The following is a 72,089-nucleotide window of genomic DNA, read 5'->3' on the forward strand; positions in this document are numbered from 1 at the left end:
ACTATAACCACTACAGCACGCTCTAGTGGCTACGGTGCCAGGAGTGACCTGGTGTCACCCTCCCTCACCCCCAATGTAAATAGTCAAATCATTTGCTTACCTAGGGTCAACCAGGATCTGATCACCTTCTTCATGAGAGCCACAAGCAAGATTTAAACCTAAGCCAAGGCTTTGTGTTAGGGTGATATAGCCATATATCTAAGCACCATCGATACTTTACATTATTGCATTTCCTGGATGCAGAAACTACCCTGCATTCACTTTTAGCTTTTAGAGTGGCTTTGGACTGCAACGACTTGTAATAATCACTGCACTAAATAGACAGCACCCCGGACATCTTAAAGCAGGAAACTGGTCTGTGTATAAATTGATAGCCAACACACTATGGCTGCAATCCGCTTTTAAAGGAGTCCAACTTATCCAATGTAATGAGAGGATCTGTGCCTATCTCATTAACCGCTACTGGACTGGTGTTTATGGAATAAGATCAATTTGCCTAGACCAGTGTTCAGCTTTTGTAATCCAGGCGTTGTCTACATTTACGCTGGGGTATTTCCTGGAACAGGCCATTATGGCTGATTTCACTGCAATGTCCCAGGTGACCGTGATGATGTCTCTGGATGCATCCGCTGGGGTGGTCGGTGCCTTCCTTATTCTGAAGGCTGCCACGAAGTGTGGTGACTCTCCTGCCCCTCTCACCTCCATTGCCCATGTAACCTTGCGGGCGAAGTCCAGTAGAGCCTCTGGGCCCACTGTTTCAGGCACTTCTCGGACCCTGAAATTTTTCTGGTGGTGTCTTGCTTCAAGCGATGCCACCATACGGGAGAGGGTTTGGACCTGTTTTGTGAGGGCGTCCACTTGGGAGTGGGTGTCTGTCAGACGCTGCTCGCGAGTTTCCTCTCTGGACTCCACTTCCCCAATCCTCTGCCGCAGCCCGCCAATTTCTGTCTGCACCCCCGCTAGGTCTGCCTTCCAAACTGCTCTCAGATCCTGGAGGAGTTTTTTGATGTCCCCCTTCGTAGCGAGAGAAGCGTCTGAGTCTGATTCTACCATTAGGTATACTCCACTGGTGGTTTGTAGCGATCTCTTGTCGTCCATGATATCGCTTGAGTCGCTTGAGCCATGTGGCCTCCCTGGTGCCATTTTGTTTCGGATCTGCGGTCGGTGGAAGGATAGTCGGATGGGCGAGCATTTTTCTATGTTTGCACCCCATTAAATTTTGGGGGGCATTAGGGAGTCTGTAGGTTCTCATTTGAGGTTCTGTTAGCGGATATAAGGCCTCTTTTTCAGTGTGTAGAGCCGGAGCACCACACATGCACGTCTGCTCTGTGTCTCAGCTAGCCACGCCCCCAGGCCAGTGTTAATTTTAGCAGCAAATTTAAATTTAGTTTCAATCATAGTCTTTTAACTAAAAAGCAATTTTTGTTTTGGTAGTATTTTAGTCATCTGAATTGCTTTAGTTTTAGTCTAGTTTTAGTCTACTAAATCTCAAAAAGGTGTTAGTCGACAAAATTAACACTGGCATAGACTAGAATCAGATGGTCCTGATCAGTGGTGAGGTAGGGATGTACCCAGTCCTAGACTGGCTATCAGGAAATGAGTGACTCAGCGATCTGTCTACAAGCCTGCTATCATTTACTGTGTGTCAAACCTTTAAATATACGTGCAACATTACCATTATTTGTGCAACTCTACAAAAATACAACCCAACATTCACTCATACACACCACTACTACCCTCATACACCCCTACATTCACACTCTGAAACATTACACCCCTTATGTACACTTACTGTCACACACATACCTCCCTTCATTCACATGTTGAAATGCTACAAATGTACCCCCACATTCACACACACTACGCTAAAAAAAATTAACATTTAAACACGAACACTGCAACGCTGCACAAACACCCATATGCACACAATACACCCCAATTTACACACTACAACGCTACACGGATATACATTCACACACAAACACTGCAACACTACCACAAATAAACATATTCACACACACACACACACACAATGCAACGCTACACTACACAAATACACACCAGCACCAGAGCCACACAAATTCACATGACATTCACATACAGATATATTAGACAGATACATCCTCACATGCACACAACTGCTTCAGTAAAAAAGTACAACCCAAAAGTTTTCACACGCTGCCTCGCTACACAAATACACCTCTACATTCAAAAACACTTCTATACTTTGCAACAAAAAACAAACAAACAACATAAAAAAAAACATTATAGTTACAAATACAACTATACTACAGAGGATGGGGAGAGGGTTTATCAGAGGGTAAGGGAGGATTTGGTGTGTCTATCTTGAAGTGGGAAACACTGGGAGGTAAATGCACTTAAGGTTATTCCCAATGCAAAACTGGTCCTGTCAAAATTTTCAGTAATTTACTGTTAGCTGCACAGTTTCTGGATCTTAGAAGGAAAGTTTTTTCATATAAATGTAAACCCTATTTTTGTCCCCCTTTTAGTAAATGGGACTTAGTGTTAAATAACTTTAAGTTTAAGGGGCTTAGGACTATAGAAGACTTGTGGACGGAAGAGGGTTATTATGGTTAACTGTAAGTTAGAGAAACCTGTAATGAAGATGTGTGGACTATAACTCCCATCATTCACAGCCTGTAAAACCACAGGAAGAACAGGGACTCTCCATTCCTGGTGAACGGACAGAGTCAGTACAGCAGGTGGCACCCTATGTCTGTTTCTGTCACAAGAGGACTCTATAGTAAATACAAAACACACTGTGCCAATACAGATTGAAATAGTTGTCAAAAAAACAGTTTTTATGTAAAAAAAATACATACAATCATACAGTTGAAGCAGCTCACGGGGTTAGAGGAAAGACTTGCCCTTTAGTGGTGGGACCTATATTTCCTTTAATATAAATATTACTTAGGGGATGGGGGGGGGGGACTCTCATTTAGCAGTGCCTCCCAGACAGTGTGAGGGGTTCCTGGTCACTAAATAAGGAGCTGGAACGTGGTGTTCAAGAGAAGTGACAGCATCACTCTGTCTATACAATGTATCTGTATCTCTGAGCTAGGGGCATATCACACAATAGAAGGGCTAGTTAGTCCACCGGGAGGACGTTCGCTGGCAGTGGGGGTGTCTCTTACAAGGTAGGAGGTTACTCTTTGGAAGTGGGGGGTGTCTCTCTGACAATGGGAGGACGTTCTCTGTCAATGTGGGTGTCTCTCAGGCAGTGTGGGTGTCTCTCTCAGGCAAAGGGAGGATTTTCTCTGGCAGTGGGGGTGTCTCTCATACAGTGGGGGTGTCTCTCAGGCAGTGGTGGTGTCTCTCTTAGGCGGTGGGGGGGGGGGGAGTGTCTCTCAGGCAGTGGGAGTATCTCTCTCACGTAGTGGGAGGACTTTGTCTGGCAGTGGGGGTGTCTTTCAGACAGTGGGGGTGTCTCTCTGGCAGTGGGAGGTGTCTCACAGTTGGTAGGGGTATCCTATTATCTGTCCCTTTATTCCCTCAGTGGAGCCGGTGCACTGAGACTGTGACCCCTGGATAGTATCAGCTGGGAAAAGAGGGGAACCAGAAATTGGAAAATTGGGGAAATTCCAAATAGATCTGGATGATAAAGTGACCATCCTGGCATCTAGGACACCTGCAGTGTGCTACTGAGACATCGCTGAGTGGGCACTTCTACCCGAGACACCCAGGAGGGCACACACCCATCCCAGCAGCAGTCTCTGCCCTTCTCCTTGGGACCCCAAGCTGCCAACATGGATCTGCTCCTACTGTTAGCTTTGCTGCCAGGTGAGTGCACACTCTGTCGTTAAGTTGTACTCTGCAGTCACTCATTATCTCCTTTTTTTGTATCACTCATTCTCTGCATTGTGTTGCTAAGGGGCACACACTACTGTCTGCCACACTGAGGACCACTCACACTGTCATGTAGTGACATACATTACTATCTATCTATCACATTGAGGACACTTGCTGATTGACACACTCAGTGCAACTGTGTATCATTCTGAATTAGGTTCACATTTACAGCAGTCCTCCATACACAGATAACACACAGCAGGGGGTTGCAGTCCCTTGGATAAAAAAAAAAAGCAAAAGGATAATTGTGTAGACACATACAGTAACAAAAATCTATTTGTACACCCCCACACATATCAATAAAGAAGCCAAAGGATGGGGATTTGGGTTTAGACTGGGTGGGGATCATGGTTTACATTTTTATCTAGGAGTGTCTTGGGGGATATAGATGTGTGGGATATTTGGGACACATTCCAGACAATTTTTTGGTACTCTTTGGCATATGATGAGAATGGTACTAATTATGTTTGGGTAAGCATGTGAACGAACAGATTGCTGGATTGTTGCAATGTTTGTAAAGATTCGAATATTTGGTTATTTACAGAGGGGTGGGGAATTGGCATGTACACAGATGTGCAGAATATGTGGCTGTGAAGAGGCAGTGTTGGCTTGTGTACAGAGGAGAAGGGCATGTGGCTTACAGTACAGTCCCCATTACAGCTATGAGCTCTAACAACCATTAGGATATCTATATGAGATGCTTCAGAGTGGGAAATTCTAAATCTTAATTTGAGATCATTTTGCACCTGTTATGATAATGAAATTGTGAAAATTGGTTGTGGTTCCATAGTACATAATGAAACATCAATAATTCAACAAAAAATAATCTCTAGGGTAATATGTGTCTAACACATGGTTGGTATGGCGATATGCTATCATTATAAGACATAAAATGTTGTTTACGCATTAAATAAGAAACTTGGATGTAATAAGTGAAAAGCACATTTTGAAAAATAGCTGAGTTGGATTTTTTTTTTCAATCTAGCTTTCAAAACATAAAATCTGCAATTTCTTTGCCACTTCACAATTCCTAGTTTACATAATTAAATTCAGCTAATTGGGCTGTAAAATGATAGTCTTTGGACTAGCATTAAATTGACTGCTTTTTGAATAGGGCATTACATTGATTTACATATCAAACAGGTCTAAGCTAATGCCTCCTTCTGGAAATTATTGGGCTACAGCTAGGACTGCATGCATTTAATTAGTCCTTTAAGTGATGGTATAGTTCCACTGTAAAAAGGGTACATCCCACTAATTATCAATAGCAGTTCGGTATAGAACTTCCAATGTAGGGTATATTGGACCAGATTGTGATGACAGAATGAAGTGTTATTGGTCCATAATTGGATAATTCAATAGAGAGTGTATTCTATAAATCAATGGCAGTCAACATATCACTGTCCAGTTTTTGTAGAATTAAAAGCCCATGACGCTTAACCATATGCAGACGCTATTCTTTTCCATAAAGACCATCATGATTCCCTTAATTTATTTGCACCGAAGATGACTGCACAAGATTCTGCTGGTTAGCCCATTCATCTAAATTTAAAAAGCAACGCATTATTACAAATGCTATCACTCTTAGCCAGCCTTTGAAAGGTGAATGGTGTCACCAGATGTAGGGCAACAATGCTATGGCAGCACATCTTGCATTGTATGAATATAATATTGTGTTGGGGTGACGGCTTTGGGTCATGGGAGTTGTCATCCAAATCATGTGGGAGTATGTCGAGTATGTTGCTGTTCGTTGATATTAAGGGTATACTATTTATGATGAATTTTGGGGTGTGTGAAGTACTCATCACATTTTCTTTCTACTGCAAATACAGGAGTAGCAAAAATTACAAACTTTTGTTATTACTTTGTCTATTTAACATGTACTTGCTATGGTACACAGAGGTAATGATTACACACGGCTAATTATGAAGTTAATTCTCGTAAGAATAATTCAGTCAGGAAACTAGGGCTGGGATTTAAATAGTAAGATAACCTGGGTTAGTCACTAAAATGGAAATTTGGAAGAACCGATTCAATAACTGCAAATTTTAGGCCAACATCGAGATGGAGAACCTAAAAAAAAAAAGGAAATTTAGTCTGGCGCTAGATTGAATGATGGTGTAGCTATATCACCAGTGAATTAATCATTAAAAACTCACAAAAATACAAATAATTACAAATATACATAAAAGTGAAAGCACACACAAAGTAGAAAGATAAATGATAAATATCACCATTTCTTGTAACGGGTAATGGGTACACTCGAATTACCCATAACAAGAAAACGTAATATTTATTATTTATCGTTCTACTTGGTGTGTGCTTTCACAAAATGGAGAAACTTTTAAACTCAATTATTTTTACAGGTCGACTACTTCGACTGAACTCCTGGGTTAGTGGATAACCCTAAATATTCGTACATATTAGGGTCTAATGGTGTGGAGATATTGTAATGGTTTCAGAGGCATAATGACTCTGTTCAATAATACATATGACATTTGCAATTCAGACTTATTTACTATCTCTAATTTCAAAATATTGCAACCTCAATTTTGTCATTCACAATTTAATTCAGTTTCATTTGTAAGTTTAGTAAAACACCCTGATTTAAGGAGGTTTTAAACAAAAAAAAACCATAATATTTTAGCTTATGAAAATATCTTTGCCTGTTTAGTCTACCCAATCTTTTTCAGTAATTTTGCATTTTATTTTGTTTGGGAGTCAACATTGAGGCTCCTTCCAAATAATGGATTACCACCTTTACCAGGAATCTCTCATCTCTTCTTTTCTAATTCAACTTTATCGTGACTGCTTGTTCTGACAATTCCCTCTCCTCATACCTGGGAATCATCTTAACTATTTGAAGCTTGCTATAATGACCCATCATTAGGTTCTCTGTAGTGGCATGTCAGTTGTGACAAATACATGGTTGTAATACTAGTTTTTGTGGGAATGGACTTGCCAAAATGTAAAGTGTTACTCCAACCCTTTTTAAATAAATGTCTTTTTAATCTAGAATGCCTTACTGGGCATTAGCAATTAGCACCACTTTGTAGAACTGTAAAATAAGGTTTAATCTGATCTGGAAGCCAGCACTGGGCGAAGCTCCCCGCGTCTCTGCGCTGGTTTCCACCCCTTGTTTGATGTCACTGCCTCCCTCGCAAGAAATGCTTTTGATTGGACTGTTGTCACCGGCTCTAGCCAGAAAGAGGAGTAAAAGATGATTATGCCTGTTGCCAGCAAGCAGTGCGCCCCGATGTATCCAGTATGGATAAAGTTCCAGTCTGCCTAAGTCATATGTGCCGGAGGTGCAACAAGTGTAGACACTAATAACCATTGTGTCTCATTGAATTTGTCCACTTGTTCAATGATAAACCATGTTTGAGCAGTTCCACACTAAATAAGGGTTCCTGGCCACCCAGAGCCCGCCTCCACTGGAAGTATGACTTTGGCAGATATTACACAAACTTCTAGCCATACCAATTCATACCAGAATTGTGGCACTGTCATAGGCTGAAAGCAGTCAGCTGACATGCTCAGCCAATCCATGCTCAGCCAATTCCTGGGTTATCCATTAACCCAGGAATACAGTCACCCATTCCTGCTCAGGCTAATGCATCTCAATAGCTCAATCAGCACAGAGGGGGTGGACTGCTGGGGACTCTTGTTTAGCATTAAAACATTAAAAATGTTTGAAAGCTGAATGGAAGGCCAGAGCCAGGGTACTCCATGCACTATAACCACAGATGAAGTTACAGTGCCTATAGTGTCCCTTTAATTCACTTGAATTTAAGAGCATCCCCTGTTGCATGTGTTCTATTCAAACAACACAATTTGGGAGGCTGGAAAGGAAAAACTTTGTGTTGCTCTGCCAGCTCTTTAAATAACAGTAGACAAAAGACTCACCGGTAGTCTAAAAGTAAACCTTTATTCAGCCTTCTTAAAATCAATGCATCAAGTAAATACTAACTATGCTAGCAGAGACAACTAATCTCACACATTTCACCAAATAGGCTTATTCAAAGAATGTATCATCAAACCAATGCAGAACATTACATCATCAATAGTAATTGATGTCCATTAATACTTAAAGGAACACTCTGGGGGGCTAACAAATCTGAAGTGCATTTGATAGTTTTTGGCCTCATATTCGTGCAGAGTTTTTCTGCACATTGAAAATTCTTTAGTTTTTCTAAAAAATAAATTAAAATAAATACTCTGTAGCATAACCCTGCCCCTTAGCCATGCCCCCATTTTCATAAAATGCATTTTCCTATTTTCACCTCAATTTTAGTGTATGTTTACAGAGCTCAGTATGTGAGCGACCAATGTGAGCTGGTCCGTTGACATGACTCCGCCCCACAGCCAATCACTGTCCTCTATCCTCTGCCACTTCGGCTTTGATTGCCAGCTTCCCGGTACTGAGAGGGTGATGGACAGATAAAAAGAATACATTGATTGGCTGTGAGGCAGAGTCTTGTCATCATCTCAGCTTACACTCATCTCTCATTCGTTGAACTGATTACATGTGCTGGACATGTTTTTAACCAGGAAGACATTTTGTGAAGAACGGGTGCTGGTCATCTCCTCTATTGGTATTTATATATATATATTTATTTATTTATTTTTTTTAGCAAAAATAGATTTGAAGTTGGAGAAAAGTACAGCATGAGTATGACGCTTAAACCTATTACATGTGCTTCAGTTGTGTTGGTGCCTAGAATATTCCTTTAAATTTTGACATATCAATAAGGAAAAAGCAAGGGGGCTGAGTCTCACTTTTTCTAGGCCTAGAATCCCTGTATCAGAAACCCACTTATTTGAGATTTAATGCTGCATACCTGCCAAGTGTATTTAGGAGGGACTGTCCCTATTTTGGGCACACATCCCTCGTCCCTCTTTTCTATCTATAATGTCCCTTTTTGTACATTAAAAATGTTGGGAGGTATGTGGTATGTTGCATGGACTGGTCAACCCCTGAGATTCTCTAAGTGTCTACCAAAGTCCTTGTCGTTATTGACACAATGGATGTGGTCTATTTTAGTAGTTTTTTATTGGCCATTTACAAAGTTCTTCTTAATGCATTTCTGGCCTTGTGAGATGTTGTTATTGACAATGCATCCCAAGACAATAAATTGGCTTATCTGCCCAAATCACCCTGCAGCCCATCTCTCTTATGTCTGAATGTGATTACTTTGATACATTTTATATTTTCCCCATGTTTCCTTTTTGTTGTTGACGTTAACGGAAATCTTTACAGCTATTTATAAATTAAATGGAAATATATAATCATCTGCAATACGTGAGGTGTAATCACTTTCACGTAATGAGTATTCTCTTCTTCAAAGTTCATTTATAAAAAAGCTAGGTATGATTTCATGGGGTAGTTCAGCGATCGTCGGCTTTGGCTTGACAGCTGCATTACCCATCACATTCAGCCAGCCTACATAAACATATTTACCCCAGAATCCTCCATATGTGTTAGAAAATTGCATCTGGTAGCAAGAGATAAATTAAAAAGGCAGTATCGTTGAATAAGGCGAATAAGTATCTCCTTATTCAACTCTATATTTATTGGTATTATGTTAGGGTTTGACGGCTTCTTTTAATTTTTGGTTTAAATCTCTTACATTGGACTGAACAATTATGATACCAGATGCATTCCTTACTGGATTTGCCTTCATTACTTCTTCTGGAAGGCTGTTGCATATGGCCACCATCTTCTATGTTATTTAGATCCTAACTACAAGGCATAATTTGATCATTCATTAGATCATTAATTTGTTCATTTGTATTTTATCAACATATACCCTTTAAATGGGCACAAAATATGATGTATTTATGCACTACTCTAGTACAATATCTTTGCAAGCGTTAGGATTTTTGAAGGCAAGCAACTACATGCAAGTTTAACAGAACATTTATTAAATAATAAAAATATCAAACTGTCGTTAAGCTCTGTAATGATGTCATAGACATAGCATTCCCCTTATAGGGCTAAGCATTGTTCAAATAGATTTGCTGTGTTTCACTATAGCTCGGATTGTCACAACCCCTACTTTATTTATTGTATCATTATTATAATTATTTTTTCTGTACTTATTACTTATGCATCTGGACACATGACCAGTTACACCTGTGAATGTATTTGCCGTATCCATCATGTTTTTTGGACATGCATATTCCATTTGTGTTGATGGCTAACACTTTTTTAAAGGGCAACACTTTTCATGCACTGCCTCTCGGTAAACATGGTGGAATTGTCAGCCCTTGTGTGATATGTCTAATAAATTTTAAAAAAAGTTTCAGTTTTATCTGTATCCAGTGCCTGTGTGGCTGTTTAGGTCACAGGCCCCTCTTAGATCACTGTGAAAAGGTGAATTTACCTTTATCCTCGCTGCAGCTAGCCGCACCTCTGTGGCTGATATCAGCAGTTTTGCAGCCAATCCAATGTTTTCCCGTAGCAAAGCAATGGGAGGCTATTGCGCGTGCGCAGCAAAATGCAACACTGCGCCAATTATCTCCTCATAGAGATGCATAGAATTAATGCATCCCAATGGAGAACTTTCAGTGCCTCTGTACAGGACTGGCACAGGAAGCACCTCTAGTGGCCGTCTTAGTGTCTGCCACTAGAGGTGTTCCTAGGCTAGGCACCAATTTAAACACAGCCTTTGCTGTACTTTTCTGTCCAGTGTGCAGAATTCCACAGGATATTAAATAGGCTGCAGGAGGGAAATCAATTAATTAATCAATGAGAACTCTGAATGAAACCCTCTGGCTTAGTTAAGTTAGTTTCTTCCTGCAGCACATGGCTGCTGCATACTGTAGAGCAGCACTTTGTATGAATAGGCCATCAGATATTAATGTGTCCAGTAAAACATGGTGGGTACCGAGACACAAAATGTGATGCAGGTGTTAATGGGCAACAAATAAACTTGATAATTTTGTTATCTTTTAGCACTGAAATTCTTCAACTGCATGCCATGAATAAACCCCAAAACGACCATTCCTTCTTCGATAGTCTGCTGGTGATACCAACTCGAAAACAAGTCTCGTGTCAGCCTTTGTTTTAGCACTAGTTTGTAGTTACTGTATATGATAGGTGGGTGTTTCGTGAGCAGGTTGAGGCCTGCAGTGTGTGCTTTGTTATTTCACAGCAAATTCCCACATTCCAGACATGGCAAAACACCACCCTTCTCCACCACAAAGACACGCAGGACCCATTCTATCAACAAAGAAAGATGCACGATCCCCACCCCCAAAGACACATCTCTCCAGGTGTGATCTTATCTGCCGCAGCGCTTCAAAAATCTCAGAACCTTACTCAGTACCCAAGCATGGCATAACTGTACACCTATTGTGCCCAAGTTTTAACGCTAGTAAAATGAACTGTTTATGAGCCAGTAGCCATGCAAGACATTTTTTCCCTTCAGTTGCTTGAGGTTTGAGCCTTGGAACACTGAGGGGATGAGTTCTCGAAAGGTTAAAACACAGTCACGAAAATTAAACTGTTGCCTTAGGTTCCAAAGTGACCAGCGGTCCACACAGGCGTTAAACACTAACAATGTTTCTTTAGTTATGCTGGGTTTTCTGTGATCTTAGTTTTGCTCAGGGCATCACTGTGCAGGTGTTGGCGAAAGGAGTATATAAGAAATTGCAAGCTTGCTTTCTGTTGTACATTGCTATGTACATGATGACGGAGATTCTAAGTGGGTTTATTCATAGCAGACATCAAAACCGAAAAGTTTAAGCCAAAGTAGCCAGTAACAGAGTTGAAGATTTGTTTTTTTTACAAATTAAATAATAATGCATTACTCCGTGTCACATACCTGCCAACTACCCTAGATCTGATTTGACAGTCCTGTTGTTAAGTCCTTGGTTCTCCATCTTGTTTATTTTCCTGTGATGTTGTGCTTCTGGAGACCCCAGAAAAGATTTACTACTAAACTCACCGGTGGCCGAGTGAAGCAATTCCAGAGCGGTTCCACTCATACACGTGTGTTACATTAATGCTTTCTATGAGAAGCCCTCATAAACTCTCCTGGCTCTCTGGATGACACCTGGAAGGTGCTACCAAGGGGACAATAAAAGTGCTGATTTTTCTTAAAATTGCTTTTTTGTAAAAAAAAATAAAACAAGACAAAGGACACAACCATTTAACCTCTAAAGCACTAGAGCAAGCTGAAATCAGGTATGGTGTTGGGAGTGTCCTTTACAGCAACATTTCAAGCACCATAACCACTATATCACACTGTAGTAGTTATGGTGCCATGAGTGCCCTTGTGCCCCCAATGTAATTAGTCAAATTGTTTGCTAGCAGTCTGACTTATTAACTGAAACCGCCAGGCGCCAGTCACCTCCTCCATGGTGAGCTGGAAGCTCGTACTAGGAGCTTCTGTTAGCTCTCCTGAGCAAAATCCTACCGTGCAGGCCCAGGTCATTGGCTAAGAGCATTGGTAAGTTGTCAACCATTAGCAAATGGCTTGACTACTAATATTTCAGGGCACCGTGGCACTCCTAGAACCATAATGACTACAAAGCCCTGAAGTGGTTATTGTGCTTGGATTCTTCATTTACAACAAATATAAATTGTCAAAAATTGCAACTGCTTGTTTTTTTGCACAAAATAATTGTGCTCAGTGTAGAAGGTATTGCACAGAATCAATGTAGTGCATTATATTTTCAATATGTTGAGCGATTCAGTCTTCACTTTAATTTCTGCTGTATATATTACTGTCTTTATATCGGAAACCTTTCTCAAAGTATTTGAGAGAATGCAATAGCCTACTGTGTTTTTGAAAGAACATATTACTACATGTAAGTATTCAAACAATAAACAGGATAAGGTACAATGCAGAACTGCACAAAATTCATTATTACACACGGCTGCTCTTGCTTAAAATCCTTTGTGCTCAAGGAGACATTGAAACGGTTAAATAGGGGCTTTAGCAATCTTGGTAGGTGGTCATTCATGTATGCAGCACTCACAAGACTTACATGCTGAGATAACAATTTTATTCTCTAAATTGGTCCACTTATGGAATCTTTTCCAAGATCGCTCACAATATATTGAATTTTGAAAGCTTGAAAAAAACCCAAAACCTTTCTACTTTCTTTCCTACAAACGCCCACCTGATCTTAAATGGACAATATATGCCGCCTCTCAGCACCCTTAATCTTCAAGCTGTTTGAAATCTTTCTGGCAGACTTTGTTACCCCTTGCTCAGCACCCCTGCTGTCTCACCCTCCACTCCTTGGCTTTCTTTTTCCAATCAGCCTTCCGTAATGACCTCCACAAATCAGTATTTTTTTTCGGAATTTTGCAATTCTAGAGGATTAGTGAGATTGTGTTTACCTGGCAAACAACACAAAGTTAATATTCAGTTTAATGCAACAAGAAAAGGGACAATGGGGGTTATGTATAAAGAGGAATTTGGTGCTAACATTCTAAAAGTAGCACAGTCACCATAGAAACTAGTGCAATGATCATTATAATTGCTCTATGTATAGAATATTCCTCCCAAATTACACTATATCCGTATGCCGCATTGCCCTGTTTAACATTAGTAAAAGAACATCACACCAACATAATATGTAGGACGAATTAGTTTATTAACAAAAATCAGAGTACTAAGAACTCTGCCAGGTATCAAATTTAGTTGTATAAAAAAATAATAAAAGGTGGCGTGGTGGGATGGAAAGGAACAATGAGTTATGAGAATGAATTTTCCTTTTGGCTTATTCTATAATGAGGGTTAGTAAGCATTGTAGAAGCATTACTACTGAGTTTATACAGAACAGTACGCTGCTGGCATAGGCATAACTATGAAACAAATGTATAAATCATCACTGAGCCAGGCACATTATATTATTTTGAGCCAAGAATTTTATAGAATCATAATTAGAGTATTTTTTATGTCACCTTCTGTTGGGGTCGTTTATAGAAAAGATGTGCCTCCAAATCCACACTGAAGTTGCTAACGCCCTGCGTGATCCTTGTTTCTTAAGCCTAATTAAAGAATGCCTTTAATTAGAACTTTTAAAAATAATTAGGAGCAGAAAATAACAGGCTCCACTGATTTGGTTTCCCACCCCTGTATACACAGCACATCGAAGCACTCATTGTGTAATTTGTAAGCAATATTGCAAGGCCCTTTTATTTGCTTGAGAAAAAAAAAGGCCTTTCTTCAACCTTAACTCTTTGAGAACTGGAATACCCTTTAGATTGTAAGCTCTAAGAGTGTTTTTTTTTTTTTTTCATAACATCAGTCTTTCTCTGTTTCAATATGTCAAAACTGTGCATACATCACTAATGGACAGAGCTGCAGGCCGGTCGTAAATAAGTGAGACAAAGAAAAATTGAAGGGAAGAGCAACTTATTCTTCACCTTCTCGGCACACAAATAGTTAAACCAATGTTCTTTTCTTTGTCATAGTGTGATTTGTAGCCAGAAATGCTATCAGGTTGAAGTTAAGTTTGCATTGTTAGTTTGTGAATTGACAAAGAAAAAAAGAGGATATTGTGTCACTGTATATATTAAAGAAAACTGTACATTGTATCGTTAGACTAATAAGTGCCATGTGTGGGCTGATAAAACTGCTAAATACAGTATTGTTGTGACTTAATGTTTTGAAAATGCAACTTTTGTAATTTTGATATGTATTTAGTAATTTTTATATTTTTCATTTTATTGCATTCCTCATTGCTACAGTGGTGCACTCCTCTGTATTTTAGTCTAGTCTCCTTGTCTCTATGTCTTTCTCTCTCTCTCACACTCCATTCCCCTTTCTCTCTCCGGCTCTTTCACAATTTCAGGCTATCTATCTTTCCTTTTCTTTCTTGTTCACACCCCCCCTCGCTGCCCCTTCCTTGGTGAAGTGTTTAGTATTCAACAATAGGCCATGTGACTGCCTGTGAGACACTTTTATTGTGAAGGGACTCTCAGGATTTGAACAAGAGTATTTCCACCCCCCTCTCTTTCTTTTCTCATTCCCAATTCTGTGCCCTCTCGCTACATAACTTGCCATCATTCCCTCATCTGGAAAATGTCTGCCCATCGCCTACCCCCTACAATACTATTAAATGCATACTCCACTGTCTACCATATATCACTGTGCTTTTTTAAGCTCAATAATACTGACTATACCCTTTAAATATGCTTTCTCGAAAGCTAGTTTATTGCCCAATTATTACACTGTTGCCCATTTCTTTTCTCCTCCTGAGCCCTGCAATGCTCCACTACACTATTACTGCACATTCCCCCTACACCACTTCCCATTCAATATCTTTGTTCTCCTCTGTTTAGATGTATCTGTCCGTTCTTCTTGTATCTTCTGTGCCGTGTCTGTGTGATTTCTAATACTGTATATTTGTTGTGATTTTAGTTTCTCCTCTTCAACCACAGTTCTGTGTTCACGTTTCCTCAACCCTTTTTTGTCCCCCCTCAGGTCTTCAGATGATTCCTCCTACAGCCTTGCACTCTGCACCTGTTAATATTTAATCCTCAGCAGCCCCTCCCCTTCTATCAGTAAGGGAGAGGCCTTGCACACAGTCATCCGTAACCCCCCAGAGATTGTTTTGAGATCCCCTCTTCCATTGATAAAGCCCAGTTCTCTCCTGTTTCCTCTTGCAAACAACTCCAGACTCTCCTTTCTTTACACACAGAAAACCCTCTTATTGATACGTCACACACAAGTCACGTTTTTTAAATTTGTCTTTTGTCTACTATGCAAGGCACTTACATTAAACAGAACGATAACAATTATCCTGAGAGGATTTTAAAGTCTAATTTCTCCGGAGATCTAGAACCCTACAATTTCTTCACTTTGTGCCAACATTCTTTCGTCCATAGATATTAAAACCACTCGTCACCAAGCAAAATGCAACTTGTCTTCCTTTTTCAGTAGCAGTGTGTATTCTTCCTGCATTTAAGGGAAATTCTATGCTACCATCTCCATTTGATTTGCAATGCCATGCTTTCCATTCTGTCACTGTCACAGCTCCTTAAAATGCCGCCATTCATATTAAACCATGATCTTGCATACATCAAGCACTACGTGTTAGGTGGTTTATGGTAGATGTAAAAGAAATATTATTTAGAGAGGTTTTTTTGTTTTGTTTTTTAATTACATTTGAGATTTTAAGTTAAAGCAGTGTACTATCTATATATCTTACAAGGTTACTTAAAATCACATATTTTAACAAATAAATATGGCAGTTTAGTCACACCATATGGCCATACTGTATTTAATCCCATCACACCTTACAAGTACCCCAGTTCCGATACAGGTCCAAATCTTAACGTGGGAGGCAAACATACTCGCTGCTAAATGTACTGATTAAACAGATTGATGAAGCTTTCTTTAAATATTAATAACAATGTGTTTTACCAGGAAAGTACATTCCGATTTCTTTAGTTTCCAAGTACGTCCTGGGGATGTTACTTTTGCCGAACATTCAGGGGATGTTGCTATTATCCAATTTAATAGTACTCATGTATGCTTTCTTGTCCAAACGGCACCTGGAGTAAGGGTTGGGATCTTCAACCCAATGGTATCTGGACTTAAGATATGAACAGAAATATGTTAATTGTAGGGGGGGAGAGAGACATACTCAGAACATGTGTTTATTAATAGGAGTGCTGCTATAAAGAACAAACTATATGCAAAACACACATTAAGGAAAAAGCATAAACACAAAATAGAGTTTAATATCTTACAAGGCTACTTAAATCCCATTACTGCAAATAAATATAGGGATTTAGTGAATAGTTACTCACCACCTCTTGGAAAAGTGTTGTCAATATTGAAGAACAATTTTTTTTTATTGGATACCTGAAATAATTTTTATTTTTATTTTTCATTGTACTCGTCTCTTTGTTTGGAGTTCAGAGAGCAGAAATTTTGTCAAAAAGAACCCCATTGGGCACAAACATTCACCTATGGGAATGCCAAAATATCGCACCAGAATGGCTACTGGCATCACAAATGATTCCTGGCTCCTAGACATAGACAACTTCATGGACACCTACATATGATTGTTATCTAAACCCTAGGAGGAACTTACCAGAGCTCACAATTGATTGGTGGCAAAAGTGGCACTAACAACAAGAAGAACAACTGCAGAACACTGGGGAAATCCTACAAAACCATAGTGGAGATGATGTTACTCAAGGTGTAACATCATTATTCAACTTTTTTCTAGAAATACAAATCCAACGTCTCTTTTTAGCTTTAATGAAAATAGATTATAGGCAGACCCTACTCCTTCAGACTACTCTCTTTTCTACTCCTTAACCTCATCTATCTCTCTCTCTCTCTCTCTCGATTTCCCCTCTGTTACTAGAGCCTTTATTTTCCCCACCTCACCATTCCTCTTTTGCTCAGGTAGCACATTAGGCCCATGCACCGGTGTCCCTCAGATCTTTGCTATCCATAAAATATGTCTTTTGGAGAAGGACTTTGCTGATTTTTTTTATCTTCTTGTAGTTTTGTTTCTTAATAAGAATTATAAACCAGTCACTGAGGAACCATTGATTCCAGGCTGCAGTTGCACCACGAGCATCATTGGGGGCACAAGCTACCAAGCTTCAGGATAGGAAACTTGCTATAGGGCGAGGTAGCCCCCCCAACCTAAGATATCTTCTAAGGGCAAATAGCTAGCAATTATGCATTTATTTTGTAACACTTACGATATCTGTATATTGATGGTATGTGATCATCCTTCCATTTGTGGAATATGAACAATGAACATTACCAGTGTAATCACTGGTTATCTGGTTTCTTGTTAATATTATGTTAACGGTCAATGTCAGGCCCAATGTTTTGTTTTTAAGTTCTTTATTTCATCTGATTAATTACAGAAATAAAGAATTATAAAAAAAAAAAGTATTCCATTGGTACTTGAACTTGTCTTGGGAACAAAATATTACTTATTAACATTCTAGCTACAGAAGTCATTACACAACCCTTAGGCTAGATGAATTGATAAATGTGGGAACTCATTTGCACCCCTCGTAAATGCTTTGACGTTCAGGAAAATTAATAGCTGCCTAGTGACAAAGGATATATTTTATCCCAGCTTCTACTGAAGAATAGCACATCCTCTCGCAAAGGTCATATCCCTTTTCAAAGGGTCGCCCATTAATTTCCCAACCCCACATGAAAGCGCTATAGAGGTTATGACAAGGCATTTAGGTCCTTGGAGCACTGACCTTCTCGGCTATTGTTTTTTTATGTGAAAGTGGTTGGGTGTCAGTGATAGTCCTGCTTTCTATGCCATATCTAAGCAGCTCAATACTATTAAACTTAATTTTCTCAGAAGTCAGAAGTGGGTGTATGGTGCTGTTTTAGTATGAGATGTTACGAATTCATAGGCAAACTGGAAATATTCTTCAACTCAACCACATTTTAATTTTGGCTATTTTGGCCTACACCTACAGTTCACTTTGAATTCCCTTTAAGGGGTTAAAATGTGGGAATTTCCCATGTTAGTGAATAACCCAGTCAGTTCTAAACTTGGCTATTACCAATTGTCACAGAAAGAGAAACATGTTACAATAATTAAGATTTTGTTCTGTACAACATTTTTGTGAATTTAATGTTAAACAGCCTATTTACAGTCTCCGAATAGTGTTCATTATTAGCCTATACTCTAGCTGTCTGTCTATTGGTTGCTTATCTAGTGACTCAGGTTCGTGTTGGTAACTGCAGTTAATTTGTTGCCTTGAAGATACAATGCCTAGAAACAAATAAACTTAAAATCTGACCCAGTCTCTGTTTTGAGACGAAATCATCAAAATGCTATACTGTCTAAACGACTGGCCGTTTTCTATATGTTTAATTGTTTTTTACCTTGTTCTATGCTATCTTCAAAAAATGTGCTTTATCTGTAAAACCCCTTTGTGTCAGAGGGTGTCTAAGGAAAATGACAGGAATTCTCTGGGATTGTTGCAGTGATTTGTCATTCATCCTGTCAATCAGGCTGTGACTTGCATACTCATTTGAAATGGGAGGAATTCCCACTTACTCTGCATTTTGTTTTGTGCATGCATGATTTTCCTTTGTTGTCCACGTGTAATCTTAAAATCCTCATGAAAGATATAATAATTAATACCGGTATATGGGGTAACAGCTTGTGTAACCACAGGAAATCTGATTAATTCTGGAGTCAAAAAGATTTATTTATTTATTTGTGGAAAAATTGGAAAGTGCTTTAATTTAGATTATTCGCCCTTTTTTTTTTTTATCAACAGAAGTGATGGGCTTGAGTTTTTTTTCCCCAGCCTATAACATTGTGTGCTATGTAACTATAGATCATGGCAATAACTTTTACTAATTTTTTCCTAAAAAATGTATACATTAAATTAAGCAATATGTTCATGTCGGTGTTTATTACTCTAAGACACGACCTGCTTACCATCTTTTGCCCAACTGTGGTTCCAATACCCATGTTTTTAATCCATATATTTTAAAATTGGCGTGCTAACATTCAAAGCCTTAAACAATCAAGGCCCACAGTACCTGAAAGAGCTCCTGACACCCTACATTCCATCCCGTTCACTTCGGTCAGCCAGCAAATCCCTCCTGTCAGTGCCAAGAATAAGGACAGACTCAGGTTCCAGCGCATTCAGCCACGCTGCCCCGACCTTCTGGAACTCTTTACCGTGCGCAATCAGAGAGGCACCAAGCTAAAGACCCACCTCTTCCATCAGGCATTCAGTCCTCTCAGCTGACCATCAGAAACTCCTAAGTTTTATGTCTTTATGTTTGTATATTTGTAAAGTGCTTTGAGTCTCAAAGGGAGAAAAGTGCTATAAAAATCACAAATTATATTATATCCACCAATCATTTAGTCTGTTTTTGTCAGTGCTTGTTTTTTGTTTTTTTTTCTTATTGCCAGTTCTTGCTCCCTCATGTATAAATACTTTTGTATATTAACATAACATTTTAATGATGACCTGATTTCCCCACTTGTTCTTGCTCCCTGACATTAGAGAATGTTCAAATATATATCTGCCTGCAACATCTCAAATGGAAAAAAAGGGACATTTTACTTTTAGGGGTGTGAGTGGGGGTGTGGCCCAGGGTGGGCTGCTCTGTGAAATTCTAAGTGATTTACTAATAACAATTTATGCAGCTAAAATGTAATTTAAAACAATAACAATGTATCTTATTTGCACATACTGATTTATAAACACATTTATTGTAGTTTAAAAACACATTTCTGGGAGTATTATTACTGTGGGTCTCTGTCATACACTCACTTGGAATAGTGATCTCCTGAAAAGAGGGATATTAGGATAGAAAAAAGGGACAGAGGGATTTGGGTAAAAAAAAATAGGACCACTCCCTCCTAAATTGGCAGGAATGACCTAGCTGCCTCCTGCCCTAGGGCAATCATCAGGTGTTGGATGGATATCTTTATTGCTTTGGGGGAGGGGCTGGTTCAGGGTTTAGATAATGGCAGTTTTGCAACTATTTAAAGTGAGCAGATCACAAAAAAACATATCAATAGAAAATGTAAAACTTTCTTTTTTTTTGTTGAATGCTGATCCGCTGATTATATATATTTATATATAAATATATGTGTGTGTTTACTTTTTATTTTTACAAGGTAAAGAAATAAAAATAAAATTACTTTTTAAAATACATCCATTAATATATTTGCCAAGCAGCCAACTAAGCATCTTTTACTCCCTGCTTTCTGGAGCCCGTTTCATGGGACTATTCGATCAGTGAGGAGCTATTTATTTGTACCTTTTATCATAGTTGAGAGAGGACACCCGTTTCAGAATGTTGTGTTTTGTGATTTAACTCCAGAGATGTGTCTATAAATAAATACTTTATGAGGATTTTCCAGAGTTCTCGTTCCCACAGTACCAGAAATAGGTGAATATGTGGGATCAGAAATAGCAGAATCTGACAAGTCTGTGAGAACTATTTTTCTTGGTTTATTGGCTCTAACCTGGCATTCCAGGAGAGCGTGTGTGTTTGTAGTATATTTGTATGTATATATAACTATATATATTTAACATATAATCCCTGGAGGGACATTGATCATTGCAAACCCTGCAATTCACAGTGATGAATTAATGAATAACAGAGTTGGAATTTTTGTCCTGTTACAAATATTTGCAGATATCTAATTTATCTATCTATCTATCTATCTATCTATCTATCTATCTATCTATCTATCTATCTATCTATCTATCTATCTATCTATCTATCTAGTCTGTCTATTTATCATCTTAAGATAATGTTTTTAAACTCATAATATCATTGCAGCACCATGAGATACATGTCTTAGTCTGCCTAAGATTAGTGGGAGTTATGTCATTGTGCAACAGTTGCTGGTTTGCACAATGACACCAGAAAACTGCCCCCAACAAACATAGTGCATTGTGGCCAGGGGCGGCACTTGCGACTGGGGGCAGAGCTTGAGTGCCAGAAAGCTCCCTTCCTGCAGTGCTCCCTCTGGCCGCCCAATCCTCAATGCAGCTGCACCGGCACCAAGCTCATCCCTCCATAATTCCCTCGGACTCTCACAGTCTGAGGGAAAACTTACCAAATGGTATTAGTTATAGGTAATAGGGCTCTCCAGTCTTTCCCCGGCCCCAAGTGATGTGGCCTAGAGGAAATTTCCCGGTATCCCAGTGGGCCAGTCTGGTCCTGGGTCCATCCACAAAATGGGCAGGTTCACACGTTGAGGTAGCCTGTCTGGCCATCCTCCAGCCTTCAGGATTCTGCAGAGAGCTCTGCCTGAGCTCTCTCTGACAGGTCCTAGTGCCAAGTGCTTTGCTGCCCGATGACAGTTCCCTGGTGTCTCCGGATGTGAGAAGCTAGGGAATTAATGTGGGATGCTAGGGAATTAAACAGATAGGATCCAGAAATCAGGACTGTCCCACTGAAATTAGGACTGTTGGAGGGCCTGGTTGTGTGTATAGGTTGCTAATTATGGTCTTGATGTGTGTAATTTGTTAATGGTGAGGCTGTTTTGTGTGCGTGAGAGGTGACTGTATGAGTACGAGTGGGAGGGTGCCTGTGTATGAGGGTGACTATGCGTGTATCAGGGTGACTGCGGCAGGTGACAGATTGACTGTGGCAGTGTGACTGTGACAAGTGTGTTTGGGTTAGCGTGGGGGGGAGGGGGTAAGTGTGACAGGGTGACTGTGTGTGTGGGTGCTGAGTGGATCTGCCATGATTGTGCTTTACTGCATTTGTTATTTGATTATGCCATACACATTGTCTATGTCCATTTTCCATTTCAGTAGATACCAGTAGGAAATCCTAGGGCTAGTACCCAACATTTCAGATGGACAAAGTGGGACACTAGAGATGTGAGTTTGAGTGTGGACAGAGACTCTGGGAAATTTTAGGTGACTTACTAATAACAATTTATGCAGCTAAAATATAATGTAGAACATAAACAATGTATCATATTTAACACATATATAAAAGTACAGTGAATATTATTGCTGTGGAGCTCAGGTATAAATTCAGAAACCAAGTATAATGAACTCCTTCAAAAGAGGGACATTAGGATAGAAAAGAGGAACAGAGGGATTTGGGCTCAAAATAGGAACTGCCCCTCCTAAATAGGGACAGTTGGGATGGATGCTAGCTTGATCTGTATGATATGGTGTTTACTTGGAACATGCAAATAGTTCTACTTAGAACCAATGATCATAATTACAATTCTGATCAGTTTATGTCGGGAAAGTTCCACTGATTACGGTTATAGATGTATTTGTATATATTTAATTTTTATATAATTGCTTTACATGGCTACTTTATTTTGCGACATGCAATTTCTTCTAATCCCGCATGTATCTCTATGTTTAATTACCTACTATAACTCTCAGGTTCTTCTTCCAATAAGCTCTCATGTGCTTACTGCCTGTAAACTGCCCCATATAACCCCCTTGTTCGGTATCTATAGGTCCTATTAAGTCTTTAAATCTTTTACTTTTAATGTTCTTCATTCTGGCTCACATGACAGATTGGTACTGCTTCTAATATTGTAAGTCATAACTTCACCTCCTCCCGTTCATCTCCAAATCTCTGTTTATTACTGCTGTCTATAACTACTCTATGTCGCTCTCCTTATAGCTTCTCATATTGCTCTATAGATCAAACTTATTCTCCATAATTTTTCAATCTTCCAGTAAACCAGCTGTTAATATCTCGCTGCCTATTACTTCTTTTGACTGTGACTGTTCTCACTAGGCACATTTTTGGATGCTTTATATTCTCGACTGTTGCCGACTGTCACTCGTCATTATGGTATTAATTACCTTTGTTTGCCATTCTTTTGTTGCTTCCTTTTTGCTCATGTTGACAATATGACTGTTTCTGGAATCATTAGCATCTTAGTAGACCTCTGCGGCATTGTGTGTGTGTGTGTATGGGAGGATGTTCTTAGAAACATAGAAACATAGAAACATAGAATGTGATGGCAGATAAGAACCATTCGGCCCATCTAGTCTGCCCAATTTTCTAAATACTTTCATTAGTCCCTGGCCTTATCTTATAGTTAGGATAGCCTTATGCCTATCCCACGCATGCTTAAACTCCTTTACTGTGTTAACCTCTACCAATTCAGCTGGAAGGCTATTCCATGCATCCACTACCCTCTCAGTAAAGTAATACTTCCTGGTATTATTTTTAATCCTTTGTCCCTCTAATTTAAGACTATGTCCTCTTGTTGTGGTAGTTTTTCTTCTTTTAAATATAATCTCCTCCTTTACTGTGTTGATTCCCTTTATGTATTTAAATGTTTCTATCATATCCCCCCTGTCTCGTCTTTCCTCCAAGCTATCATATCCCCCCTGTCTCGTCTTTCCTCCAAGCTATAGCTATAGCTTGGAGAAAAGACGAGACAGGGGGGATAAGATAGAAACATTTAAATACATAAAGGGAATCAACACAGTAAAGGAGGAGACTATATTTAAAAGAAGAAAAACTACCACAACAAGAGGACATAGTCTTAAATTAGAGGGGCATAGGTTTAAAAACAATATCCGGACGTATTACTTTACTGAGAGGGTAGTGGATGCATGGAATAGCCTTCCAGCTGAAGTGGTAGAGGTTAACACAGTAAAGGATTTCAAGCATGCGTGGGATAGGCATAAGGATATCCTAACTATAAGATAAGGCCAGGGACTATTGAAAGTATTTAGAAAATTGGGCAGACTAGATGGGGCGAATGGTTCTTATCTGCCGTCACATTCTATGTTTCTATGTTTCTATCCAACTATATTAGGTCGAGGCCTTACTCTGGCAAGTTATTTTTTAAGAACCTTGGCTGCCTTGCGTTTTGGTATTTTTTTCTGATTGTTACGAGTTACCATATTGAATTTACAGGCTCCCTCTGCTCACAAATGATGCTGGACTCATTTCTTTATTGCGGGACACGTGAATTAATTTCCCCATGGAGGACATAGACAATGTATTCTGACATTTATCACACAACAGTTACATAAAGCTCCCATGCATCTATTTATCAGACATAAGGTTATTGCAGATCATTTTAGACAATATATAGGAGACACAAACTTTTTTTTTTTTTTATAAACAGAGCAATTTTTGAAACAAAATGTTTGCACTGTTACAGGGAGTTTATAGACCAGTACCACCCCCTTGTTTTTATCTTACAGTTTGTACTGTTACTTGGCTACTTTCTACCGTGTCTTGTTTTATTTTATTTTGCAGGTTGTCTGTGTTCATTCAGTGTTGAAGTTCCACCTGTTGTTGAAGTTGAGATTGGGAAAAATGCAATAATCCATTGCAAACCTGCTTTTAGTGGATCCCCCAAGTACACCTCTGAGTGGTTTGTTGTAAGTATTGGCAAGTCTGTGTTACTCTTTGTATTGCTTATATTAAAATTGCAAGCCTTACTGAAATCTGTTTGTTTTGATTTGTTTATATATAGAAGTTATTTATGCAGCACACTTAGAATGGTGAAAATATATGCCTGTCTTCTTTTGCAATACCTCCAGTAGGGGCAGGGCTGTAGATAACCTGGACCTTTAATCACTATAAACCATGGTTTAATACTTAATGGATTGATGGCACTTGGTGACTCCGGGCACAAAAAACACTTAAGTGAGATGAAGTTGTTATAGTGCCTTTCATTAATATATACTGTGTTGCCCTTGTCTGACTTAGTTTGCTGCAGTTTTAAGGCAGACCATGGATCCAGACAGTGTCCTTCAGTCACTCTAATTTCTTCGCGATCAAAAATGCTGCTATGCTTTACTAGATTGTGATTTCTTTGGGAATTCAAAGCGATTTTCACATTCTAAGTGAAAATAGATAAAAAAAAATTCTCCACATCACCAACTCATCTATTTTGACCTAAAATGTTAAATTCACAATGAATTTACTTGACTTCCTGATAATCCACACTTTAGTGAAAAGCTTTGTTTACTTTATACTATAGAATAAGACACATTTAAGCAGGAGGAACCAGCATACAATAAAAGACAAACATGTGCCATATTTACTAAAACTGCACCCATCCTGCACCTACGTCTCTCACTCACAGCACCCATCACCCTTACTTAGAGCAGATGAAGCACCTGACAATTACTTACGTGGCACATTGTCACATGTTTTCATCTCTATGGCCAGGCTTTTGTAGGAAGACCAATATGTGTATGCTTTCTTTAACCCCTTAAGGACACATGACATGTGTGACATGTCATGATTCCCTTTTATTCCAGAAGTTTGGTCCTTAAGGGGTTAAAGGAACGCTATAGTGTCAGGAATACACAGCTGTATTTTTAACACTATAGTGTCCCACTGCCCCCCCACCCCCTCCTGCATCAATCAAAGGGTCAAATAACAAACTCACCTTATTCCAGCGACGAGGTCTCTTGGACTATATCGTGAGGGGGAACCTAATGCTCTCCCCATAGGAAAGTATTGAATCAAAGCTTTTCTGTTGGGATTTAGAAGACACTGGACGTCCTCATGCTAAGCAATATATATTTTGCATTAAAAGTAAAGCAAGCCTGTTAAGACTAGCAGGGTTATTTACTAAAGTGGGAATTCAAAGTGAATTTCAGGTTTTTATGGCCTGAGTAATCAAACTGAAAGCATGGCTCACTTTTTTCCAGTGCAGTTATTTTGACTATGATTTTTACATTTACATTGAATTCACTCAGAATTCTCACTATAGGGAATAACCTTGTAGAATTTAGTTAAATTAGTTGGAAAAAGGGATAACAAAATTTCTTTGGAATTGGTAGTATTTTTTCAATGTAGGTCTACAATAGAAAATGTGCTATATTAAAGAGGTGCAACAACTTGTCAAGCTCTGTTATATGGAATACCTATGCCAAGCTCCTCAATGTTGATAATGTGCCAAATGAGATGATTCTCCTATAGGTATAATTGGCAATGAGAAATGTGGTATTTAAATGGATAGGGCTTCCCATCATAATCTTCTGTTTCTGAGTGAACTTTTTCCCCTGTCTTAACTCACCCAGTTAGATGAGAATGATGATCTCCGACGCATCACGTTCTTTGGCGACGGACGCCAAGTGACCGATCCTGACACCGAGTACAGTGACAGAGCTAAAGTTAAAAGTGATTTAACACTGGAGATTAAAGGTGTCCGCCTGAGTGATGAAAAACAATTCCTCTGCAGAGTCAACGCCGTGAATGAAGGGACCCAGGAAGCCAAAGCCGCACTAAAGGTTTATGGTGAGCAAGTTTGGAAACATTTCATTTGAGATTCTCCCACTCTCTCTTGATAATTTAATTAACACTTTGGGAGCATACTTAAAGTTGGTTAAAGTGGCACAGTCTTTTTTTTTTTCTTACAGCTTTCCTTTCCTTATGCTTATTGCATATCAGTGATTACACGTGCTTTTATTTATATTTATTATACTATTCTTCTTTGTGCCTGATCTCATTATCCTGAGTGCAGCCATTTTGTTCTTGTCTATCCAACATGTCTGCAGTTTGCCCTTCTGTGGGATTCTTTTGCCTGAAGGCTTGTGGGTAGATTAGCTTAGCGACTGAAATTGAACTTTTACCTAAGTGCTGTCCCCTGACAAAGATTTCCAAAGATCACGATCCCTAGAGGAAAAAGTGGACATTATATTTTCTTAAGCAAGAAAAAGAAATCTAAGATGAGTTAAAATAAAAACAAAAAAAAAAAGGAAAATTGAGTGACAAAAAACAGATACTTAACAAAAAAATCAGCAAAATTACAATGCTGCTTTAAGCAGGGTTTGGCAGAGGCTCTGTGAAATCAGCAGTTAGTGAATGTGACCGTTTAGGGATGGTGAGAGCTTCAATTTAATTCCCTTAAAGGACCACTCTAGTGCCAGGAAAGCATACTCGTTTTCCTGGCACTAGAGTGCCCTGAGGGTGCCCCCACCCTCAGGGACCCCCTCCCGCCCGGCTCTGGAAAGGGGAAAGGGGTAAAAACTTACCTTTTTCCAGCGCTGGGCGGGGAGCTCTCCTCCTCCTCTCCGCCTCCGTTCCTCCCCGTCGGCTGAATGCGCACGCGCGGCAAGAGCTGCGCGCGCATTCAGCCGGTCACATAGGAAAGCATTCATAATGCTTTCCTATGGACGCTTGCGTGCTCTCACTGTGATTTTCACAGTGAGAATCACGCAAGCGCCTCTAGCGGCTGTCAGTGAGACAGCCACTAGAGGATTAGGGGGAAGGCTTAACTAATTGATAAACATAGCAGTTTCTCTGAAACTGCTATGTTTATAAAACAATTAGTTAACCCTAGCTGGACCTGGCACCCAGACCACTTCATTAAGCTGAAGTGGTCTGGGTGCCTAGAGTGGTCCTTTAAGTCAGGGTTCTCCTGCTGTTTGCATATGGAACTTATTGTAGCAATGAGATTGTTTTGAAAATAGCAACAAGTGAATGGGAGCCATATTGTAACTAAATAATAACCAAAAAAACCCCAACCAAATGGAATTAGAAAAGAGAAAATATATCACTATTGTGAAGGTAGGGTTGGGCACATTTGGGATTGGGTTATCATTATGGGATAAAAATGATTGGGTTAGTGTTAACCTGACTCGGGGTTTGGTGTGCTGATGGCTACAGGTGGTCTCCTCTGTTTTTTTTTATCTGTGGAAAAGGATCAAACTAATTTAGCGGATTTGGTTTGAGTTTATTGATTCGGGAACAGCTGATTTAACCGACTGAAAATGTTTATAGAGCTTTGGCTCATTTTACTACTGCTGAATTACAGTGTCAAAACTGCTGAAATAACCAAATTAGTTTTTTTGTGAATAACCAAATGGGTTTTGCGTGGCCAACTTTATGTTGAAACAGTTGAAATTGGACATCCAATCTCCATTGGGTTAATAAACCTCATATGTTTATTTATACTTCCAAATCTCAGGACGTAACGTTACCAAACAAAATGTATGTGCATGGTGTGTTAAATTATTTATTATTAGATTTATCAAACTTGATGCATTTGTTTTGTACTAACAAGTTTAAGATTAGTTGTTAAAGTTTTGCTTTCTTGAAGCTGTTCAAACGGATAATAAGATACATTTTTAGAAATACAAATACTGCTATCCTGTGTCTTTTGTTCTAAAAAGTGGTCTAAAGTACTAAAAGTAGGGCAATCACCATGGTAACCAGTGGAACAAATTGATACATTCCATTGGTAACCCCTCGCCATTCATATTTTTGCACCACATTTTACAAAAGAACACTGTGATAAATCTTTCCCATTATATAATATTTAAAAACAAAATCAAGTAGAACTTTGCAAGCACGCATTCAATAGATTTCCGATTCAATCATATTTTGTAAGTGTCACATGTATGCATTTTATTGATTTTTTCTCTTTTTTATTTTACGGAAAACATTGTTTAAAGCCAATCCAAAACAAAACAGCCTAAAACATTTTAAGAACTACTACCAAAAGAGCTGATAGAAATTCTTAAATAGCCTCCTTTTAAAACGGTTTAGAATTCCTAATAATGGCCGAATGTGATATCTCTGCATTTGGAAAATTTTTGATTTTTTTCCCTTTGTTTCAGATTCCCCAGAAACCCCTGAACTGTCTTTAAACTTAGGGATATTGTCAGTCACTGAATCATTTTCATCTGAGGTAACTAGATGTCTCTTCCGCAATTTATTTCTGTTAAATCAGGTCCCCTGTCTTCGCTCTTTTGCATTCTCCTTTGCTTCCTCTCTCTTTCCCCATCTCTCTTTGTTTACAACGCTGACCTTTTGCCGCTTGTCTGATTTGTTCCTATTTCTTGCTCTCTCTAAGATCGGAACTTGCATCAGTCGGAATGCATATCCAGCTCCAACTATTGAATGGTACAAAAATCATCAGCTGCTAACCCCACTGACTGAAAAGAACCCGGGTATGTGAAAAATGGGCACATGGGAACAGAGACATATTGTAACACATTTTTATATGCTTAAATGAGGAGATTAGCTAGCAGTGGTGAGAGAAACCATAACACAACAAAAAAAGAAGACATCTGTATGCGCCACTAGGAGGTTTAATAGACAGTAAAAGAAGTATGTATGTTAAAATAATGAGTGCCCTATTGTACGTGAAGCTAATCTCTGATGTTTCTTTGTATGCAGACGTATACATGTCATCCCGCACAATAACGGAATCTTCAGGATTGCTTACGGTCTCCAGCACTCTATTTTTGAGACCTACCAAAATGGACACAGATGCAGTTTTTTCCTGTAAAGTTGTGTATTCTATACCAGGAGGTGGTGTGAGACGTATGGAGTCACAGGAATTCAATTTGACTTTGCACTGTGAGTGAGCCAATCATGCTAGATCTCTTTTGCTTTTCCTCAGTCACCAACCCAGTGCTCCTTGACTTCCTTTGACAGAGACTCACATTAGGTACAAAGGATTATCTTGGCGACCCATCCGGCAATAGTAATAGTGTGTTTACTAGAATTCATTATTAAACACACAATTAGGCTTGCTAAAGTGCCAGAGGACTCCCCTGGGAAAGACATTGCTGCTACATTAAAAAATCTGTTGTGGGTATTTACCTGGTCCAACCTGAAGGGAGCCAATAACATTTTGGGTGCCAACCATGGGTTAAGAATTGCTGTGCTAACCATTCCAGTAATATAAAACTAAATGTATCCATTAATTTCTCTATATTTCAAGAACTTTTAATATTGATGTTTGTTATTCCTCCTGTTTCACTTTCTAATTGTATTTCTTCTTTAGATTACACGGAGAATGTAAAGTTTGAAATATTGTCTCCACTGCCAATTAAAGAAGGAGATGACCTTATATTTCGATGTGCAGGAGATGGACATCCTCCACCTTCATACATAATTTCCAAGCTGAAGGTACTAAACCTTATAGACCTATTTCTCTAGGTTTTATCCATCTTTTATTTGTTCCTCTCTTTCCAACAATGCCCCTTAAAAAAGTATTTCTATCACCATGACCTTTAAAAAAGTATTTCTTTCACCTCCGGTAACAATATCTTGCTTTTTTACAGGATGACAATGAGATGGAGATTTATTCTGGTGTGGAGGGTGTACTGAAAGTCTTAAATGTGTCTAGAGAGTATACTGGATCTTACCATTGTCAGGCTATGGACTTCGACTCACCACCTGAAGTTGTACTCACTCAAGAGCTTGATTTGGTTGTGAATTGTGAGTGCCATAAATTGGAGAGGGCATCCACTTTAAGATTTCAATACCACTTACCTATGTGGCTCTACATATTATGTGAAGCCTCTGACTTGGAAAAGCCATATTTTAGGTTGATCCCATGCAGACTTCTTCACCTTTCTTACGTGTTGTCTTTATCTAGTACTCCTATCCAATTCCATGAGTGCACCCTTTCTCCATAACCTAAGCATTGTTAGGGTATTAGGTCCTATTAAACTTTCTACTTTACATCCTGAAGAATGCCATACTTTTTTAAAAATCTGACCTTTAATTTTTTTTGTTCTCTCGTTGTCCTGTCCAATCCACACATTGCTCCTCAAATTTTTAGTGCCAGTCACTAATATATAAGTAAAAATGTCTATAAGAAACATCAACACGGCCATCAAGTGGTACACCACTGAGGCTCACAGAATGTGACCAAGTGTGCTACTGCATTCAAAAATAGTTTCCCTAATATTCCACTCTGCCTCTGTAAGCAGCATCAAAACATGAGCTGGAGTGGTGTGAAGCTCACTGACATAGGCAAGTGAAGTAGTGGGTACATGGATGCAAATACCTGTAGCAATCTTCTGACATCTAGTGAAAAGCCTTCCCAGAACAATGAAAGAATGTACCAACTCCAAATTAATGCTCATTATTTAGGAATTACATATTTGCTGAGACATGTCTTTATACTTTTGGTCTTAGAGTTTGTGTTATCTTCTTCCCCATTTCTTTCTTTATATGCAAGTCATAACATGGCTGTTAGTACTGAAATTGGCATGCAGCCAATAAATAGCATTGATTGTGTATAGTAATGTTTTGACATATTGCTCTAAACAAGGAATGTGTGTATATATTATCAATCACACTTTCCTTCTCTTTCCTTTTCATTACCACTGACACAAACAGATGTTGACACCCCGTCTCTGCTCCCTAAAGAGGACACAACGGTAAATCTTGGAGCTGACCTTCAGCTGACTTGTAGAGGAGATGGTACTGTGACACCTCAACTTCACTGGAAAAAGGTAAAAAATGAAATAAGAGAAAGCATAATCCACTCTCTAATTTTTATGTTCGTCCCTAATCCCCATCAATCAGCATGCCTTGACTTCACTCACTGTTCGATATGTCACACGTTGTAACATACATGAAGCATACATCACCTCTTCTGTTACAGGATGGTGCTATTGTTTTTGAAGGCAGCAGATACAAGATACGTAACATCTCATACTCCCAGTCAGGGGTTTACACATGTGAAGCAGTTTCAAGTAATATACCTGGATTGACCAAAGAGAAGGACATCACTATCACTGTAGAAGGTGAGATGTACTGCATGGAGTGATCTCATTGAATGAGTGATCTCATTGAAATGGTTAAAGTGCCTGGAGTCCCCTGGCCCTGTCTCTTCATTTAGTGTTAAACCATTTACATTGAGGGTCTCCTGGTCATTTACAACCTTGACCACACTGAAGTGTGGCTAGGGATGAGATTACACTCTTCCTTTTAGTCATACCTGAATAGGTACTGTGATAGGCTGGAATGCTTCTCATTAGCCCATTTGGTATGGGCTTCTGGGTAATACCATATAGAAATAAAACATTAAAAACAATTTAACACTGCATGGAAAAATGGCGTCTATTTACGTTGTTTGACGATATCAGTTCCTTGGCGAAATGAACAAGTAAAACATGGCTGCTTCAAGTAGATGTGTTTGTGGCATTTGGCATCCCACAGAGCCTACAGTAAGCACTGATGGATGCCAAAATTATAATTTCTATATTCACAGGTGCACTCAATACAATTGTCACCTATGGGAGAAACCATTTTGTAAGAGACAGATTATAATATAACTAAGCACGTTTTAATTTACATGATTTAATCATGACAGTTTATACACACTTTAAATAGTACATTTGAATAAATACCCTAAGCCAAACCTGTTGTTGATTTTGTTTTGTGAATAATCAAGTTCCCTAAAAGAGAAGTTATTAAAAAATGATAAACCTTGTACAGTAGAATGCGTGGATTTTGCAAGCAAGCAAGGGAGTGGGCATATGACCACAAGTTCTCTGGACAACAATGCAGTATTCCCAAGTAAATCCCAAGGTGTAGATGCATTGAAAATGATTGTAAACCTCTGCCAGTAGATCATGCTTCTCCTATAAGAGGATAATGCAATGAAATATCGTATTAAAGTGAATAATGTTTTCGCTTCATCAAGGGATTCCACAACTGAAACCTGGAACTGACACGTTTGAAGTGGCTGCCGAAGGGGACACGTTGAGCCTAACTTGCTCTGCTGTAGGACACCCTCTACCCGAGATAATGTGGAATCCCCCAGAACTGAAGGTGAACATCTGTCAAAACTTCCGTAGCATTCTGATAATAATGTACAGCTGGTATCTGGGAAATTTAGAGGGATCTGCACCTGCTCTCATCTTTAAAGTTTTTAAAAGTATTTACTTCAAAAATGTTAATTAGGCATTATCAGTTGCCATACTTACAGTGACATCATGTTTTTGTATTTAAAAAATGCACAGGGTACACAGTCATTATAGTGTACAGTGTACCCTGTGAAGTAGGTTTAGGGGTGATTATTGAAAGCTAGAGTCTAATGGTTAGCGGTCATTTATGGGCTGGGGTACTTAGTATTAGAATGTTGAGTATTAAGGTTAAGGGGGATTTAGGGTTGTGGGGTATCTGCCTTCAAGGTAACTTTGGACCCCTTAACTACTCCTAAGGCAAAAAACTGCCTAACCCTCTTCTAACTCTAATATTAAACTAGCATCTCCCTTAACTTTGCTCTATGGCACTGTTTTAAATGTTTTGCTCCGGCACAAAGTTGTTTTTGGTGCATCATTTGCTTTCTTAAAAATGAAGCAACATAGCAACATATCTGCATTACTACAGCAATGCCAGCATTTTAAATTTGCCATTTTGTCAGTGATGTTCAACATTTGTTTTCCATGCTCCTGAAATACCCATGATGCGTTTTAAACAGATTTTGTTCCTTATTCTGTTTTTTAATAAGGCTATTGGTAGTTCTATATTTTGTTAGTATAAATGTGATTCTTATCATTTTTAAGCACCAGCACTGTATCTGGTTGTCATTAAATTAAGTGCAAATGATTGCTTAGCATCGCTAGAATTCCGTGGAACGAAATTGTTAGCCCCCCTGCAGTGAAATGATTGGCTCATTCTTTCTCCATGATATTGTTCAGGCACTTAGCTGTGTGGCAAATAAAGGCTTTCTCTGCTTTGTTTCTATTAGCCTCTTAGTAGACACCGCATTGACAGTAAGGTTTTTGATGTAAGATTCTTTATTTGTTTCAAATGTTTTACAAAGATCCAAAAAGGGAGAAATAATAAATACAAAACAAAGGACAATAAACAGTAACACATGTATAATTCCAATCAAAAGAGTGGGCCCAAAGATGCTGGGAATGATAAGATGTAGTCCCAGTCTATACAATTCCATTAGTAGAGAAATGGATATTCCAAAATCATATACTGTTTTGGTGTGTGTAAAATGAGCTTGTAGCAGCGCAAGATTCCCCAATATAATGTAAAACTGGGGGTGTAATAAATAGCCATGGAAAGCGAATTCCAACAGGGCACACTCTTGAGGAAGAAACGTAAAGGATAAACAACCAACAAGTGAAAGACTCAAAACACATTGTCGTATGGACTACCCAATAGGCATAATGTAGCAAAGTATCCAAAAGTATCCAAAAGTGCAAAAGTGTTCACTACCAAACCATGTTGGCAAATGTTCTTCACATCAAGAAAGCATTAAGATGTGAACATCTACTTTACAGTGGTCTAATTTGTGTGGTCACCAAGTGGTCTCTGTTTTGATGCACCTTGAATGCTTGGGGTTCTCTCTTTCTGTATGCCTTCCTAAATTTCCCTTATTAGATGCCTTGTGGCTACTGGTCAGTTTGTTCTACATGTGCCATCACAATGGTTTGACCAATAAGGAATAGTTTTCGGTTTTGTCAAAGCTCACAGGAGTGCAAGATTTTATTGTTGCTTCTGCAATGTTCTGTTCATGATTGGAACTTCTCTGTATTTCAGGGTGCACAGTCAGTTTCTGGCATGAATGTGATGAGCAAGGTGTCTGTAAAGGTCTCCTCCAAGCTAGCTAAAGGAGTTTCCTGCGTTGCAAAAAATGTTCATGGATCCAATGAGAGAAACTTCACACTTAACATTGGTAAGTTTGATTTTGGGGGAAAGTATTCTGGCTTCACGAATACTGCGCGTTTAATGTGGTTGGAAAGACACAAAAATAGCTATAAGAATTGCACCATGGGTGATGCCATAATTATGACTGAATAGGCCCAGGATTACATTATATTTTAAATAGTAAAAGTGTTTGTGAGGTTATTAATTGTGATAGAGCAACATTTTTTATTTTTCTGATGGTTATATGCTTCACCCAAGTAAGTTATTGATGTTAATTAGAGATGTCGCGAACATAAAATTTTCCGTTCGCGAACGGCGAACGCGAATTTCCTCAAATGTTCGCGAACGGGCGAACCGCCATAGACTTCAATAGGCAGGCGAATTTTAAAACCCACAGGGACTCTTTCTGGCCACAATAGTGATGGAAAAGTTGTTTCAAGGGGACTAACACCTGGACTGTGGCATGCCGGAGGGGGATCCACGTCAAAACTCGCATGGAAAATTACATAGTTGATGCAGAGTCTGGTTTTAATCCATAAAGGGCATAAATCACCTAACATTCCTAAATTGTTTGGAATAACGTGCTTTAATACATCAGGTATGATGTTGTATCGATCAGGTAGTGTAAGGGTTACGCCCGCTTCACAGTGACAGACCAAACTCCCCATTTTCACAAGGTTGGATACCAAGCTAGCCATGTCCCGTTCCTTGTCCTCACTGATGTCATTGAAGGTCTCTTCCTCCACCCAGCCACGTACAACACCAAGGGTCCCCGAAAGTTGACAACAAGACCCCTGTATTTTTTTTTTTAAATGTACACTACTGTTACACCAGATATGAGTTGCACTGGTGTGACACTGTGCCCTGGCAGGCCCTGAAACGCACACATGTGAAGGAAACTGACTGCTATTATTTCACAGTCAAATTTCTAGTTTTTTTTTTAATGTACACTACTGTTACACCAGATATGAGTTGCACTGGTGTGACACTGTGCCCTGGCAGGCCCTGAAATGCACACGTGTGAAGGAAACTGACTGCTATTATATTACAGTCAAAAAAGTTTTGTTTTTTTTAAATGCAAGCTATTGTGACACCAGATATGAGTGGTGGCACTGGGCAAGTGGGCACAGTATACGCTGTGAGCCTGACACACACGCTGGCAGGCAGGCAACTGCAATTATATTACACAAAAAAAAAAGCAGACTGATGTTCTAGCCCTAAAAAGGCTTTTTGGGGTGCTGTCCTTACTGCAGAGATCAGATGAGTCCTTCAGGACAGTAGTGGACACTGAATACACAAGCCTAGCTATCGATTACCCTATTAAATCAGCAGCAGCTACACTGTCCCTCCTCTCACTAAGAATGCAGCTTCCGGGGGGCGGGGCCTAGCTGTCATGGAGGAAAGACGCACTTCGTGTGAGCTCCCTCAATATCTCACTTTAAGCAGCTATCAACAAGCGAATTTCACCCCAGAAGGGGATGACCCAGCAATGTTGCTCCTACCTGACCGACCTGACATGCTTAATAGCGGTCAGCAACTCGACAGAGTCTTACTTACCTCCGCGGGGCAAGTGTGGCCTGGTGCTCACCGGGCGGGAGAGGCGGCCGATCTCCCGATCCTGGGATGCCCAGGAGCAGCTACTTCCCGGCAGGAGCTCCGTTACCCCCCCCTCGGACCGGTGGGGGTTATCCTGGTCCACCCCTGAGAGGCTGTCTGGAGCTAATGGACGCACAGAGCACAGCCGCCCAGGCTGACATACTCATCTGCGACTCTCCCAATATGGCGGCAGCCGCGTGTCCTCCTGGTACCAGCAAAGCATGGCAGGATATTGAGTCTAAGCTGGACAGACTCTTTAATCAATTTTGGAAGCAAATAACAAGCAGGAAGCCCCAACAAGCTCCACCACAGCCCCAACAAGCTCCACCACAGCTAAGCGAAGCAGTCCCCATTAAAATCCACCAGCGCAAAAGGCGTCTAAGACGGGACCGGAGGCACAAACAGAAATGCAGAGCCTGCCCCACATCAAGCACTCGCCTCCACCTTAAGCCACCATAACCCCGCACCGGACGTGAAGCACCACCGGGACAGATCCGACCACCCGACAAAACAAGCTTCCACCACCTCAAGCCGCGAACCCGGCACTCAGCCAGAGACTTGCCTTTATTGTTCCAGGTATCAGGGACTCCCAGGGTCTGCACCTGGCGCCCAAAAGGGATCGGATGAGCACAAGCAGTAAACAGCAGCCTGCCAAGCATGTCCCACTATAGCCGATCCTCCACACCATGCCTTTGATCACATGAACTGCTCTCTGCACATTAACTAATCGTAAAGTAGCAAGCGTTTAAACATGTCATTATTTCACCTCCTAAAGAGTTTATTGTCGTAGTTCCTTACATGCCTTTACCTTAACCGTTCATGTATTATGTTATTCACTAGTCTCATCTCATGGGGCGACTCACACTTGATTTATAACTAGTGGTGGAGCTGCTGATATAAATACACAGTTGATAACGTGCAAGCTACACCCTAAACATGACAGCCATCTTTCACAACAATGTCCTGCTATATACTCATACCCTTAGTGAAACTAGCCATGATATACGCACGTTCAGCCTAGCATGCTCAAATATAACACACTTCTGTCTAATTCTGAAGCTGCATGTTTGTTTTTGTTTTCTTATCTAAATTGTATGCTGTCTAGGAGGTGGGAGGGTCTGGGAGGGAGGGTCTGCTGCTGATTGGCTGGAATGTGTCTGCTGACTGTGAGGTACAGGGTCAAAGTTTACTCAATGTTGACGAATAGGGGGCGGACCGAACATCGCATATGTTCGCCATCCGTGGCGAACGCGAACAAGCTATGTTCGCCAGGAGCTATTCGCCAGCGAACTGTTCGGGACATCACTAATGTTAATGTTTTTTTTCTATTTCACACAGGAAATGTGATTGATACCAGCTCTGCTCCTTCTCAAGGTGAGTTAGATTATTTTGGACTAAAAACTGATTATTATGTACATGTATATACAATGAACAAAATTATAAACGCAACACTTTTGTTTTTGCCCCCATTTTTCATGAGCTGAACTCAAAGATTTAAGACTTTTTCTATGTACACAAAATTATTTCTCTCTATTTCTCTCAAATATTTTTCACAAATCTGTCTAAATCTGTGTTAGTGAGCACTTCTCCTTTGCCGAGATAATCCATCCACCTCACAGCTGTGGCATATCAAGATGCTGATTAGACAGCGGGATCATTGCAAAGGTGTGCCTTAGGCTGGCCACAATAAAAGGCCATTCTAAAATGTGCCGTTTTATCACACATCACAATGCCACAGATGTTGCAAGTTTTGAGGGAGCGTGCAGTTGGCATGTTGACTGCAGGAATGTTCATCAGAGCTGTCGCCCATGAATTGAATGTTCATTTCCGTCTCCAAAGGCGTTTCAGAGAATTTAGCAGTAGATCCAACCGGCCTCACAACCACAGACCACATGTAGCCACACCAGTCCAGGACCTTCGCATCCAGCATCATTACCTCCAAGATTGTCTGAGACCAGCCACCCGGACAGCTGCTGCAACAATTGGTTTGCATAACCAGAATGTCTGCACAAACTGTCAGAAATCGTATCAGGGAAGCTCATCTGCATGCTCGTCGTCCTCATTGGGGGTCTCGACCTGACTGCAGTTCGTCGTCGTAACCGATTTGAGTGGGCAAATGCTCACATTCAATGGCATCTGGCACTTTGGAGAGGTGTTCTCTTCATGGAGGAATCCTGGTTTTCCCTATACAGGGCAGATGTCAGACAGCGTGTATAGCATTGTGTGGGTGAGAGGTTTGCTGATGTCAACAATGTGAATCGAGTGGCCCATGGTGGCGGTGGGGTTATAGTAGGGGCAGGCGTATGTTATGGACAAAGAACACAGATGGATTTTATTGATGGCATTTTGAATGCAAAGAGATACCGTGAAAAGATCCTGAGGCCCATTGTTGTGCCATTCATCCACGACCATCACCTCATGTTGCAGCATGATAATGCATGGCTCCATGTTGCAAGGATCTGTACACAATTACTGGAAGCTGAAACCATCCCAGTTCTTGTATGGCCAGCATACTCACAGACATGTCACCCATTGAGCATGTTTGGGATGCTCTGGATCGGCATATACGACAGCGTGTTCCAGGTCCTGCCAATATTCAGCAACTTCACACAGATATTGAAGAGGAGTGGACCAACATTTCACAGGCCACAATCAACAACCTGATCAACTCTATGCGAAGGAGATGTGTTGCACTGTGTGAGGCAAATGGTGGTCCCACCAGATACTGAGTGGTTTGCGGACCCTCTCGGACCCATCCAATACAGTAAAAGTGGACATTTTAGAGTGGCCTTTTATTGTGGCCAGCCTAAGGCACACCTGTGCAATAATTGTGCTGTCTAATCAGCATCTTTATATGCCACACATGTTAGGTGTTTGGATTATCTCGTTATCTATAGACATATTTTCAGTAGAACTTTATTGTTGCCAGTTTGCTCAATGGCTTAGACTAAATACCCAGTATTTTATTTTTAAATCTTAAAATAGATTTATAGAACGTGTCCATGTGTGTTCTTATTTTTATTTTCTTTGAGAAAAAAAATATACATTTGTGTGTTGTATTTTGACCAACTTAATGATTGTGTTGATTTGAGTGCATTAATTCCTGGAGCTTGTTATCAATATTGATTTTTTTCATCTCATCTCTTTTTTCCCTATACCTTCTGGAGACTCTACAATTTCACATCATTCATCTATGTTGCTACGAAAAGATCTTGCTGTAGTCTAAGATGTAGGAGAATATGTCTTATGTAATTTGTATATAGGATTGCATTGTAATTCTCCCTTTTTCCTGTTCATTGACTGCACCTTTCCTTTGTCCCGTACTCATCTTTTCTTAACTGAAAGCATTTTCTCTTTTATAGAACAGAGCAGCGGTGGAAGCAGTACGGCCATCATTGCGGTTGTTGTATGCGTCCTCCTCCTCCTTCTCGTTGTTGCACTTTTCTATTTCCTGCAGAAGAGAGGAAAACTCACATGTGGAGGATCAGAGAAGAAGTCCTTGTAAGAACTTCTCCAGGGGTTACCTGGGCAATGGGTCACAAATAGGGAAATTAGAAGATAAAGTTGCTGCTAGACGTGATTTTTATTTTTTTTTAAAACAAGAAGACAGGAGCATTAAGCATAAATGGCAGCTTTCTTTCAAAATAATGTTTTCAACTCTCCTGTGTCCTTTGCTGACTAACTGTAGGGCTCATGAGGAGAGCACTTACTTCTGAAACCAAACATCAGGAGCCTTGCTCCCTTCCAATAACATGTTTATCTGGTGATTTAGAAGAATATGGAATTCTGCAATGCGACAGTGTATTCCATTACCCTATGTACACAAGAGAGATCTGACAAAGACCTCTGTTGCTGGCACCACGGATATAGTACTTTCCCTTCTACGTCGCCAGATGTCGAAACCTGTAAAAAAAAACTTTAGTTTTATGAGAATGGCAAACATGTGTCCCATAAACCGAATTCTAGGCATTTCAAAAAGTAGGACTTTTGCATTTAGCGACCACCTTTCCCACGCTAGGTGGGGAGACTATTTTGATTGAAGTTTATAAAGATAAAGCATATTTATTATATTCAATAGTAATTGTTAATTTTCCCAGAAATGGTATCATTGTGTTTACTGTTTTTCATTTCTATTCAAGGTTAAGTGGTGCTTTATTCTAAATTGTTCCAGTATTATCTGAATTAGTCTCCTTCTCTAATCCAGTTATATTACAGATGAATAGACATCTGATCCTATAATGTTTCTGAGCCTCGTTAGTGTCCCTGTCTTTCTGTCACTGGATGGCCAGGATAAACCTAAAACATCAAAATTAGTTGAAAATGATAGGGAGCAATAATCCATATTACATGATATGGCTATTTAAATTGTAAATAAAGTGTTTCTTGCAGCTTAATCAGTGAATTGATATATACCACATAAAAAAGACTCAACATGCCTCAGAAAAATAAGACATATAAAAAGATATTGGTACAATATAAAACAATAAAAAAAAAATACAAATAAAAAAAGAACAAAAAGGGACAAGAAAGTTATAATAGTCAGTTAGAACAGCCACATAAAAACTAGTTGGCCCATTGAACTAAGAAATGTGATGGGTAGATACAAAATATGGTAAAATAAAACATTATGCTATACAGAATGTTAATCCTAAATTGCAAGAGTGACTGTATGTGCCCTTTGCCCCAAATACCTGACTTTATTAAAAGTATACATTGTGTAAACAGCGACACTATTCTCATATAGTCTAAAAACATTTAGACATTTTCAGTGATGTAATTAAACCTAGGATGAAAGATAAAATAAATAACACATTACTAAAATGTGTCTGGAAAACTGTTGGCAGTTAAATAGTGATGGATATAATCTGAAAGGTTCTGTGCACTCTTTAGACATTCCATATTAAACAACCAGGAAATGAGAGTGTGCAGTAAACAAAGCAAATCTATAAAACAAAAAACACAAGAGGTGCTGCTAGGGAAGTGAATTTCGAGTAAGCGCCACAAATACATGTTTTGGTAAGCCCACAGCCTGACACAGTTTGTGAATAGTCTAATAACAATTGACTGTTATTACTGCATGTGTCAGCATACAGGCAACGTAATTTATTAAATCGGCCTTGTCCCTAAAAGTAAGCTTTATCTAATTTGCTTTTATGTGCCTCTCTGCGTCTGAACATCTTCTTCTTTTTTTTTTCCTGAGTATTCTAGCTTTCATAAAATACTTAAGTAAAAGTAGAGACTACTTTACCTCATGTATAGAAATAAAGTTAACTACACTTGACAATGGCCAAGCACAAAGTTCTGTTTGAGTTGCCAATCACTTTTACCCATAATCCTCAGTAGAATCAATCCCACAGTAGAGCAAAGAGCAGATGTCTAGGGCAGAGGAGAACAAAATGGCTGCACCAAGTTATTGAAATCCGACACAGGAAAGAAAAGATATAAAGGCAAAAGGGAAGACAAAAAGTCCAACCATTAAATTATAGGAGGTATAGGGCAAGGAAAAAAAAATAGTGTCTGTGGCACTTCCTTAAATAGCTAGTTATTTAAACTCCTCAATAATTGGTGAGAAAATACACTGCAACCTTTATGTTTCTTACCTATATAGATATTTTTTTTAAAATATATTTGTATTAGTTTTTTTCTTCTTCTATTTATTTTGAGTGCATCCATCTGAAAGTTCCCATTTCAATGATAAATCAGTTTAAAGGGACACTATAGTCACCCAGACCATTTCAGCTCAATGAAGTGGTCTGGGTGCCAGGTCCCCCAGGTTTTAACCCTTCAGATGTAAACATAGCAGTTTCAAAGATTCTTTCTCTTTGAGTGTCATATTTGAGGAGATTTTCTATCAGGTGCTCAATCTCAGGTAGCAGAGATGTGGTGCTGCTATGTGAAGTTCTATTAATAGTTTGGAGAAATTGTTTTCTGTGAGTTCTATACCTTGCCTTGGTTCATTCTCTATAGTTAATCTCTTTCTTTCATGGTCTACAGAACTCAAGATCCTGCTTCAGCTGAGCTTGCACCAGAGTTAAAATCGGACAAACGACCTGAACAACATGGCCTTATTGGTTCCCCAGGAGGAAGTCGATCAATAGAGGTCAGAGTTCAAACATTGAGGTTATTTTATATTTGTTCACTTGACACACTACTCCTGTTTACATCTTAGATCTTTGTCTTCTTAGTGTTAGCAAGCAGAAGTAGAGGTGGAGGACTTTCTTCTGCATGGACAGCGATCCTTTTTATCCGTGGCCTGGAGCTCCGTAGCTGTCTACATATCTCCTGCCTGTGGATTTCTGCTTACACTGCTACTGGCACTTGCCACAAAGTTACAAAAGAAGAAACAATGCAAAGACTCGATCATTAAGAGATTTCTCCTAATGATCCAATGATCCTAGGAGCTTCAACTTCCCAGGATCTCTTCTCGTTTTTTTTGGTTTTTTTAACATTGGAAGTTCACATACTTGGATCTGTTGCTGGGTACACGCCTGGACCCTCTATTGCCTTAATTGGCGGATGACCGTCGCTGCATCACGGACTACAGACCTACACTGATTTTCCCAACAACTTGTGTTTTTTTTGTGTACTTTTGTGTTGTTGTTTTTTTTTTCTTGCAGTTTATTTCTGAATATTTGTTTTATTTTTTATTTCTGAAACCGTGTGAATGACTACCATTAGCCCATTGACTGATTCTGCTCTCCAGCATGCCTTGGGGTTGGCAGACCTTTGTGGGCTTTATAGTGTTACACTGGTTTTGGACTGCCCTTCTGCGGCCTATGTGTATATAATGTATATCTCTATGGTCATTACACTGTCAAATCTTGCCCATGTCTCACTGTCTGTTCTCATTAAATGTCCTACAGACCATGTCCTTTTCTGTGATCTCCAAATCAATCATTTTTCATTTTTTTGCTATAAATTAATTTGAGTGTGTACACACAAGAAACAAATGGTGTTCACTAAGATTTACTTGATTAGGACAGATATGTTGTTCTTTTCTTGAAAAGAATTTAATTTTTCACAATTTTCAAACACAGGTAAGTCCATAAATAGCAATCCTTGAAATCTGTTAATTTTCAAGCCCTGAAGTGCTAGTGCTTTTCACCCAAAGCTTTGAACAGTACATATTGTTCACTGTCTGCAAGGCTCTTAAAACCAGTGGATTTGATCAAATGTAAATCTAAATATGAGCCTCCCAATAGATTATACTACAGAAGACCAAGAATGAGAGCTAGAGGTTGTTTCCCACGTCTAACATAGATGAAACATTGATACATATTGAAGCAAATACAGGTTAGTATCGTTAGTGTCAAACAAACACTATAGATTTAGGAACACAAACATGTATTCCTGACCCTACATTGTTAAAACACTATTTAGCTCCCCTGGTCCCCCCACCTACCCCTAAATATATAAAAAATCTTACCTTATTTCCAGCACTGCGAAGGTCAGCTGGCTCTGTCCCCAATCGGCATCCTTGGCTGACATCATCAGAAGTGATGGTCTCAGCCAATCATAATGCTTTCCTATCATACAGCTCTAACCCAGGAAGCACCTCTAGTGGCCGTCTGAGAAGTGGTCACTAGAAGTGTTCCTAGGCTGTAATGTAAACACTGCCTTTTCTCTGAAAAAAGAAAAAAAAGAATGTGTCTATTGCAAAAAGCCTGCAGGGACTGACTATACTCACCATAACAACTACATTATGCTGTGGTTGTTCTGGTTACTATAGTGTCCCTTTAAAAAAAAAAAAAAATTTTAATCCTAAATATATATATATATATATATATATATATATATATATATATATATATTTATGTCCGTTATATGCCTTAGTAGGTTTAAGTTATTGGTCGGCCTTTATTAAATGGTCAAACATCTCTTTGAGACAACTGTCTCATTCAAAAGCTTTAACTTTGAATGCGGCAGTTGCCTCACTGTGCAGGTTGAAAAAGGCAGTTAAATATGATTTTTTTTTTTAATAGTTACCTGCTTCTATTTTCTTATGCTTTTCACACCCACTCAAGGGGGGACACTGATCTAACCAATCGGTGTTCTGCTCCCTAGGAATGCTGAAAAAAGATAATTGGGCATGCATGGTGGATATACACATGCGCAATTGAAAGATCTATTCACTTGGCAACATTCTGAGACGAGAGAAGTGAGGGAGTCTGAACAGTGCGATACACGCAGATCAGGCTCCGGTGTCAGGTTCTGTCATTAGTGGAATAGCCTGAAACTAAGATGGATGGGTAAGAGGGAGGTGGGGGAAGCTGAAGAAACTCTCCTAGCTAAGAGGCATGTCCAATAATGTAATCTGACCAGGTTTATAAACAATTATTACAACATTTCTCTTGCTTTATTTCAGTTTGTATATTTGTTTAGAAGTGTTTGCTTGCTGGTTTAAAAATTATTGTCAAATGATTCATATCCCTTAAAAAACAAAAGTTACAAAAAAATCAAGAGAGTTAAATGTGCCTGTAATTTAGTGCAGGGGCCTGTACTACTCTTCGCAGCCTGATCCACTGATGGTGAGATCCTCAAGCATTATGATCTATGTCCAATCCAATGTTTTTTAAAAAAAGAAGCAGTGCAGACATTCTGTGCATGCGCGGCAAGAGCTGCAATCCACTATCCAATACTTCATTGTTAGATGTATTAAACATAGTGCTTCTCAATGTATAAGTGGTTATGGTGCCAAAGAGACCTAGTAACCCCTTAAAGGTACTCTGTAGGTTGGGTGCCATGCCCCTGTCTTTTTAAACCTACATTACTGTTATATACATTGCAGGTTTAACATGCCTCTAGTGGCTATCTTTTTGAGAACCACCAGAGACTCTTCCACCCCAATAGCCGAGTTAAACTGGCACTAGCCTTCCAAAAATGGGTTGACTAAGATCATCAACGTTGATAATTTAATCCAAAAAGCAGAGCCGCATTGTGAAGAGCAGCAAGTTCTCCAAGGTAAGTAATACTCACCTTTCAAACCCTCACTCCGCGAGGGGGGCATCAAAATAGGTAGATTAAAACTATAGTGTTAGACAGTGTTCTTTAAATACGTACAATACAATAGGTGGGTCACACGTCTTGATGTATCTATAAAAGATATAAAATAATATAGCGTAATATTGCCTATACCAATAATATGTGAACTGATGTGGAAGTCAGGTACTCACAAGCCTGGAGCCAAATGGCAGCATATGGCTCTCATGGATTGCGCAGTGGAACTTTTTCTTAAGGATGTCCCCGTCCTTTTTCCAAATGACTTTATAGCGTTTCCAGATGAGTAGAAGTAAGGCTGCACAGGCTGGGTGTTATTTTCCACAAAAGGAACTTTATTTCTCCAAAAATAGGAATAAAAAACTGTAAAGGAAATCCAGTCCTTAAAACCGGTAAAAATGATGGCAATAATAAATTATAACACTGGGTCCTGAACAGAGTGTATTAAGTGTTCTTTAAATGTAAGTAGTCAAATAATTTAGTGGCCGTTTGACTTCTTACCTGCACTCTGCCTCCTCTCAGCTGGAAATGAGAGCCAGAAGTACCTTCTAGGAGTTTCCATTCTTTCATAGTTCTGCCATGCAGGGCCAGTTCATTGGCTGAGAGGAGTCTGCCGTGGAGGCAGGGAGTACCATGGAGGCTGACCACAAGTAAGATGTCAAACCGTTACCAAATGGTTTTGTGTCTTACATTGGGGTGCGTCAGGGCAGTCCTGGCACTATAACCACTGCAGCGAGCGGTAATCGTTATTGTGCTTGGATTGTTCCTTTAAGCAAGACATGCAAATAAATAACCGATAAAGATATAGATAATAACTAGAGTTTACAAAGGGAAGATTTAAATAATCTGAGACTAATATGTTTAAATACACTTGTACTGTGCTAGTAAAATGACTTTAGAATGGATAGAGTACATCAATAAGTTACAATCTTACACTTAAATAAGTAAAGGTAAAAGTAAAATGTAATTTAAAAAAAAACGAATGTACCGTAAGGTTTCATATACCCGTTGGAAACCAAATTAAAAAGCAGAACAGGCAAAATATCATTGTTTCAATTTAAATTAAACATAAGGATTTATTCACTAACACTTAAGTGTAGCAAACTGAAAAATTCATTGGAAAAGTTGCTGATTGGCAAAAATTCTGCAACTTGGCTATAGACACGGCTTGGATGTTATAATATTCCTAGTGGTATATTTGAAGTAGGCTTAATAATTTATTTAAATACATCTATTATAATTATTTTTTTTCAATTTGGTATTTTACTGTGTTTCACAGGCAGAACAGTAAGGAGGATCTTTGGGTATTTGCATTAATCATCAGCAGTCCAAACCCTTTGGGGTTCTCGCAATGTGGAGTCCTCACAGAATTTAAGGGGGATACAATGCAGAAAACGTTTATGAATAACTTTCTGTTTTATTTAGTGGCCGGTATATTCAAAGAGGAATATTTTTAGTTCTGAAACGCTGTTAAAAAATAAAGATAGGACTGAATCCCAGCAAACACCTGGTACACTGGAACAGGACCAGCAAGCCCACAACGACAAAAGTTACAAAACAAAACAGCAAGTTTCGACCTGCTCAAAGGGCTTGATAAAACCCTATTAGCAGGTCAAAACGTTGCTGTTTTGTTTTGTACCATTAAATCTGCCTGTGGCTTGAACACCTTGAGTGCCTGGAGATTTTCTTTTTCCTTGCCAGTTCTGAAACTCTGTCCATACCTGGCAGCAATGTGAAAACTATACCATAAAAAACTATATTAGGGGGGGAAATGTATCAAGTAAATCAAGTGGGAGCAAATGCTAAATGTTGAGATACACTCTATTTCCACAGTAATAGTTCGTCATTTTGCACTTTGACCCACCATAGCACTTGTTTTTTGTTTGATAGAACTCCCCCTCTATTTTTTTTTTTCATTTAAAATTATTTAAAGGATTTAGCAAATAAATGACAACACAGTCCAGTACTTTCCTGGCACATCAAGGCACATATTGCAAATCAGAAGAAATAGAAGCATTGTTTCTTTTCTTGTGTTCCATATCTGCTTTCTGTATTCTGACTGCCAGGTGCAAAGGACACAGTTTATTTGATGATGATGATTGACAACTAGCCAAGATGGAGGCAGCCAGTTGCAGGATAAAGAGGTTGATTTATATTTAGAATTTATTTTTCACAAATACATATTTGTTAAATACAGTGGATATGTCAAATATCCTGGTGAGTAACAGTTCATCCTTAAACTATACTATATTGATAATAAGGTCTGATTAACCTACTTAGGCCACTCAGTAATGTGCAAAATAACCAAATATGTTTAAAAGGCATAAGGATTTGGAAATGTAAAACTAATGCTATGACACCCACAAGTAAAAAGTAGGTTCTTAAAACATCCGTTCTGAACTAGGATCCCAGGGACTTCATGACTGTTTGTGGTTTAATCTCTATAAGTGTCTGCATTTTACTGGATGTGCTTAATGACTGTTAAAGAGCAACAACAGCTGTAAAGCCATACTTCGCCTACAGCTGTTGTTTTACAGTTTACATTTATAGGAAAATTAATGCTTCGTGCTCTGTGTTTTGGGGACCAAGAAAGACTCCCAAAAGAGTTGTACTGGAATGCATGAAAAATTGTCTGTGTTTCCAGGGGAAACCACCCCACCAGCATAAAAAGATTGGTTGTTGATAAGAACACGACTGGTTAATTAATGTACAGTCCTCTGAATATCAAAGCCTCAAAGCCAGTGCCATAAAGAACATGCTGTCTGCAGAATGATCTTTCTCCTTACCTCAACCCTATGTGTGACAGGTACAATAAGAACAGGAAGGAGTCCCCCTAGTTAAGCTCCACTGTGTGCAGGGCGTGACAAATTGTTATACATGGCAAAGAGCCTTGTGTTGCTTTTGCCCCATTCTTTATTGCTATGGGATTGTAATGTCTCTAGCATTAATAGGATTCAAAGCCGTTTTCCTGGCACTATAGAATCCTACAGTGTCCCCCTTTCTCACGACCCCCCCCTCACAGCGCTGAAGGGGCTAAAACCCCTTCAGTTACTTATCTGAATCTATCGCCGATGTCCCTCGACACTGGATCAGGCTCCGTCCACACTCCTCTACCGCCAACCTCAGACAGTGGGGGAGACCTAATGCACATGCTCCACAATGGCTGTGCTTTCATTAGGATTTCCACATAGGAAGGCATTATTTAATGCTTTCCTACGGGTTAAAATCTGACGTTGGAAGTCATCATGCAGAGCGTGAGGACATCCAGTGTCAAATCCGGTGTCAATTCAGGAAGTCCCCCTAGTGGCTGTCTAGTAGACATCCACTAGACGTGGAGCTAACCCTCAGAGGTAATTATTGCAGTTTCTAAGAAACTGCACTAATTACCACTCTAGGGCTAAGGGACATGGTGACATTGCACCCAGACTACTTCAATAAGCTGAAATGGTCTGGGTGGCTACAGTGTCCATTTAAGGTAATCCCATGAATCATAATTCCCTCAGAGTAAATATAAAGGTCTAACTGTTCACTCTGCTACTTCTTCTAATTAGTACAAAAAAATAATGTGTATAGTGTTCTCTTATCACAAATAGCAGCAGTCCACCTACAAGGAGTTCCCACACCTTGTGAATAACAAGCAGATAAATACAAACAAATGGTTTATCTACTTCTTCTAATTACCCTAATATATATTGCTTGGTAGATGTGCATTGATACGTCCTATCTCCGTACTCACAGCAACTCTGGGCACCCCTTTTGATATTTTCAATCATTTGTTAGGGGCTGTAGGCGGTAAGATTTGTGAATACTATTGCCATTGCTATTGAGGTGTTATATTTTCTAAATGTATTATTTTTTTTTTACATGGTTTAGCTGAAATGAAAAAAGTATGCCATGATAATCGCAAAATTCAACACGTATATTGTGCCAAGTAACAGCTAATAAAAATGATTCTGTGCGTAACAATGAACAGCAATTAATACAAGCAAACAGAGGCAGTACTTCAAGAAATTCTGTCCAGTGGATTCATTTTGTTTAAAAGATTCCCTTTATTAAATGTTGATAAAGTTTATTTGTTAAAGAAACATGTTGAACAGACAACAGTTTCTGCAAAACTGAGCCTGCTTTTACCTGCATATGTTATGTGTACAAATGTTTTTTTATAAGTGTGTTTATTTTAAAAATTCTAAAAAATCAATCTGTGATGCAGGTGCATAAAACTTAAAAGAGCATTATAGTCACCAGAACAACTACAGCTTAATGTAGCTGTTCTGGTGAGTATAATCATTTCCTGCAGGCATTCAGAGAAAAGGTTGTGTTTACATTGCCCGCTAGGGACACCTCCAGTGGTCACTCCTCAGATGGCCACTAGAGGTGCTTCCTGGGGCAGTACTGCACACTGTGCAGCACTGCCATTCAGTGTCTCCACGCTCTGCATGGAAATGCTGAACTTTCAAGGCATCTCTATGAGGAGGTGCTGATTGGCCAAGCCGGCATTTCTATTTCATTAGCTTCTTTAAGGATGTATTCACCTTTCTTCTGCAGATGTTCTGCAATGCTTCATAAAAAAAATATGGAGGAAGAAAACCAACAAATGTGCAGAACGTTTAGCCCAAGGGGGCAGATGACACCCATGTTAGACACCTAAGCTGTTTATAGCAGCAGCCATGTTCTTTTAGGCTCCTTACAAGGTGATCAGTTCTCTTTTCTATACACAAGCTGTTTTACTTACTTGGGCTAAACATTTTGTACAATTGTTTTTTTTAAATCCATATTTTATTTGGAAGCATTGCAGAACATCCAAAGAAGAAAGGTGTCCAGCTCTATAAAGGTATGTAAGCTAATAAAATAGAGCCAATTTTTAAGGGGTTTTAGAAATATGAGTTGGATTGTTCATAGTACATTTTGAAGTAAAATAAAGTAAAGTACTAATAATCTTATTTTTTTCTCATTTGGATCTTAAAATATTTTGGCACTCTCTCTGTATAATGGTGAGTGTTTATTTGATAATTAATGGTATGGTAACCACAAATCTATTATATTTAAATGCAAATGTGTTTTTACGGACCTCTTGGATTTCACCCAGGAAAATCTTTAAAGTGAAATACTTATATTGACCATGTTGGAAATTGAAACGCCAACACAATCAAAACATAAGACCGAACAGGGATTACTTTGTCTTTTCATCAAAGTCTAGGGTAGCAAACATTTACAAAAAGCACAGCTTCCAGGGTCAAATTTTGTCAGGCTGTGGGAAAGAGGAAACTTCTCGTGCATTGCCGAGTTGGTTTCTGGAGGATCCCCCAGACTCTGTGTTGTATTCTTGTGTACGAATGAGAGTACAGCAGAGATACGGACTCCTGGCCGATGGAAATGCCAGCAGCTGAAGAAAGACAAGGTGGTGGCCACAAGGAAGATCTTCAGGTGAGTATTTCTAACTTCAGCATCAAACCCCAGCCGCTGCAGTATGTGTTCTAACTTTGTTTCTTCGTAGTAGATAAGGGCTAGAATTCACTAGCAGAAAATACAAGAATTAATTATAACAGCTTTTTTATTTTAGTTTGTTTCCTGCAAACCCTTGTAGGAGAAAAGTATGGAAAAATGGAACAAGCCAACGAAAAATGGAACAAAATGGTCCAAATATTTCAAATGTAGAGAGAATATAAAATCAGCCACCAAAATGGTAAATAATAGATAAATCATTAAAAAAAGTAATAGGGAAATAATAATTAAATATACTATTAATAGGTTCTATAACATATGGAAATACTATCGGAGGTGGTTTGATTTTCTTACAATTTGGATGCAGATCAAAAGTAACTTTTTTGACTGTTTACGCTAAATCTAAGACAATGGCATTCAACAACAGTAGTATAAATATGTTGTTTCAAGAAAACCAGGTTGGTTATTCATAGCAGGACAGTAATGCAAGCAGAAGCAATGCTCCGTCACACCATACTTCCTTTAAAATCTGATACTGTATGCTTCTAATCAGATACCGTGTTCAAGGAGCAGTCAAGCGAGGAATGCACTTACTCACATGTCTATGTTGGCTTAGTTTATATGTCGAAGATTAATCACATATTTTAAAAAATTCTGTTAAATTGCAGATGAAAAAGTTACCTCTGATTACCGTATTTTTCGCTCCATAAGACACACCACACCATAAGACGCACCTAGTTTTTAGAGGTGGAAGCCTAGAAAAAAAATATTCTGAACAAACTGTCCCATAGTGTTTCTTACTATTGTAAAGTTTGTTAAGAATATTTTTTTTTCTCCCCTGTCCCATAGTGAAGTACTAATAATCGCGCACCGCGATACTGGAACTTCAATTTCAGGTTCCGGTTTCCGGCGGGACTGAAAGGAAGTGCGCACTCAGTGTGAAAACACTTCCTTTCAGTCCCGCCGGAAACCGGAACCTGAAATTGAAGTTCCAGTATCGCGGTGCGCGCTGTTAAGCCAGCCCACGCTTCAAGACAGGTAAGTAAAGCTTCACATTCGCTCCATAAGACGCACAGACATTTCCCCTCACTTTTGAGGGGGAAAAAAGTGCGTCTTATGGAGCGAAAAATACGGTAATTTACAGCATAATGTTTACTTTTATTTTAATGTTTTACCATTAAATTTGCTACTTGACTTTCTGTGTCAAGAGCCTATTAAACAATATATAGGTTCCTCAAAAATAACCTAAACACATCTCCATCTACACTAAACATGACTGGGGATATGATTAGGTATTCTATGGGGTAAGTAAACAATCATATTAACCTTATAGATAATAACATTTGTAACTCAACAAAAGGCTTATTCTAAGGGGAAACAAGAATTAGGTGTGGAAGCATCAGGTCAATTGGAATGCCTTTTAGATCAGAGAAACTATTCTTGACTCATAACTTCCTGGAAATGGTAATGATCCAGTAAGTAAATTCAAAACTCTCTGGGATGAAAGTAATGTTAGTCATAATATAATCTACATCAGGGTAAAATAGGGTGTAATGTCTGAGAAATATGAAGCAGGATAGGATCAACATGCTTCAGTTAATCATTGTGACTGAAGTTTCTCGATGAATGAACACCACTACGGACACTGCGTGACGTCTCCGACAGACAAGTCATAAGTAATAAGTAATGATAAAACTATTTTAACGTTAAAAGAAATAACTGGGGAATTTTAATTAGAAGTTATTTATAAAACTGAATTAGAAAAGTAGAACCAAATACTCGTACCCAAAATTGAAAGAGGAGAGGTGTCCTATAGGATAGACCACTCTCTCTTCTCTATATGGAGCGAGTATATATTTAGCAACCCATTCACAGTATACGTTAATTATCTAAAATATAACCTTTAATAAATCATTAAAAATCAGTTATCAAGAAAAATGTAGATTGAGTAGAAAAAATATATATACACACAATGATCTAAAAAAGGCTGTAATCAACAAGCCTTTATTACTGTAAGGGCTAAATAGCCTCAGTCTGATTGCAGCCGCGGTGGTTGCAGGTAGAGGAAAAAATAGTGGTTATTAAAGTTGTGAAACAATCAAAGCTTAAACTTAAACACCATCCTCATGCCACAAACTCGCCACCCTGGAGGTAAAAAAACCAAACAAATCCAGATTTTAACCCCCTCTTGTTTGCTGCAAAAAATGTCACAGCAGCTAGGACACTAAAGTAGTAGTCTGTAATTAGCGTCCAGGGGAGTCCAAGTATTGGCGAAACACGCGTCGGGACGCCTGATTATTTTATGCCTTATACTAGCTAAAGATGGAGATTGAAAACTAGGGACAGACAGAAGTTTTCTTTTAAAATATTCTCCAGTTGATTCTCTAGCAAAGGGACACCTGTTTATTAATTATCGTAATCATTATGGAGTTTGAAATTAGGGACCGACAGTATGTTCCCTTTACTCTCCAGAGCACTTTTGAATAATTGAATTGAAGCAGTTAGCTGTTTCTTTTTCACCGGCGGCAGGGACACCAAGCTAACTATACTTATTGCTAGCAACTAGGGATTTGGAGGTTTTGATCAGGGTTCTTTCTGGTCACTACCTAGCCCTGTGTGTTACGCTAATTACAGACTACTACTTTAGTGTCCTAGCTGCTGTGACATTTTTTGCAGCAAACAAGAGGGGGTTAAAATCTGGATTTGTTTGGTTTTTTTACCTCCAGGGTGGCGAGTTTGTGGCATGAGGATGGTGTTTAAGTTTAAGCTTTGATTGTTTCACAACTTTAATAACCACTATTTTTTCCTCTACCTGCAACCACCGCGGCTGCAATCAGACTGAGGCTATTTAGCCCTTACAGTAATAAAGGCTTGTTGATTACAGCCTTTTTTAGATCATTGTGTGTATATATATTTTTTCTACTCAATCTACATTTTTCTTGATAACTGATTTTTAATGATTTATTAAAGGTTATATTTTAGATAATTAACGTATACTGTGAATGGGTTGCTAAATATATACTCGCTCCATATAGAGAAGAGAGAGTGGTCTATCCTATAGGACACCTCTCCTCTTTCAATTTTGGGTACGAGTATTTGGTTCTACTTTTCTAATTTACTTCTCATAGGGGTTACCCCCCAATTATCACTAGCAACCTGATACTGTCTCTCTACCTGAGTCTCTTTTGTATTTTATTTATAAAACTGTACTAATTGATTCTCGATTAGCCCGTAGCAAGATTATCTTATTATCAAGATGATGGTGTCTAGTATATAGTCTAAGAGACAGATATGAGTATCTGTTTTTTTTAATTCTTTTTTTGTAGCTTTATTATTAAATATATAACTTAGACTTCCCTTCAGTAAATTATTAGCATTTCATAACTAGGACTGGTAAAGAATATTTGCACAGATCAGGCCAGCCAGCCAGGGCCACATCCCTCCCACTGCTAATTCTCATTCCAAATAATAAATTCATAAATCCACCAAAGTAATGACGGAATTTATAATCTTGGGGTAGGGCAATGGCCTTATATTTTAACTACATTTTGCCATCTTTTAAACTATCCACCATTTAGTTATACAGCATGTGCCTAAAAAAAAAGGGTGCTTAAGAGGTAGATTCCCAGATGTTTTAAAGCTACAGCTACCATTATGCTTTGTCATTCTAAAGGCTTGCTAAAGTCATGCAAAGCATCATGGGAGTTGTAGTTTTACAACATCTGGGGATCTACCTTTTGGGCAGCCCTGGCCTAAAGAGACTGAATGAGACTCAACAAGAGAAAAATGGGCATCGCTAACTATTAACTCAATTCGGTTTCTAATTGTCCCATTCCTTTGTTGCTTATAATATGTATTTTATTACTTCATGGCGCTCATGATATTACTCCAGAAATGAACCCATTAGAACTACACAGATTACAGCTTTCTCCTTTAAAAAAAAAGTCCTGTTGAAGAATTGGCTGATGTGTCTGAAAAGGTGAAAAAAGACAGCAACTCAACCTGTATCCAGTGAGGAGGGAGTTTGAGACCTGTAACTCTTGAAGCAAAAATACCCACTTCCTATCTGTGATGTGCTATTAAAGGCATAAAAAGCTGAGATATAAAATGACATACTGTGGTCCCATTGGGCATATATCCCCCCCCCACCTGACTACTCCTCCATCTGTTAATCGCTGGAAGGTGAGCAACAGCTGGAGAATCTCAAATAAAATTAAATGGTGTCATATCATTACTGGGGATTATCCAATGAAAAGTCTGGAAAACAATATATAATACAGGTTTGGGACCAGGGAGCTACCCTGAAAAACTCATGGAAATAATCCCACTCCTATGTTCCTTGCGGTAGATTGGGCATAGTGGATGACTGTAGGAAGAAGAATCAATAGTTGTTTTGTTGTATCCATGAAGAAGTTTAGAAACAATGTGTGAGCTTGATGCCATACTATTGGAAAGTTATAGCCATAATCATGCCATACTATGGGTCATATCATATCTAGCCTAGTATGTGATAGGGTAAATAACAGCAAGGGACAAACAAAGGTCACTATTAATGGAGCAGAAAAATCAAGCCGAAATGTTCTTGATAATGACATAATATGTATCTTTTGTAATGGATTGTAAAGTATTTCTTTAATAAAAAAAAAAAAAAAATAGGCATGTATAAGGTGTGTTTTGGATACCCGAATCTAAGCCTGTTGTACCCCCATTTGTCCCTCTTTTAGGTCCATTCCTGCCCTTTTGCAACAATTTTTGTTGCTCATGTGGTTAATGGTAAAAGCATGGGACTTGACAATATATTTATTTATCCAGGGTTATCCCTCTAACATTTGTAGTTTAGGAATATTTTTTTTTATCTTTATTAAACTTTAGCTGACACCTTTATACATGTAATCCGTGTTGGCATACTTTATGTGTAATAAACTTCCAGTTCTGTCGATGAGATCACAGGGTTTTTCATGGTGGCATGGTTTTTCATGGTCTTACACAATGTTGTGTCCACTCCTCTTCCCTTCCCATATTTAAGCAAGCTCATGCCTGTAAGGTATGAAATAAGATCATGTTACACATGGATCTAACTATATCAGTGACATTAGAAACAAATGCAGTGATACATACTCTACACTCTAACCCTTCAGGACTTAAATGCATGCTGATTGTTTGTTCTGTATTAATGCAGTGATTTGAAGAGAGACAAAGTAAAGAAAGGAAAGTGAGTTGTGAGATGAATATTTACCGAAAATAGTATAGAAACGAAAGCTACAAACTGTGCGCATCTGACTGTCTGTTACTCTGAGTACCTGAAATTATTCCAAAAATTCTGAGAATCCTTGAGATCCCAGGTATGAAAAAAATATCAAAGCCTTTGAGCCCTGGAATACAGATAACAGTCTTGCAACAACAATTAAAACAAAAACATAGAGCACAACAAAACATCCCCTGTCGCTGAACAAAAAGCCTCAGGCTGTCCAAGCTAATTAGTGTGCTTTATAATTAAGAGATCCAGGTGCAGTGAGCCATTCAGGTAGAAGGGACACCATGCTATTTAGCTTGCCTGTTTCAAATGTACCTAGGGATCAGATTTATTATGCAAGCAGATAACTGTGACACTTGGATTCCAACTGCTCTCCGAGGGGTTCCAAATTCATTTTTTTTTGTCCATTTTTTCCCAAATAAATATTTATAGATTTTTCCAAAGCGTGTACGGATATATGAGGACAATATCTACATATCACCAGAGTATAATGTCTATTTATCTCATGAGTGCAATAAGGCAAATAAAAAAGAAAACAAACAAACGTTTGTTAAAAACAAATTACCGGTGTGAAACATTCGGCAACAGCAGTTAGTCCATTTTAACTTGGAATTACACCGAGATACTGCAAAAATTTAAAAGCCTGGCCAACATGGAATGTTGTGGAATTAAAGGAAGAAATATCTGAATTCATAACTTGGTCATCACATTTTAATCGTTTGCAAAAAGCAAGCCTGATTTCCGAACTATCAAGCCCCAATACTGCTGTAAGAAAGTCTGTGCTCCATCAGCTGATCGTCTGCAATAAGCCTTAAAATAGCCTTATGGAAGACCACAGCATCATTTATATTTAATTTAACCACCCTGTACATTTATTTTATTTTATATATCCGGTGTGTGGGTTTTCTAGCCGTGTATGTAATTGTTTTATTCACCTATATGCATTCCTCTGATTTCTGACTGACCTCTGACCCCTCCCTTCTTTTATTGATATCTTTGTTTTTACTTGATTAACCATTCCTTCATCTCTGTGCCTAGATACATATCCCCTCCCTCAGCTTTATTGCAAGCCTATCAAACCATCACATATCTATTCAACAGCCTGATTTCAAAACTATCAAGCCCCAATACTGCTGTAAGAAACTCTGATACCCATCCTCCCCTCCCCACCCCATCCATACTCATTATTACATTTATAGATTGTCTGTCACACCCAAATTTTAGATAAGTAAACATAACAGGTGTACACACTGCCTCTTATTAGTACACTCCTGCACTTTCTCTTCACCTACTCTTGATATTCCAATTATTTCCAATTTACTTTTTCCCAGTTTAGCAATGATCTGTCTTCTCCTCCTCATTTCCTCCTTCTCTCTCAGTATAACAATCTCTCCTTACACCTACTTCACTCATCCCCCAACCACTTTTACATATGCCCCTCTCTGCTACACTCCCCCCTTCTCTCATCTCATGCCTTGCACTCATTTGTCTACTCTCTCATGCCTACCCACAATCGATCTAATCCTAGACCCCATGCATACAAAAGATGCTCACCCAGTCTAAACTCTTTTAAAAAATCATTAAAATCCCACTTCATAAAAAGCGTATCAATTAAACTGTTAATAGCTCCCGACTGATTCCTCTCTTGCAACTGTCATTAGTCTAATACTAGTACCCCCCCTCCCACGTCCCCACCCGTGACCCATAAGCAGCGGGTGGGGACCCTAAATAAATAAATAATGGGGGGGGACCTAATTTACCCCCTGGGTCCCCACCCATGAGCAGCGGGTTGGGAACCTTAATAAATAAATAAATAATGGGGGGGGATCCGCGAGTAGGGGCATACCGGACGATTTAACCTCACTTTTTCTTTAGGTTTTTAGGTTTTAGGGGGTAGGAATTAATATAGGAATTAATATTATTTATTACAAGGAGGGAGCTGGTAGCGCTGCCAGCTCCCTTCTTCTTTTTTTTTTTTTTTAACGTATGCACAGTGCTGTTTTCTTCCAAGTGGACGAAAACAAATAATTTTTTAACAAATTTTGTTAGAAAACGAATGGTTTATGGATGAAATTCGGGATTGACAAATACATTTTCGTACGAAACGAAAATTTCACTGGTGCACATGTCTAACTGAAGGGCAAGCTACTGAGTTTTTCTACTTTTTTGCCTGTTTTCAAAGTTGTTATATTCTCTGTTTTGTATTAATGGTTTATCTGAGAATACATGATATATCTATCATAATGTATTATATATTCACAAGAGTCAATGTGAAGGCTCTTAACAGAAACCTTTCAACAAATAGCAAACTTTGGAGCTTTCTCAATTTCCTAGCAGGGTAATACCCTCCTATGCCCTTGGTGGTGTTGCTCCTAGTAATTAAAAGATTGACCAGGAATCCCCATGTACAGGTTATTTACCTCTCTACGGTTTTCGTGATGGATGACAAATCTCACTTTCTAGCAAGTAAGCACAGATTTCGATATATTTGGATTTTTTTTTATTTTTTTTTTGCAGGACCTCATAAAAATATACATTTACCTCTCCCACGGCTTACCTATTACACATCGCAATGGTTCTATATCCACTCGCCGATTTACCCAAGGATCTGATCCCGGTACCCTGGATCGACATTGGGAAGCAGGCTAAGAGGTTTAAAGCCCTTGCAGGGGAAGGTTCCCGTGACATAGGCGACCTGCTGAAATCCAGGCTTAAACCCAAAATGGCGGCACAGGCTGATCCCAGCCCGTCTTCCTCAGAGGAAGAAATTATGGATGTTTCTGCTGAAATTACATACACCGGGGGCCTTAACTCTCCATTACTTAATGGCTCCAGTCAGCAAGGGTGACTTTAAAGTCCTATTACAGAATATTAGGGCACTCTTCAATGCAGACCTGTCAGTAATCAGGGAGGACATCACAGGGTCACTGCCAGAATTCAGGCGATGGAGGGTGACATAGCCTCCATTACCCAAAGGCAAGCAGATACCACTGAGTGGGTACATCACTTCAGACCTCTCATCAGGACATGCAGGCCAGAATGGACAACCTGGATGATGTACAGAGGTGCAACAATCTGAAAATTTGGATTTTTTTTTTTAAAACAATCGACTAGTAAAAACTGCCATATTTTATTAGATGCCTCCTGGCTACTCTCCTACCCCAACATAGAGCCAAAGGTATACAACATGACAACTGCTTCTGGCTGCCTAAGTCTGCTAGGGCTCCAATCAAGGCCAACCGGAATGTTCTGGCTCACTTTCCACTGTTCAGGGACAGGATTGTAGTTCTGGAGGCTTTGCGGTGCAAGAGCCCTACCAGTTTGTGGAGATGCAGCTTCTGTTCTTACAGAATCTGCTGATCAGCTCTGGACTGGAGAAGGTCCATCACATAGGTCACAAAGATCCTGAAATCTGCAAACATCTGCAACAGATGAGGTCCCTCTCGTACTTTGACGGCTCTCAAGGATGGACACTCATCAACTTACCTCTGCAGCTAAGTCTACAGCCTTCTTGCAAACACTGGGCTTCACATCATCTGTTGACACCGTGGCAGTGCCTGGTCTTTCCTGGGATGCGACTCGAGTTGTTCTCTTCACCCCTTTTACAGTTGCAGATACTGGATGAAGGGAACATGACATTCGGGTTCCTCAAGAGAAGATGGCATATAAGTGGGGATGTACCCCACTTATATTATGCTATAATGTTTTCCTGATGATTTTTTTATTTTTAATTTTCTGCATAGTTGACCATTAGTCTGATCTCACTATTCACTCAATGTTGTCTTGACTAGGCATATTTCATGCCCGCCTCCCCCCTGCTCAAGGGTCATGGAGCACACCACTCATAGTTTAACTACTCACTGACCTGAAGACCTTATGATATACTTTGCCTTCAATCGCCCCATATATGGGATCTGCAGAGCCATCATATTATTATGTTCCTTTACCATATCTCCCTATCACAGCTTCTACTTAGACTATTTCTTTTGTTTAAATTTATTTTATATAAAACTTAAGCCATTGTATATTCAAGATATCTGGATACAAGAATGTCTTCAGCTTATAATTGAGCACTGTGTGTTATGTGATATCCTTTCCGTATGACTCATTGTTTGATTGTGGTGCATGCTGCACTATTTGTAATATTTTTCTTACTGCTGACTAAAAATAAAGAATAAGAAATATATACACTTACCACACTTGAGTGTTGTACCATTATAGCTGACGCACACTGTTTTAAAGTCAAAATTATAAAGTTGGCATTTCAAAGTGAATCAAGGTTTGAATTTTATATTTAGCAGAACAATAATTGGTTTCCGGAAACACATACTCAGAATCTTGCTCCACTTATGACTCTGACCTCTGGATGTACCAGAAAGGTACTTAATCCAAGTGAATGGAACATCAGAGTGTGAGGAATAAAATGCTGTATTCCTAATTCTTTAGTGTCCATGTCCATAAAAATATAGTCCCCCTCATGCTAGTGATATAAATGTAAAAAATAAATCACTTATCTTTTTCCAATGCTCCCTTGGCACTGTTTATCTCTCCAACTCACAAAGCATCATTCATGGCAGAAGCAAAGCTTCCTCCATGATGGTCAAATACAATGCTGCTCATAGAGCAGCACTTAGGAACCCACTAGGCATGCACAATGAGTGTTACATGCATCCAAGCTTCCACATCGTTTTACTCGGTCAGTGCCCCTGAAGCGCCTGTAGTCACTGTTGGTATGACAGCCTCTATAGATGGATTGAACCCTATTATTATTATTATGATATTTATAGAGCACCGTCAAATTCCGCAGCGCTTTACAATGGGTGGACGAACAGACATGTAGTTGTAACCAGCCAAGTTGGACACACGGGAACAGAGGGGTTGAGGGCCCTGCTCAATGAGCTTACATGCTAGAGGGAGTGGGGTAAAATGACACAAAAAGTATTAGATTAGTGACAGTTGCAGAAGAGGAATCAGTTGGGAGCTATTAACAGTTTAATTGATACGCTTTTAAAAAGAAGTGGGTTTTTAACGATTTTTTTTAAGGAGTGGAGACTGGGTGAGCATCTAATGAAGCGAGTTCCACAGGAATGGTGCAGCCCTCGAGAAATCTTGAAGGCGAGCATCAGAGGTGGGAGTACGGACAGAATATAGACGTAAGTCTTCAGAAGATCGTAAGGGCCTAGACGGGACATACTTGTGTGTAAGGGAGGATAGATAGGTGGGAGCAGCATTATGTAGAGATTTGAAAGCAAGAACCAGAATTTTAAATTGAGCTCTATATTTTATAGGAAGCCAATGTAGGGACTGACAGAAGGGTGAGGCATGGAAGGTGCGGGCGGACAGAAAGATGAGCCTCGCCGCCGCATTCATTATGAACTGTAACGCGCAAGTATGGGAGCACGTAAGGCCACTGAGAAGCGGATTACAGTAGTCAAGGCGAGAAAGGACAGTGGAATGGACCAACACCTTAGTCGCATCTGGCGTTAAGTAGGGGCGGATGGGCGCAATGTTTTTGAGATGGAAATGACAGGATTTGGCGATAGATTGAACATGAGGCTTGAAGGAGAGGTCGGAGTCAAAGAGAACACCTAGGCAGCGAACCTGCGTGGTGGAGCTGATAGTAGCATGTAAACAGTGTTTTCTAAAAAATACTAAAGGACTACTTCACCCAGACCACTTCATTAAGATGAAGTGGTCTGTGTGACTTTAGTGGTTCTTTAACTCAAGATATAACAGGGTATTGGGTAAAATGAAATACTCAGCTCAGGTTAGGTCAATAAAAAGTTAGAACCTGCTAAAATCAATTTAAAATGGTTTGACAACTGTTTAAACTAGGTTAGGAGACCTACGTCCTGGGTGAGATCAGTTTTCTGGTTTTCTATTATGTCTTTTCCTTCTTCAGTAGAATGAGACCTTAGACATTGTGACTGCATGAAATTTGCTCCCTAGTGGCAAAACAAAGCATACAAAAAGACTGGATTACACTTGATACTCATGGCAAGAAACAGGGTTAGAGGAGATTGAACAAATATAAATTTGCACAAAATGGGTCTGACAGAATGAGACCTGCCCCCTATATGTCACAGTGTTGCTGGGTTTATTATGTTTTATAGTCAAAATTGTTTTGTATATATACTGTTGTATAATGCTCTGTACCTCAACAGCATCTTAAGCAACACGTCAGAAAGCTGCTAGATTGCACACATGCCGATGTCTTTGGAGGTTACATTCCAGTAGAACTTAAACGTCTTATCTTCCCAAAACTTTAAAAAGAATCCTAATCTGGAAACAATGTGTTGGACCTGGATGCTGCAATAGACCATGATATTTGCCCAGCATCAACATTTCTTATTCATTATTTTACGTCTAGTTGTCAGAAAAAAAATAATCCATAGACACAACTGTGCCAGGAATATTATGCTAAAAGAAAATGTGCAAAGAGGGAGATAATCTATTAAGCCTCAAATTTTCCTGGACATACTTATGCATGCTCAGTCATCTACAGAGAAATGCTGTACAAGTACATTATTATTATTATTATTATTACTACTGGTATTTATATAGTGCCAGCATATTCCGTAGCGCTTTACAATATTATCAAATGGGGAGATTTAACAATAACTGAGACAATTACAAAAACTTACAGGAACAATAGGTTGAAGAGGGCCCTGCTCAAACAAGCTTACTGTCTATAGGAGGTGGGGCGAAAACACAACAGGACAGGAGGTAGCAATCAAACAAGGTGGAGTAAAGCAGAGCTGGAGAAGAGAATAGAGTGCTGCCCTTTAGGAGAGAGCAAGGGACTGGTACAGGGCCGGTGCAAGGATTTTTGCCACCCTAGGCAAAAGAAAAATTTGCCGCCCCCCCATGTGACATCACAATGCCCCACCCATATGATCTGCCATATGAACTAACGCCAGTGCTGCACACTGTGTTTACATTAAAAAGCCTGCAGGGACACGCTATAGACACCGGAACCACTTCATTAAGCTGCAGTGGTTCTGGGGACTATAGTGTCCCTTTAATGTGAGGTTAATTAGAGATTATATACTAGATTGCCTACTTACAACCAGATGAAGATGGTGATGGGCACTGGCTGCAGTTTGGCTCCACTGGTCTGGTGTAGAACCGGATCTCTGGAGGCTGTTTGTAACTGCGGTCACAAAATTCAATGTTCTGGGAGAACAGGAAGCAGCTCAAGGTCTGGGCCCCAGGGCCTGACGGTGAGTATTCCCATAAGGCCCACCCATAAGTCCACCTATATGTTCCACCCATTAAATTTGCTCACAGGGAGTGTAGTGTGTAGGGGATGTGTTATGTGTTATTGTAGAGGATCTAATGTGTGTGCTTATGGAATGTAGTGTATAGGCATACCAGTTTGTGTAGGTAATGCAGTGTGTTTGTGTGTAGTGGAAGCAGTGTGTGTTTGTGGTTGTGTGTGAGGGATCGATTGTGTGAATCTGTGTTTGTATTCATAAGGGATGCAAGGTGTGTGTCTGTAAGTGTTTGCATTAAGTGTGTGAAAGAAATGCATTGTTTCTGTGTGTATGTAAGAGAAGCAGTGTGTGTGTGTGTGTGTTTGCATGTGTGAGTAAGGGATGCATTGTGTGTTTCTGTGTATGTATAGGGATGCATTGTGTGTGTGTGCATGTAGTGTGAAAGAGCTCTCCCTTCTGTCCCTTAGAGCTCTCCCCTGCCCCTTAGTGGTCTCTACTCTCCCCCACCCTCCCCTGGGGGTCCCTTCTCGCACCCACCCACCCTCCCTGTGTTTTCCTCACCTCCCTTCTCCTCATCTCCGCTTCTCCTCACCCCCTCTCCTGTGTTCTTCTCACCTCCCCCGTGTCTTCTCACCTCCCCCCGTGTTCTCCTCACCTCCCCTTCTCCTTCTCACTCCCCCTCCCTGTGTTCTTCTCACCTCACCCCCTCCCTGTGTTCTTCTCGCCTCCCCCTCTCCTCACCCCCTCCCTGGGTTCTTCTTACTCCCCCCTCCCTGTGTTATTCTTACTCCCCCCCTCCCATCTTCTTCTTACCCCCCTTTCTTCTTACTCCCCCTTTCTTCTTACTCCCCTCTCCCCTCTTCTTCTTACTCCCCCCTCCCCTCTTCTTCTTCTTACTCCTCCCCTCCACTTGTCTTCTTCTTACTCCCCTTCCCCCTTACTTCTTACTCCCCCTCCCCCTTTCTTCTTACTCACCCCCCCTCTTCTTCTTACTCCCCCCTCCACTTGTCTTCTTCTTACTCCGCCCCTTTCTTCTTACTCCCCCCACCCCTATTCTTCTTACTTCCCCCACCCCTCTTCATACTCCATCTCCCTCTTCTTAGCCCCCTCCACTTGTCTTCTTCTTACTCCTTCTCCACTTGTCTTCTTCTTACTCCCCCTCCCTTGTATTCTTCTTACTCCCCCTCCCTTGTTTCCTTCTTACTCCACCACCTTCCCTCTTCTTCTTACCTCCCCCCCAGTTCTTCTTATCTCCCTCCCCTCCCCCAGTTATTCTAACCCCCCCTCCCCCAGTTCTCCTCCTAACCTCACCTCCCCTTCCTGTAGCATGGCTGAGCTCCTCTCTGGTCCGCGGTACAGGAGTTTCTGTTTCCTGTACCCAGCCAGACTGACAGGAAGTGCACACTAAGTGTGCACTTCCTGTCAGTCCGGCCGGGTCGCGGACCGGAGAGGCGCTCGGCCACGCTACAGGGAAGGGGAGGTGAGGCAGTGTGGCAGCCGCCTGAGCGCTCTCTATAGGTCTCTAAAGGGCCGGCGATGGGGGCACAGGGCGCCCCCACCTATATGGCGCCCTAGGTGGCTGCCTAGTTCGCCTTATAGGAAGCGCCGGCCCTGGACAGGTATGTGAGGTAGAGGTTACTTTGGGAGGTCATAAGCTTTCCTAAAGAGATGGGTTTTGAGGCACTTTTTAAATGATTGAATACTAGGGGAGAGCTTGATGGTCGTAGGCAGGCTATTCCAAAGGGAATGTGCCACCCGCGAGAAGTCCTGCAAGCGTGAGTTCACTGTACAGGTGTGAGCGGCGGACTGGAGAAGGTCATGGGCAGAGCGAAGAGACTGAGAAGGGGCATACCTGTGGATCAGTAAAGAGATATAGGAGGGGCTAGAATTGGTCAGTGCTTTACAAGTGTGGATCAGTACATTGAATTGACTCCTATAGGATACAGGAAGCCAATATAAGGACTGACAGAGGGGAGAGGTGTGAGAGGAGCGACAGGAGATGCAGCATTCATGAATGAATGTAGTGGGGCAATACAACTTGTGGGAAGACCTATTAAGAGAGAGTTACAATAATCCATGCAAGAGATTACTAGAGCATGGACAAGCATCTTGCTTAAGAAAGGGGCGGATGCAGGCTATGCTTTTAAGGTGGAATCTATAGGATTTGGTAACAGACAAATTTGAGGCCAGAATCAAGTATAACGCCAAGACAGCGCGCTTGCAAGGATGGACTGATGTGGGTACCACTAACTTGAAGGGAGAGTGAAGGAGGAGGATCGGTGTTAGGAGGAGGAAAGACAAGGAGTTCCGTTTTAGAGAGATTGCGTTTCAAAAAGTGGAAGGACATCCAGTCAGAGGTGGAAGAAAGGCAAGCAGTGACACGCTGCAGGCCGGCAGGAGAGAGGTATATCTGAGGGTCATGAGGGTACACGTGGTATTGGAATCCAAATGAAGTAATACGTTTGCCAAGAGAGGCAGTATAGAGAAAATAGAAGGGGACCAAGGACAGAGCCTTGGGGGACTCCAACAGAGACAGGATGAAGGGAGGAGGTATCATTTGAAAAGGAGACACTGAATGAGCATTGGGAGAGATAGGAGGAAAACCAAGAGAGGACAGTGTCAGACCGAGTGATTGAAGAGTTTAGAGAAGGAGAACATGGTCAATAGTGTCAAAGGCAGCAGAGAGGTCAAAAAGAATTACCGTATTTTTCGCTCCATAAGACGCACTTTTTTCCCCTCAAAAGTGAGGGGAAATGTCTGTGCGTCTTATGGAGCGAATATGAAGCTTTACTTACCTGTCTTGCAGCGTTGGCCGGCAGCACAGGGCGCACCGCGGTAGTGGAACTTGAATTTCATGTTCCGGTTTCCGGCGGGACTGAAAGGAAGTGTGCACAAGCTGAGTGCGCACTTCCTTTCAGTCCCGCCGGAAACCAGAACATGAAATTCAAGTTCCACTACCGCGGTGCGCCCTGTGCTGCCGGCCAACGCTACAAGACGGGTAAGTAATTATGGGACAAGGGGAGGGGGACAGTATGGGAGAGAAGAATATGGGGAGGGGGATGAAGTCTATGGGGAGGGGGGGGAGATGAAGTCTATGGGGGGGGGAGATGAAGTCTATGGGGGAGGGGGGAGATGAAGTCTATGGGGGAGGGGGGACATGAAGTCTATGGGGGAGGGGGGACATGAAGTCTATGGGGGAGGGGGGAGATGAAGTCTATGGGGGGGGAGATGAAGTCTATGGGGAGGGGGGAGATGAAGTCTATGGGGAGGGGGGGAGATGAAGTCTATGGGGAGGGGGGGGAGATGAAGTCTATGGGGAGGGGGGGGAGATGAAGTCTATGGGGAGGGGGGGGAGATGAAGTCTATGGGGAGGGGGGGAGATGAAGTCTATGGGGAGGGGGGGAGATGAAGTCTATGGGGAGGGGGGGACACTATGGGACAGGGGAGAAAAAAAATATTCTGTACAAACTGTCCCATAGTAAGAAACACTATGGGACAGTTTGTTCAGAATATTTTTTTTTCTGGGTTTCTTCCTCTAAAAACTAGGTGCGTCTTATGCTGAGGTGCGTCTTATGGAGCGAAAAATACGGTAGTTTGGAGTAGTGCCCTTTGGATTTAGTTGTGATTAGGTCGTTAGTGACTTTAATAAGAGCAGTCTCAGTAGAGTGGAGGGGGTGGAAGCCAGACTGAAGAGGGTCAAGGAGAGAGTTGGAATTGAGGAAACAAGAAAGACGAGTCTTTCTAGAAGCTTTGAGGAAAGAGGGAGCAGGGATATGGGACGATAGTTAGAATGGGAGGACAGGGCAAGTGATGTGTTTTTTAAGATGGGTACTACAGTAGCATGTTTAAGGGCAGCAGGGACAACACCAGAAGAGAGAGAGCAGTTGAAGATGTGTGTTAAGGAAGGCACATGTCATGATCCTGAGCAGGTCAGGTAAGAGACTTTGGCCAGGGTTAACATCAGAGGCTTTATTGGTGAGTAGGGACATAATAGAACACAGCAGGATATCTTAATTGAACTAATAGGGAGAAGGAAAATAAGTGAAACAAAGGTTTAGGCAATATGCCCTATATAGATACACAGAATGTAGGTTGATAACAATAGAACCTATAGATGAAAGTATAGGTAGAATATAGAGGGACAAGTTTAAAAGAATAGAACAGAACGGAACAACAAGGAAAAAACTTTAGTGAATCAACCCTCTCTTGGAAGGAGTACTGATAAAGTATGGAAATAACACCTTGCAATATTAGAGGCAAAGTCCAGATTGTATATACACAAAACTTGTACCACACAATACAGAACCACCAGTGAAAGGAAAAAACAGAAGGGGCAAGAAATAGTAAAATTACCCTTTGCTTCTTTAAATGTAGATACATCTAAGATTCCTCTGGATCTTCTTAATATATATTTACACACAAGAATATCTACAACAAGAAAAAACTAAAATATTGTAATAAGGTCAGGTGGGTGCTTAAAGGCTATTCAACGTTGCACTCCAGAAAATAGAATGATAGAAGGCCTTAAGCTCCTCCAATATGGTTTTTAGGCTGGTTTGGTGCAGGTCGGTATAAAGCTGGTTGGCAGGATTAAGCAGAGTAAAAATTTAGGTTAGATTGGTTTGGTGCAGGTCGGTATAAAGCTGGTTGGCAGGATAAAGCAGAGTAAAGGAACGTTTACAGGAGCCAGGAACTGAAGTCTTTCAGGATGAGCATCAACTTCATTGTAAAGACCATGTGGTAAGTTGGGTGTAACCTTTTGTAGGATCTTAATTAGTCCACACAGGTGAGGATGATAAGGTGAGTTTCAAGGTTAGTGGTTAGGGAGGCCATTATAGGCCGCTTCTGCGATTCTCAGTGTGAAAATCACACTGAGATGACGCTGATGTCCATAGGAAAGCATTGAGTAATGATTTCCTATGGGCGGTTTGAATGCACGCGCATGCGCATTTGGAGCTGACATCGGCAGAAGGAGGAGAGGTCACCAGCGCCGAGGGAGCCTGGCGCTAGATTAAGGTAAGTGGCTGAAGGGGTTTTAATCCCTTCAGTCCAGCAGGAGGTGGGCCCTGAGTGAGGGGGGAACCTAATAACCCTATAGTGCCAGGAAAACGAGTTTGTTTTCCTGGCACTATAGTGCTCCTTTAATGTATGGAGATTTGTTTGACTAGGTATGGAAGATGACATCGTTTAAATGAGCTCTATTTGCCGCCTTGCAAAGTCTAGCCCTTTCGATTGCATTGTTCAAAACATTAGTTAATGTTTGAGGGTCAAGCACTCTAATTCCTGCCCGATAACTTCCTGCGAGGTCACCTCGCACCAGAAAGTGCATTTAGCAAGACTCAGTTTTCATATGTACCTGCAACAAAAAAATGTAACTACTGATAAATCAATTTCTTTACCTGTCATAACCTACTCTGAATGTTGGCCCACCTTGTATATGCTTTTGGAGAATGAATGTTTATATCTGTACACTTAGAGGCTGCTAACAGCATTTTCTCAAATAAATATATTTCTATTTTTTTTTTTTTTTAATGGGATACAATATAGTATAGTTTTTAAAGATATAAAAACAGTATAACCCATATGATATAAGTTAAAGTCATTTTTAATGAACAGTATTAGCGGAGTTTGAAATTAACCATCTGAACATTGTTTTCTTACTGCTATGAACCTATTCAGGGTTGGACAAAATCTTTATCATGAAAATCCTGATGGACCATTAGTTAGGAAGGGGTTAAGTCTCTTAAACTTCAGAAATTCTATTACTTCACTAGTGACCATTATAAGTGTTTAAATAGAGTCTTGCAGGGCTTGACGAGGGCATCCTTGAAACTTGCAAGAAGACTTTGAGAGTAAACAGTGAATCAACAATTTGAGTGTGAGGGAGATTTTGAAATGTACTTCCATGTATATCCCATGGCAAACAAAGACCTCAGACACAAGGACTCTGAGAGACTAGCAGGGAAATGTATTTAACTCCAAATGGGGTAAACCCATTACATGCTGTATGTGGCAATTAAAAATGATAAATCTGGACATTGTTCAAGCTATTTAACAATGAACCCATATTAGAGAGAAGGCTCTGAAGGAGTCTGAATATGGGCTGGACTTGTCTGTCAGAGTGTTCTGATTGGTTGGCTTACGAGCCATCTAAACAGAGCACTCTAATGAGAATTCAAAGTCCCACCTGCTGGGGTGCTAGTAGAGGTTATAAACCTCCCTTGTAGTAATATGGGGTTTTTTATTTATCTCTTTAGACTTATATTTTGTTTTTTACATTTGTGGCAGCAGGCTAGAAAGCACTGGCCAGCTGCCACACGATTAACCCTCGTGCCACAAAGGGTTATTTAACTATTTGCATGCTGGCTGTTAGTGCTCTCTGTGCCTGCTTGAAATTATGGAAAAAGCAAGTGAATTATAACTGGCAAATGTGCATCCTGCTGTATGCATTTAGTCAGGGCTGAGCCTAGGAGTCATTGAGAGGGTGTGTTAGTGTGTTTGTCACTGAATGTATGTCTGTCAGTGAGTGTGTGTGTCTGTCTGTCTGTCAGTGAGTGTGTCTGTCAGTGTACGTCTGTCAGTAAGCATGTTTCAAATCAGTGAGATTGTGTGTCTGTCATTGAGTATGTGTCAGTGTGTCTATCAGCGAGTTTGTGTCTGTCAATGAGTGTGTGTCTGTCAGTGAGTGTGTTTCATATCAATGATGTTGTGTGTTTGTCATTGAGAGCATGTGTCATTGTGTCTGTCAGTGAGTGTGCATGTCTTCTGTCTGTCAGTGAGTGTGTCTGTCAGTAAGTGTGCTTCAATTCATTAAGAGTGTGTCTGTCATTAAGAGTGTGTGTCAGTGTGTCTATCAGCGAGTGTGTGTGTGTCAGTGTGTGCAGGGCGGGGCAAACGGGGCAGCTGCCCTGGGCCCAGGTACTCATCGGGGGCCCAATGCAGCTGCCCCGTGGGCCCCACTGCCCTTAACTATCCCCCCCCCTTCCTTGGGCCCACAGCACACTATTCACAAAGGGACACTCGGCGGGCATTTCTAAGCAGGGGCCCGGTTGCGCGCTCTGGCCCTTTAACAGTGAGACCGGGCCTCTTGCTTTCCTGTAGCCGTCTGGGCGCTCTCTGTTCTCTATGGGAGGAAGTGACTTGCGGCTGTCACTTACGCCCACAGAGAGCTGAGTGAGAGACAGCAAGGAGGCAGAGAGGAGTGGGGCTGAGACAGGCGAGGTAGGAAACATGTACAAAAGTGTACATGTTGTGTGTGTGTGCATGTCTGTCTGTGTATGTGTCTCTGTGTGTGTGTGTATGTCTGTCTGTTTCTGTGTGTGTGTCAGCATGTCTGTCAGTGTATGTGTCTGTGTGTGTCAGCATGTCTGTCTGTCAGTGTCTGTTTGTGTGTCAGCATGTCTGTCTGTCAGTGTCTGTGTGTGTGTCAGCATGTCTGTTTGTCAGTGTATGTGTCAGTATGTCTGTCAGTGTATGTGTCCGTGTGTGTCAGTATGTCTGTCTGTCAGTGTCTGTGTGTGTGTCAGTTTGTCTGTCAGTGTATGTGTATGTGTGTATGTCTGTCTGTCAATGTCTGTGTGTGTGTCAGTATGTCTGTCAGTGTATGTGTATGTCAGCATGTCTGTCTGTCAGTGTCTGTGTGTGTGTCAGCATGTGTGTCAGTGTATGTGTCTGTGTGTGTCAGCATGTCTGTCTGTCAGTGTCTGTGTGTGTGTGTGTGTCAGCATATATGTCAGTGTATGTGTCTGTGTGTGTCAGCATGTCTGTCTGTGTATGTGTATGTCAGCATGTCTGTCTGTCCGTGTCTGTGTGTGTGTCAGTATGTCTGTCAGTGTATGTGTCTATCTGTGTGTATGTCTGTCTGTCAATGTATGTGTGTGTCAGTATGTCTGTCAGTCTGTGTGTGTGTGTCAGCATGTCTCTCTGTCAGTGTCTGTATGTGTGTCAGTATGTCTGTCAGTGTATATGTCTGTGTCAACATGTCTGTCTGTCAGTGTGTGTGTGTGTCAGTATGTCTGTCAGTGTATGTGTCTGTGTGTGTGCCAGCATGTCTGTCTGTCAATGTCTGTGTGTGTGTCAGTATGTCTGTCAGTGTATGTCTGTGTGTGTCAGTATGTCTGTATGTCTGTATGTGTCTGTGTGTTAATATGTCTGAATGTGTGGCAATATGTCAGTCAGTATATATTTGTGTGTCAGTGTATGTCTGTGTGTGTCAGTATGTATCTGTGAATGTCTCAGTATGTCTGTCAGTGAATATTTGTGCATTAGAATGTCTGACTGTGTGTGTATGTGTCAGTATGTCTGTTGTTGTATATGTCTAAGTATGTCTTGAATCGTTCCACTGTGTTGGGGTGAAAGGCGTGATTGTGTGTGTGTTGGGGGTGGGGTGCAAGATCCAGGGGGCCCAAGAAAATGCTTTGCCCAGGGTCCTATTAATATTATAGACGGCCCTGAGTGTGTGTAAAATCAGTGAGTGTGTGTGTCTAATTACAGAAAAGGGGTGAGCTTATAGGTAGAAAGGTGGAGTCTTTGCCATAGAAACGTGCATGTCTGGGGCGGGACATTTGCAAAAAGGAGGAATTAGTAAGATGACCACGCCCACCTGGGGGCGCAAAAAAAAAAATTCTGTACCCAAGTATTGGCCACCCTAAAATCCATCCTGCATTTAGTTGCAATTTTTTTTTAACATAATCAACTTTTCAAATATTCTAATTCCTATACTTTGTTTGGGTTTCAGATGCAAGAAGCATAGATTTTTCTACAAAACCGCAATGTTTCACATTGTAGGGTTAAAACTAAAGGGCCACTACACCCAGACCACTTCACTGAGATCACGTGGTCTGTGTACCTTTAGTGATCCTTTAACATTGACATAGGGAGAGA

General features: G+C 40.1%; 1 protein-coding gene across 1 annotated transcript; it reads left to right on the forward strand.

The window, feature by feature from the left end:
- Positions 1–3,472: 3,472 nt before the first annotated feature.
- On the forward strand, positions 3,473–43,164 carry BCAM (basal cell adhesion molecule (Lutheran blood group)). The gene is made up of 16 exons (XM_063437017.1): positions 3,473–3,801; positions 24,582–24,706; positions 26,363–26,579; positions 28,904–28,974; positions 29,140–29,236; positions 29,466–29,648; positions 30,079–30,203; positions 30,359–30,515; positions 31,425–31,540; positions 31,693–31,834; positions 32,737–32,864; positions 34,593–34,728; positions 37,635–37,670; positions 39,659–39,797; positions 42,291–42,396; positions 42,482–43,164. Exons 1-16 carry the CDS (start codon positions 3,768–3,770, stop codon positions 42,485–42,487), a joined length of 1,818 nt encoding a protein of 605 aa, XP_063293087.1. The 5' UTR covers positions 3,473–3,767; the 3' UTR covers positions 42,488–43,164.
- The last annotated feature ends 28,925 nt before the right edge of the window (positions 43,165–72,089 follow it).

Source organism: Pelobates fuscus, chromosome 11 (assembly GCF_036172605.1).
Source record: "Pelobates fuscus isolate aPelFus1 chromosome 11, aPelFus1.pri, whole genome shotgun sequence".
NCBI classification, from domain to species: Eukaryota; Metazoa; Chordata; class Amphibia; order Anura; family Pelobatidae; genus Pelobates; species Pelobates fuscus.

What these genes read in the sequence shown, in the direction of transcription:
- BCAM (XM_063437017.1), top strand. Translation starts at nt 3,768, where the DNA reads ATGGATCTGCTCCTACTGTTAGCTTTGCTGCCAG. An exon ending in ACATAATTTCCAAGCTGAAG is followed by an intron (nt 30,204 to 30,358) that starts GTACTAAACCTT and finishes GCTTTTTTACAG; the next exon opens with GATGACAATGAGATGGAGAT. An exon ending in CAGCTCTGCTCCTTCTCAAG is followed by an intron (nt 37,671 to 39,658) that starts GTGAGTTAGATT and finishes TCTCTTTTATAG; the next exon opens with AACAGAGCAGCGGTGGAAGC.